The sequence below is a fragment of the Prionailurus viverrinus genome, chromosome B3 (assembly GCF_022837055.1).
Source record: "Prionailurus viverrinus isolate Anna chromosome B3, UM_Priviv_1.0, whole genome shotgun sequence".
In the NCBI taxonomy this organism is placed as follows: Eukaryota; Metazoa; Chordata; class Mammalia; order Carnivora; family Felidae; genus Prionailurus; species Prionailurus viverrinus.
The window spans coordinates 85004159-85076247 of record NC_062566.1 but is presented as its reverse complement, the minus strand read 5'-3'; positions in this window follow the sequence as shown (position 1 = coordinate 85076247).

The following is a 72089-nucleotide window of genomic DNA, read 5'->3' as shown; positions in this document are numbered from 1 at the left end:
GCCTTCATGGTCTGCATGCTTTGATGAAGCTTCTGCCATACTAGACAGAACTGCTGTCATGTGGCAAAGAACTGAGGCTGACCTCCAAATAACAAGCATCTTAGAACAGAGGTCTTCAATCCAACCACCCAAAGAAACTAATCAATTCTGCTATCAAACCACATGAGCATGACTTGCCCTAGTCAACTTTCAGATGAGAACCTAGCCTTAGCCTATACTTTAATTGAAGTGGTAGGAGAGACCCTAAAGCAGAGTGCCCAGTTAAACTTCGGCCATATTTCTGGCCCATATACATTGCGAAATGATGAATGTGTATTCATTTAAGCTATTAAGTTTTGCGTTAGTTCCATAGCAATAGATAACTAATACAGTTGAGAAAAATTGAGAGTGTTGTTGCAGCATAATTGTTTACACCACCTTCCCACTACGGCACCCTAAGAACCTTTTAAAAGGAGATCCCTCTTTACTTACTTTCTTGTATTCAAAGTAACAAGGATTCATCAAAGCCAATCTCCAATCTCCTCTCACCCTCTTCTTTTGAAACAAATATAACTGACCCTTGAACAACATGGGGGTTGGGAGTGCCAACCTCCTACACAGTCAAAAATCTGTATATACCTTTTAACTCCCCTAAAACTTAACTACTCATAGCCTGCTATTGACCAAACACCTTACAATAATACAGACAATCAATTACATATTTTGTATATCACATGTATTAAGCACAGCATTCTTACAATTAAGTAAGTTAGAGAAAAAGAAAATGTTATTAAGAAATTATAATGAAAAATACATTTATAGTACTGTAATGTATTTCTGTACTTTTAAAAAAGCTGCATATAAGGGGACTCACACAGTTCAAATCCATGTTGTTCAAGAGTCAACTGTAATTTAATCAACTATTCCAATTTTATGTTAAATTACTACTTTAAGAGTTAAAGTAGTAACTGCTGAGTAGTAGCCGTTTTACAACAGGTACCTAGGTCCAAGGAAATATAGATGGGTGCTACAAATCAAAATATGTTTTCCCAATACTTTCATTGTAATATTCACTATGGTTTTAGCAGTAATGTACACAATTCCTAAATTAGAGTACATCTAGATTTCTGACAGGGTCCATTAAAATTTTCCATGGGTAAACAGGTCCATCTGACAAGTATGACCAGGATATTGTCCTCAAAGCAATCATTATATGGCAAGTTTCAATAAATCTGGTACATTTGCATTCTGAAAAGTCTTTTGTAACCATTGTTGTTCAGCTAGTACATATTATTAGATAAATATTAATGAATGATTACTTTGGTGATTACTGCATATAATTTGTTTTTGTTTTGATATTCTGATTGTAAATTCTAGGAGTCAAAGTTAGAATTTACCTTCCTTCTTCAGTGGAGGAAAAGGATAAAGAAGAAAAGAAAAAGGAAATAAATGGGAGATTATAAAATTTATGAAGAAAGAGAAGTCAGGTAGAGTACACAGTACAATGAAGAAGAAAGAAAGTTGATAAAGAAAACTGTGAAGCAAGAAAAAGCTTACCATTAATTATAAATATATTCACTGAATCAACAACTCCTGCTTTTCATCATTTTGTTTTCAATCTAGATTGGGAGTTAGAAACAATGGCAGCACCTTGCCATTGTGAAATATTTAATAGTCTTGGCCTACAGAAACTTCCAGAGGTTACATAACATGAAATATTTGGGCTGGTGACTTTAATATATACCTTTACTTATTTCAGAGCAGAAACGCAGTTTACCTCCTGGGGACTTACTATTAGATGAGCACATTCAGGGTGCCTCTGTGGTGCAGTCGGTCAAGCAGCCTACTCTTGATATGGGCTCAGATTATGATCTCACGGTTCCTGAGACTGACCCCACGCTGGGCTCCTGCTGACAACATCAGGCCTGTTTGGGACTCACCCTCTCTCTCTGCCTGTCCCCTGTGCTCTCTCTCTCTCTCTCTCTCTCTCTCTTTCTCAGTCAAAATAAATAAATAAACATTTTTAAAACGATAAACACATTCATGGCAAAAACAATCTAAAATATTGGGGTGCCTGGGTGGCTCAGTCAGTTAAGCATCTAACTTTGGCTTGGTTCATGATCTGTGGTTTCTGAGTTTGAGCCCCCACATCGGGGTGTCTGGTGTCAGCACAGAGCTTGCTTTGGATCCTCTGTCCTCCAATCTTGCTGCCCTTCCTCTGCTCATGCACTGTTTCAAAAATAAATATTTTTAAAACTTATTAAAAATATATAATGTTTTCTAAATTTGATACATATTTAGAGCCTACTAAATAACTTTCAAATAAATTATTCAGTTAAAAGTGATCTATAAACTGAAAAATTTCGGGGAGCCTGGGTGGCTTGGTCAGTTAAGCGTCCGACTTCAGCTCAGGTCATGATCTCACGGTCCGTGAGCTCGAGCCCCACGTCGGGCTCTGTGCTGACAGCTCAGAGCCTGGAACCTGTTTCAGATTCTGTGTCTCCTTCTCTCTCTGACCCTCCCCTGTTCATGATCTGTCTCTCTGTCTCAAAAATAAATAAACGTTAAAAAAAAATTAAAAAAAATAAACTTACAAATTTCTTATAATTCTTATAAATTTCTGAATTTATGAATTCAGAAATTCATAAATTTCTTCTTATAATTGAAGAATGTTCAATTTTGTCAAATCTTCATTAATATAAATAGTACCTATTGATAAAACTGTGATGATTAATTAAATAATGATAGTAGATTTTTTCTTAAAATCATAATATAGTCATAAAGTTTTATATTTATTTTAAATCAAGATCCCATTAACCAACACATGTGGTAGAGAGCCTTCTGGTAATTTAGGATTGAAAAGCACCATATGTGGGGTGCCTGGGTGGCGCAGTCGGTTAAGCGTCCGACTTCAGCCAGGTCACGATCTCGTGGTCCGTGAGTTCGAGCCCCGCTTCAGGCTCTGGGCTGATGGCTCAGAGCCTGGAGCCTGTTTCCGATTCTGTGTCTCCCTCTCTCTCTCTGCCCCTCCCCCGTTCATGCTCTGTTTCTCTCTGTCCCAAAAATAAATAAACGTTGAAAAAAAAAATTAAAAAAAAAAAAAAAGAAAAGCACCATATAAGACCTTGAGCAATTGTATTCTGATGTATGCATTCTCTATATATCAATCTTCTAATATTCTATACCATACTTGAGAGAGATTACAATTATGGCACCTTTAAATAAATATGAAAACCAGGAATTGAGCAACTTATGTGGATCACCTTAATAGCTGAACTTTGACAAAAAAACAAACAAACAGTCCAGACTCCTATGACCTTACAATGACTGTAATACCCATCATTAGGAGCTCAATATTAGCTTTAACAGAAACAAGGAGGACCTATTAAGAAGTATGAAGTTTGTAAGAATCCATGATCATAATAATATTAATAAATTACGTTATTTTCTTCATGCTGAAAATAGCATGGGTTTGGCAATGTCAAATGCGTTTTTTATCAGATTTTAATTTCCAAGGTAAAGAATACTAAGTATTTTAGAAGATTTTGTAAAGATTGACATTAAAATCAATTACATTTGCAATTATAATTAATGAACTACTTGACTTTATTTCCATATCAGGTTTATGCAACTTCAAAAGATGAAAAAAAAAGTCAAGTAATTCAGGGTAATGAAGATTTTGGAGTAAATTATTTTGTTCACTAAAATTTATTTGCTTGTCCAAACTTTTACAGAAATATGCAGGGTTGGTGGGAAAGATATTGATTCAGGCTTTGAATAAATATTACATTAGTTTTTTCTAAAATAATTTTAACTAACAATAGAAAAATTCCCGTATGTTAGTTAAAAAGGAGACACTGGTTGCTTTGAGAAAATTTTCTTCAACTCATGAGAAGTAGGTGTCTGCCTAAAACACTTTACTAATAATAAAACAACAAAACAAAAAAGTAAAGATTGCCTGGAAAAAAACAAAGATTACCATTAACCCTTCAAATAGCAGATAATGACTATTTGCCGTTATTTCTCATCACTCTTTTTTTTTTTTTTTTTGGTATTTATTCGTCTCTCTCTCCCTCTCTCTCTCTCTTTTTAACACACTAAGTTCACACTGTTTTAAATCCTATTTTTTTTCACCACAAAACTCCAAGCTCTTTTCAATGGCAGTGAAAGTTCTATTAAAACATAATTATTAATCTCTGCATACTATTTTAGTATATTAATACTTAACCCTATACATATTCTTAAAATAATTTTAAAACATAGTTTTCCCACCTTAAACATACATGACCTTTTTTTCCCCATTTCCCTGGTGGTTTCTGGTTTGCGGCACTCATGGTATTTGTGGTCATTAGATTGCAGATGACAATTTTCCTCAAAGAATGAAGTTATATGTTTACTTACACAAACTAGTTAAGGAAATATGGTTAGTTAAGGTAAGATGAACTGTATTTTTAAATTAGATTGAGGCTCCCTTTTTGAAAAGCTAAAGCTGGCTTTGCTCTTTAAAATCACGTTTTATCTGTTCAGTAGATAAGCATCGTCACAAGAACTGTAATATGATTCTCTGGAAAGGTTATTTCTGAAATACTAAAGAAGGGCACCTAGCCTGTCATCCCTGCAAATGGGAACCAGGATGAATTATTAACTACCACATATGCCAGGGGAAAAGATGAATCTGTTTTCAAAAGGTAACACACAAAAATCAAAATATTCTTTAGTCAAGGAACTCAAGGGGTATTTGAAAAGTATATTCAGATATCGGAGGTCTCTATACCACAATTCAGCTTTGGCAAACATTCACATCAGGCTGGCAAACATTCACATCAGGCTATACGATTCTTTGAGATTTAGTGAAGTAGTTAGAATCAAGAAGACTGATTTCACAAAATATTACAATATCCCATCATTGTGAACAATCCAGGAAATTCAGCAAAAGAGAATTTGGATCTAAGAGGTTCTGTCTAATATCATTTAATATACTGACCATTCCCGAACAAATAGACCAGGTGATTCAGGATAATGAAATTATATACTTTTTGCTTAAAATTTGTAAGTATGCTTTAATTATGTCTTACTCATTTTCTTACCACTAAAACTGATGGTCAAATTTAGGTATCTTCACTAAACATTAACTTAGTGTTCTTCTTTGTATTATTGTAGGCCAGGCTGCATTAACAGATCCCTAAAATTGTAAAGGTTTGAATGCAAGGGATTTTTTTTTAAGTTTACAGAACAGAAAATTGGTTGGTGGCAATCTACATTTACATTGGTGCATACTTTACACGTTAGTTTTGTGGGTTTCCATCTTTGCCAAACAGAGGAGGAAAAGTGTGGAAAAACAAAGGGAGAAGTTTTCAGAATCCTGGACTGCAAGTGCCAAATACCCCTTTTTGCTCCTTTTTCATGGTTAGAACTTGGTTTCAAGGTCATACCAATTATGAGAAAGATGAGAAAATGTGGTCTAGCTGATGCCCAGAAGAAGGGGAAAGGGATCTTCTTAAATAATCAGCAGGCTTTTTATAATTTTCACAAATAGAGAGCCTATATGAACATATGCAAGTTCACTCACATCCTGTCTCAGCTTTTTAATGAAGGGTTCTTCATGACTAAATTCTCACAAATTGCAGTTGATACTAATATTTTCAAAAGTCTGAAAATTAACTGAGGAAAAGGAAGCATGGTTATTTTACTTCTTGAAAATTTTCCAGTGAAAATATTGACATAGGCAAATAAAGCACCTACATCCATTCAGATTTTCAAAAAATAATGATGTCATCATACAAAAAGTTTAAGAGGATTCAACTGAAAAGTTAAGACTGCATCCTAACTCGCCAGAAATTGTATCATTTTGGGAGTTATCATCTGGATTTCCTACATAATTTTTCTTCATATCAAACATGAGAAAAATATCCATATTCATAGTTCAAACTTGCTGCAGAGATAATTCATTCTTATCTAATGCAAAAAACAAATTCCCATTTTGGTAGTCACACAGCATGCACCTTCATCCATTTTCCAGTACTGTCATTGTTTCCTAAACTGTAATGTGCATTCAAATCATATGAGCTTTAAGGTAAAAATATAAATCCCATGAACTTGCTTTCTGAGATCCTGATTCTTTGGAGCCAGAGTCTCCATTTTTCACAAACAAGCAAGGTAATTCTGGCACAAATGACAGAGACCAAGCTTACAGAAGAGAGTTACAGCTCAGTGTCTTTGAATGTGGGCATCCTTTCCATAGTATTTTGTATTTATCAAATCTAGGGCAATGTTTTTTCCATAGCAAGCACCTGATTAATGACTGTTAAGGAATACATAAATAATTGATTGGTGTAATGTAAAACATAAAATGTTAAAAATTAAAGTTTGAAAAAACATATCTGCTAATTACTAGCTTTTTGATGTGACAATGTTAGACAATGCTCTGGACTTCATTTTCCATGCCTGCCAAGTGAAAATTATACTCTTAGTGTTAAAAAGATCTAAAAATGTATATGTAGTGTTTTGCACAAAATAGACAGTAAATTTATAAGATTTTATAATGATTCGATTATGCAGGTATACTAACTATAAATCATGTAATCCATCAAGTTTCATCTAAATAGTTTAAAACATAGTAGTCAAAATATATGTTTTCTACACTTATCATATGTAAAAGGGAAATTTGATCAGTATAATTTTTTTTAAGTTTATTTATTTATTTTGAGAGAGACAAAGGCAGCATGAGTGGCAGAGGGGCAGAGAGACAGGGAGAGAGAGAAGCCCAAGCAGGCTCTGCACTACCAGCACAGAACCGACGTGGGGCTTGAATTCACAAACTGTGGGATAATGACCTGAGCTAAAAAGATAGTTGGGACACTTAACTGACTGAGCCACCCAGGCACCTCTGATCAGTATAATATTAAGAGACATAAAGAGACATAAGTTAATTCCTCAGTGATGTTGGAGAACCTTTAAAGAATTCAGAAATGCAGTCACTGGGCTAAGAATTGGGATATGGTGGTTTGAGGTAACTGAAAAGTTACACAATCCACTTTACTTATCTGAGACACTATTTTCTTAACTATATAATTAAGAAGTAGAAGTAAAGTGAAAGCTTCCTTCGATTCTAAATTCTATGATGGTATGGGCTAAGAAATCATATTAAGTGAAATAGGATTATATGCCAGGCAATGAAATCCATTTTTCTTTTAAATCATCAATATTAAAAAAATTTAAGATAAAATTATAGTTAAATAATTGTCTAATTGAATTTAATTGCATCTATAATTTAAGAAAAACAAAGTTACTCCTTTTTTAAACTTTATGTGATATTTCTGAAGTCCTCAAAACATTTTGATGAGTACCATATGTTACAAATGAAAAGTATGTTTACCCAAAGTTTCCAGACTATAGAAAGTAGTTCAAAATCTAAAATTATGCTCAATACAATTTGTTGAAATTAAATTTAAATAATGACATATAAATTGTTTTACTGTAACCACTGACCCAAGACTATCTGCTACTTGAATTGTCTAAGAAGCCAATGCCTAGCGTGCCCTTAATCTTTTATTTCCCTTATATAGAATTGCTGGGGACAGTGCAGGGATGGTTTACTCTGGAATTGTGAAATATACTTGCATGTTCTTCTTTTCCTACTTCCTTTTATACTCCGCATGATTCAGTCTGATATTTCAATGCTGTTCTATTTTATTTAATATCTAATAGTTTATAAACCCACATCGTATGCCTTATCTCTCCTACAATTACAGTTATAATTTATTTTATTAGATATAAAGGGCACTCACAATTGCCCCATGACACATTTCATTAAGCTTTCTATTACATTATGCTATACACCACTGTTATATATAAAACAATTATAATATACAAAATTGTGAACATCTATTTTTATTAATTTGGAAATTATATATTTAATTTTAAAGAGTTACAATTTTGTACCACATTGATAATTGTTCTCTAATTTTGGTACAATTTATTTTTATATATTGACTTCTATAAGAGTTCTTATATTAACTTGAAATAAGATCATGTATTATTCTATATGTATTAAATGTGAACATCAAGTAGGTCCTCTCATAAAAATGGTTGGATATAAGCTATAAAATATACCTCAAGCCTTTTGTAAAATAAATCTCATTGAAATGTAAACATAAATTCATGTGAAACATGAAAACAATACAGTTTATTGTTTAATAAAGTAGTGAAGTAAGTAGTATTACCTAAAACCAGGATGACATTTCAAAACATATATTACAGGAAGCAGGGAAGTATGAGCAGGGGGTTTTCTGACTTTTTGTTATTTGAAATGTTTTCAGTATTTTAATCTACAATAATTTAGTCTTCTTTTGTGATACTCACTGTACCACTACTATCAAAAAAAAAATGGTTATCCTTTTATTCCTAAAAAGAGTAGTTTTTTAGCTGCTCAAAGAAGGGCACAGAAGTTCTTTAATATTTGTTTCTTTAGTTAAGTCTTACTTCGTCACTAAAGAATGTAATTTCAGTGTTGACATTTTAGCACGGTGACAGGCACAGAAAAGTCATGCAATAAATATGTGTTGAGTGAATAAAATAAAGATGAATTTATACTCAAGCTTTACTATCACATTTAGTCTAATCTGAAAGGACTAACTTCATATGTGATTTCCTATCACTTCTTGTTATTTTTTCATCATTCCTACATTCAAATTGTGGAGTAGCCAATTATATATTTTTCCTTTATAAAGATTTTTTTATATTTCTATTCCACTTCTTTTCATTCTGTTGCCAGCCCTACTTGAAGCTCATTTCTCCTCCTATTTTCATTTATTGTATGTGTCCTAAATGCCTCCCCTGTCTCTGCTCATGCTACACTTCAATTTGTAAACATTGACAACTCTTTTCCACCTAATATCCCAAACATAGAAATTTTGTCATACAACTGTCAGTCATACAACCAACAAGCATATTTTGGATAACTACATTATAGAACTGGGCCTCCTATTTTATTTTGATATTCAAGATCCACAGATTCCAACATAAATTTAAAATTCTTTTTGGGTGTCCATTAATTTTCTCCCTAATGAGACTGTGCTCATTTAAGCATGTCCATATGGTGAGGCCCTCTTGGCGGCCACTAGACTCTGACACTCATTATGACAATTATACCCACTTGCCTTCTGGTGGTTAAGAATTACCACATGGCCTCTATTGTTTCAGAGTTTTATCATAATTTTTAATGCTTTCCGGCCGAGTTCTATAATAAGCTTTCAATACCATTAGCCCTTGCCTACAGAGGACAGAAGCCCATGATATTTTTAGAAGTAAAAGTGCTCCTCTTCTCAGTGAAAACCTTATGATTTTAAGAATAGTATGACCTCTGAGCTTTCTGGTGAAAACTAATTAATCTTTTACTGCATCTTCCAGCTATTGATAGTATATCCATTCTAGCATGTCTAATTCCTTGAGACTTTTACTTCCTTCTTCCATCATTTCTTCCTACAGCTTTGACATTTTAACTTTAATCAAAATTGGTTGTCATGTTTTGCTTTCTTATAGGAGTCATTCTAGTAGTGAAGTCGCACAATTTCCTGAGGTCTTCCCCAGGAGGTAAAATCCTGTATCTTGGGAGAGTGCTTCAGGTGAATCAACACCTGCCCTCCTAATTTTATATCCTGGTGTCACGGAACAGGAATCCACTCACACATGTTTTCTCCCTACCCCTGCTGGTACATGATATCTAGGTTTTCTAGCTCACTTGGAGTTTACTCCTTTCCTCCTTGACATCAGGCTTTTCATGTCCTATCTTTGTTATACTGTGAATTAATCCTTATTATAGATCTAATGATAAGAAGTGGCCTAAGAATAGCACTCTTGACTTCTAGGAAAATGCCTCTGCATTTTCCCCCCAATAACTTGGGAGTTCCAGTTCCTGTAGGAAGGGAGGCTTCTTCTGCAGGCTGGGAAGTTTCAGAGGAGGCTGAGGAGTCAAAATCTTTGGGGACATCTACCTGGATATCCCCATTGCCTCTATTTTAATCCCAAGTTTTCCCAATCAGAGCCCTGATTTTGGAATGGTAGACCAGCTTTGGTTGGAAGCTTATTGTTCTGTTAAGTGTTAAGTCACTCAGCCATTATTATGTCTTTTCCTCGGTCCTCAGATTTCTTTGCCTCTCTGCTGAAGGAGAGGAAGGTTTCATTTATCTTGCAAAGAACATTTAATCTTGGTTTTCAATTACTTATTAATTTTCCTTAGTAGTGTACTATTTTCTGTTGAGTTAGTGTAGTTTAACAAAAAGCATCAAATCCCATTGTTTTTCCAGTTATCACTTCAGGTAATAAGTTTGAAATGCTTTATGTATCACACTTGCTCTATTTTCCATTCAACCGCTATTGTCCCAATTCATCAGGAATAAATGTTTTAACAACTGGATTTCCCTCATATGCCAGAAAATGTTGATGATGAGGTTCTCAATGCCAGCTGAATTATGTATCACCCAGCCCAAAACCTCATCTTATAACCTACTCCTGAGACCAGTCCCAATATTGACTTCTAAAGCTTTTATTCGCTGAAGGCAGATGCTGAGATGCAGTTTGTGGGCTCAATATCTGTGAAAGAATGGGGAGGGCAGAAGCAAACTCTCAAGGATTTTTTTCTTGAGAACTGCTTACCAGCATTGAACTGAAATGGCTGGGCATTTATACCCTTGCCTTGTTCAGTCATCAGAAATAGGCTGTCCTGAGAATAGTGTGCCCTCTGGACAGGTGGCTCTCTTCACCTGTGGCAGACACTAAAGGAGCTGAGAGTTAAAGGCTGTCTGCTGCCCTCATTCCTACATACCCTGATGATGCAGCTAAAGTCAAGCACAAAGTTAACTCAAAGTCTTGAAAATAACCAATAATTGATATATATAGGGAGAGCAGGATAAGATTGCAAAAGTAAGAGGACAAAAGTTATTATGTAGAATTCCCAAGAGGGCACAGATTCCCAGAACCAAGGGATGAGAGTTTCAAGAATAAGGGATTAGTAAAAAATAAAAGATTCTGAAAGAGATTGGTTTTACCTAAACTTTTGTTGGAAAGTCTCAATACCAGGAGAGCAGGAATAGTTTTAAATTGTGATAAAAAACTGTAAGTGATAGTTCATGAAAAGGCAATAAAGAATAGGATGCAACCAAATAAGGGATTCACTATTTTTGAATTTGAACTCATAATTTGTTGCTACACTAGCTCACTTCCCCTGCTCTCCCCACTCAAAGAGAGCTCCTATTTTTTTTTTTGCTCCTATTTTTAGTAAATGGTGTCACTGTCCATTGAATTGTTCATGATAGATAAATCTGGATCATCTTGAATCTTCCTTTCTTTCATGTTTCACAAGGAATCTGTCCCCTTCTTTTTACTACCAATGTCACTAATTGAATCTCCACTATTTTTCACCTCTTCTTTCTCTGCCTCTTTACTTCAATCTCTATAAATCGTTCTCTTGCCATGTAGTATAACAATTCTCAACCTTTTCAAACCTATAGGTACTTTGTATTCTTAGAATCCACAAAGCTTTTGCAGAATTAAATTACATATACTGTTATCTATCATACTTAAAACTGAACAGATTAAAAAAAACACATGTATCTATTCATTTGAAACTAAATATAATAACTCCTTCCATGTTTACATAAATGTCACTTATGGAAAGTAACAATACTCTTCAAAACCAAAAATGGTGAGAAGAGCAGCAATTGTTTTATAATTTTGCAAATCCCTTAAATAATTGGCTAAATAAAAGACTGCTAGATTATCCTAATGCTTCTGCATTCAAGCAGTCTTAAAATTTTATTTTTTTCTGAAGTACATGAAGAATATCCAATCTCACTCAGAAAGAGAAGGGGTATTTTATTAGTATCTTTACATAACTATGGATATTCTCCAGTGATGGTGCATCAAAACTCTACAAGTAACTTTTAAAAGGTTAATTTCAGTATGGAATCTGAAGTCTTATCAATGAACTTTTCCTACTTTCTTATGTTAAAATCTATTGATCTATCTTGCACTTTGAAAGGATCATTTCCCATGCATAGTTTTGTAGTATAATGCTCTGATCATTTGAAATGTATTAGTTCACTGCATTATAGAGATCTTCCAAAAGTTGAAAAATTTCATTATCCAATATTGGAAGATAAAATTGGATAATATAGCTCCTGATGTAACTAGAAATATTTTAAGTATTAGGGAGCTCTCAAGCTCATGAAAGTGGTTAAAAGTTTGTAAAAATTTTTTATTTTTTGCTTAGAAGCTCAACTTCATTATTGGCAACAAATCTCATTTATTTTCCTTGAAGGGATAGGTACAGTTCACTTATTTTCATGAAAATGTCTGCAAAATATCCAAACCTTAATACGTATTGTTTGTATTACAATCATTCTTTCAAGTAAAAAAGGGTTGCATGGAAAGAAGTGGCTAGAGCAGCTTTGAAGTTGGACACTTATGCAAGTGTTTTTTTGTTGTTGTTTTGTTCTGTTTTTTTGTTTTGTTTTTTTGAGAAAACCATCATTATTCAATATGGTTTCAATTCAAACTAAAGTTTCTTTATGTGGACTTCTCATTTTATAACAGATAATGTTAAAATGGTAATATACTCACAGGTTGAAATGTATTAAAAGTGATATATACATTAAAACTTCATTAAGGACATTCTAAAATCAAACTGGCTTTTTGTTTTTATTTCTTTCTTGTTTATTTTATTTTTCTGCAAGTGCATGGTAGTAAAGGATACAATTATACTTGCACAGTTTGTTGTCACTGCCTTGAGTCATGCTAAGGAACCAGTGGCATTACCCACCATTGCCTTTTCATTATGATTTCAACACAGTAAAAAAGGCACATAATGTCTGAGAATTATTAGGAAACTAGTTTTGACATCTGTGTTCGTTAGAGTTCCAGAAACCACACTTTGAGTGCCACTTCTGTAGTAGAATGATTTTGAAATGTGTAAAATATTCAGGGCTCTTTGCTTGTAGCATTCATATCACTCCTACAAGAAAAATGTCTCCTTCTATACAATGGAATATTAATTCATACTTCATAGAGTAGTTTTTCAAAGGAAAAGAGAAAATATAAAGACCTATTACAGTAGCTGGCTAAACAAAAATAACTGCAAATGCTAAGAATTAACTATCATTTTGCCCCTAACAATGAAATTAATGTGCAAAACATTTAAATGGAGTTAATGACAACTAGAAGACTTAAGTGTTTTTCTTTTAACTACCAGTAACACAGAACACCACTTCTGTTCCAAGTTCGCTTAAGACTTATCCTCATCTTAGGGATCCAATCCATTGGAGTTTTCTATATGATGACTTTTTTGGACAAGAATACAGACAGAAATGGTATTTTAAAAATGTCTGATTTTATCATACTGAGGATAACATTTACCAACTTTGAAATTAAGAATTAAAATACCAGAATTCTCAACTTAATATCATGTGAATGTGAATAGTTTACTCTTAGAACTCAGAATTGTTCTAGGAGTTTTTAAAGAACGTATGCAAAAAACAATACCTTATCTTCAGATTATATAGTTTAATATATATAAATGAATGCATTTATTAATAAATTTATTAAAATGAATTTATTAATAAATGAAGCATTAACTGGTAATTATTTCACAAACTACAATAAAATCAGTAATATATGTTGTATATGGATATGTTGTAAATATGTTGTAAAAGGGTACAAAATTATTATGGTAGGCTCATTTATGAGAATTCATTCTCTAAGAATATGACATCAAGTATCATGTAGGTCCTGTAGAAACTGAGACACAAAGGAGTCATTTGATTTGCCAAAACTAATTAGATAGGGAGTGGTAGGGATGAGAATGCAAATTGACTAACTCCCTTGCTCTTTCTTCTTCTACATTGTATGCCAGAACAATTGATTTGATTTACTGCTTTAAAAAAATGATATTTATTTATTTTTGAGAGATAGAGAGATAGAGTGTGAGCAGTGGAGGGGCAGAGAGAGAGGGAGACACATAATCTGAAGCAGGCTCCAGGCTCTGAGATGTCAGCAGAGAGCCTGACACAGGGCTTTCATATATCATGACCTAAGCTGAAGTCTGACACTTAACTGACTGAGCCACCCAGGCTGATCTATTGTTTTTAAAAAATATTATTGAAATCAAATAAAATTTACTTGAGTGTAAATATAAATACAGTATGTCCCACATTATATTTTCTTTTTTTTTATTTTTTTTAACGTTTATTTATTTTTGGGACAGAGAGAGACAGAGCATGAACAGGGGAGGGGCAGAGAGAGAGGGAGACACAGAATCGGAAGCAGGGTCCAGGCTCTGAGCCATCAGCCCAGAGCCCGACGCGGGGCTCGAACTCACGGACCGCGAGATCGTGACCTGAGCTGAAGTCGGATGCTTAACGGACTGAGCCACCCAGGTGCCTCCCACATTATATTTTCAATATTTGTCTTTTTAAGGGACTTCAGATTAACATTATTTTTTAACATATTGTGTTTCCATCTAGGCAGATTCTTTGACATTTCCAACTTTATTTATTTTTTTTTTAATTTTTTTTTCAACGTTTTTTCTTTATTTTTGGGACAGAGAGAGACAGAGCATGAACGGGGGAGGGGCAGAGAGAGAGGGAGACACAGAATTGGAAACAGACTCCAGGCTCTGAGCCATCAGCCCAGAGCCTGAGGCGGGGCTCGAACTCCCGGACCACGAGATCGTGACCTGGCTGAAGTCGGACGCTTAACCGACTGTGCCACCCAGGCGCCCCTGACATTTCCAACTTTAATAATTCTATGATTAAAATGTCTAGAAAAAGATTAAATTTAATAGTTATTTTGCTATTTTAAATATTCTTCCATATTCTTAATTTGTTTTTAAATAATCAAGCTTCTGTAAGAGTGGTCAGCAGATACCATTAAGAAACCAGAAGTATTTCTTTGTGGACATATAATACTTATGAGCCAATGATTTAAGAAAATTCAATGCTACTAGTAATTTTTTTTTCCAAAGAGTAATTAGCAGAAAATCAGATAAAATAATAACTATACTGCATAAAAGCCATTTTGTTCTTCTAAGATTTTCTTTAAATTCAATTTAATTAACATATAGTGTTGAATGGGTTTCAGAAGTAGAATTTAGTGCTTATTACAAGTGCCCTCGTTAATGCCCATCACCCATTAACCCATTCCCCATCCATCTCCCCTCCAGAAACTCTGTTTGTTCTCTATAGTTAAGAGTCTCTTATGGTTTGCCTCCTTCTCTGTTTTTACCTTATGTTATTTTTCCTTTTCTTCCCCTATGTTCATCTGTTGTGTTTCTTAAATTCCACATATGAGTGAAAGCATATGATATTTGTCTTTCTCTGCTTGAGTTAGTTCATTTAGCATAATACACTCTAGTTCCATTCACGTTGCTTTGGCAAAATTTCATTCTTTTTGATGGCTGAATAATATTCCATTATAATATGCATCCCCCTTTCTCCATTCATCAGTCAATGGACATTTAGGCTTTTTCCATAATTTGGCTATTTTTTATAATGTTGCTATAAACATTGGGGTGCATGTGCCCCTTCAAATCAGTATTTTTGTATCCTTTGGATAAATACCTAGTAGTACAATTGGTGGGTCAACGGCTCATTCTATTTTTAACTTTTAGAGAAACTTCCATTCTGGTTTCCAGAATGGCAGCACAAATTTGCATTCCCACCAAGAGTGTAAGAGGGTTCCCCTTTATCTCCACCCTTGCAACATCTGTTGTTTCCTGTGTTGTTAATTTTAGTCATTCTGACAGGTGTGAGGTGGCATCTCATAGTGGTTTTGATTTGTATTTCCATGATGATGAGTAATGTTGAGAATCTTTTCATGTGTTTATTGGCCATCTGGATATCTTCTTTGGAAAAATGTCTATTCTATCTTCTGAGCATTTCTTAGCTGGATTATTTAGTTTTTGGATGTTGAGCTTGAGAAGTCCTTTATGATTAAGATTTTATATACTAACCCATTATCAGATATGTCATCTGTGCCTTAAAAACTTAAGAGGATAAATCTTAATATTCTTAATATGCACACACACATGCACACACAAGAAAAGCAAAGGGACTCTTGGAGATGATGAGTATGTTTATTATCCAGAGATATGTTGGTAACAATAGAATAATATATTATGAAATAATCAATTATAAATATAAGTTTAACGAAACACTCAATTATAAATATGTCTTTATAGAGTTTGGATACCAGCCCTTAATTTGATATGTCATTAGCAAACATCTTCTCCCATTCCATAGGCTGGCTTTTAGTCTTGTTGATTGCTTCCTTTACTGTATGGAAGTTTTTATCTTGATGAAGTCCCAATAGTTCACTTTTGCTTTTGTTTCCCTTGTCTCTGGAGACACCTCTAGTAAGAAGTTACTCTGGCCGACATCAAAGAAGTTGGTGCCTGTGTTCTCCCACAGGATTTTGATGGTTTCCTGTGTCACATTTAAGTTTTTCATCCATTTTGCATTTATTTTTGTGCATGGTGTAAGAAAGTGGTCCAGTTGCATTCTGATGCATGTCTCTGTCCAGTTTTCCCAACACCATTTGCTGAAGAGACTGTCTTTTTTCCACTAGATATTCTTTCCTGCTTTGTCAAAGATTAGTTGACCATATAGTTGTGGGTCCACTTCTGGATTCTCTATTCTGTTCCACTGATCTATTTGCCTGTTTTTGTGCCAGTATCATACAGTCTTGATGACTACAGCTTTGTAATACAGCTTGAAGTCTAGAATTGTGATGCTTCCTACTTTGGTTTTCTTTTTCAAAATTGCTTTGGCTATTCATGGTCTTTTCTGGTTCCATACAAATTTTAGAATTGTTTATTCTAGCTCTGTGAAAAATGCTGGTGGTATTTTGGTAGGCATTGCACTGAGTGTGTAGATTGCATAAAAGCCTTTTTCAAAGCCATAATATACAATATCTGATAACTAGCATAGTCTTATGATGAAATCAAGAAAACTACTATAATCAGTATGAGTATTGCTCTTTGCTAATAACTTCTTAGAACATTTCTTCTCCCTTCCTCAATCCACCAGACCTATTTGGTCTAGGGAAAACAAAATTCATTATAAAATGAAAGTTCCTATATTATAAAACAAAATAGTAAAATTACTTTGACTCTCTCAGCAATTTATCTAGATTATTATTACATGTAATTGAGAATGACAATTCATTTACTCCAACATATGTAGTGCTTAAAAATTATAATAGTAAGCTTGCATTATTAAAGAAAAAATAAAATCTCCATATAAAGTTAGGTGATTAGGAAAATAAATCAAAGAACTGTGAAAATGCTCACTAAAGAGTTTGGGAAATCCCAAAATTGTAATCATGATCCCATTAATATAATGTAAATGAGACAAAAATAGATGTGACTTTAATTTGCCAAGCAGAAACCTAATTCATCAACTCCTATCTTATTTAGAGAAAAATCATGTAAAAAAAACAGATCAATATTTTGGAAAAGTAAATGTAGTTGTCAATGCCATCCAGGAACACTCCATGGACTGAGGTTTTTCCATACATGTGGCAGATATGTCTAAAATGTGAATCAAATAATGATACTGATTCTGGCTTTTGGCATATAAATGCTTCTTTCAATTATTACATTGTCTCACCATAAAGCTTAACTTTTTGTAGAATATGTCCTGATTTACTAATTCAAAAATTGGTTCTCTCAACAGTATTTTTCCTTTTAATGGAAGAACATACTGATATATTGGTATGAATAAAGTTTTGAAGACTGCAAAGATCCATTGTTTCATCTGAAAATTCAGTTTCTGAGACTAAAGATCTAGTGAATAATCATGTGACTGAGTTAAGGTTTATCATGGGGACTGCTGTATTACAGGACTTCTTAAAAGGAGTTAGCTGGATTTATATGATCACTTACCTTTCATAGCTTCTCTCAGGTGCAGTTTTTATTGTAATTAAACAAAGACAAATAATAAACTGTTAGAAAGAATTTAAGTCCAATACATAGGATTTTGCATATAAAAATGAATCAAAGACTGATAATGAAACTGGCAGAAATGAATGTATTTTGAATGTCTAAGTTGTGACAGTGTGGTTATATCCTTTATTTCATCAATACTTCAATACTACCTTACAACATTGGTGGTATTTGTTAACTCCATTTTACAGAACACAAAACTGAGATAAAAGGACGGTAGGAATTTTGTCACATCACCCAAAAAGTGAGTGGTAGATGTGTAGACGATCCCTTTGTGTACCTGGTTCCAAAACCTATGCCATTTCTATGGCACCAGGGTCTTTTCAAAGAATTAATTGCTAAGATTAATATATTAGTATTAATCTATTTCTGAAACTGGAAATATCACAGGTAAGAGTCCCACTAATTATCTTATACCCACTGTAATACAGATTCAAGATTACTCACTTGATTTAAAAGGTGGACCATTTATTAAAATTATTTAATCATGTAAGTAGCCCTTCCAGACATTTCTTCTGACTACTAAAATTAGATGTTCCTAAAATCCTTGCTACTCTAGAAATGTTAATTCACCATAGTGTCAAACAGATGACAGGAAATTGCCTAAATGAATAATAAAGGGAGTATCGGGAGAGGTAAGTAATTAATGTTAATTTGATAATAAATTTCATGTAATATGGGTTGAATAGATGGAAACTAATGAGGCAGGGGAAGAAATGAGTCACCTAAACAGCAGCTTCAAGATCTAAGTTGGCCAAAGTTCAATAAGATATTTTTTAAAATTCCGATTAGATAATCATCCAAGAAGTCAGAAGTCACTTGCATCTCATTATTAGATGAGAAAGATTGATGACACTGTTTTAGTGCTTTCCATTTCTCTTTTTCCCCACCAGCAGTAAACACCAGATATGTGTGGAATGCATGTAAACTGAAAGTCAGATAAAGACATTCATAGAACATCTGTATACTTTGCCCATACAAAACAAGGGAAAAAAACAGAAATTTAAGTAGTTCAAAATACTGATACTAACAAATTTAAATTATGATATTGGTATGATTGGTTGAATAATGGTCCCCTATGTATCCATATCACAATCTCCAGAATCTGTGAATGTCACCTTACATGGCAAGACCTGTGAATGTAACTAAATTAAGGACCTTGAGATCAATAGATTTTCCTAGATAATTGTCTTGGATAATTTCAAGATTATCTTGGGATAATCTTGGATAATTACCCTGGATATTATCTGAATTGGCTCCAAATGTAATCACAGAGTCCTTACAATAAGAAGGCCAAAAGACTTAAGGGCAAAGGAATAAGAAGCAAATGTGACAACAGAAGAAATTAGAATGTGAGGAAGGGGACATGAGCCAAGAAATGTAGGCAGTCTACAAAAGCTTTAAAAGGCAAGTGCCTGGACTCTTCCTTAGAGCCTCCAGATGAACCCAACCCTATAAACACCTTGACTTTAGCCCGGAGAAACTGATTTCTGACTTCTGGCCTCCATAACTCTAAGTTCATAAATTTGTTTTATTTTAAGTCACCAAAATAGTTACAAAAAGAGTAGAAAACTAATGCTTACATAATATTAGATTCAGATATAAAAATTAAAACCTGTTTTTCTATGAAGGAGTTTGGAAGTAAAGCAAAGAAACAAAGACAGGCAATATCACACTGACAACTTGAGTGTTTACTTATCAGGTGAATAGGTTTTTCTGGGACAGAAGCAGCATTCTACCAGAGTGCTCCATGGCTCTGTGATGTGATGGGGAGGAAGTAGAGGAGACGAACCTAAGTAATAAGGGAGGAGGATGAAAGATCTTGATATTAAAAAGTAAGGTAAGAGGCACTAGATACCACTGTAATTCTTGAAAAGATAAAGCTCATGATGAAAAGAGTTATCCCATCCTTCTGAGAATGGGTAGAGAACAGCAATGAAAGTAAACAGAAAGTGTTTCATGGAAGGAAACAGCATTTAGGTGTCAGAAAAATTTGAGTCATGGTAGTGTCTTCCTCATGGAAAAGAATTCCTTCAAATCTCATTCTAATAAACAAATCATTTCCCACTGAATACCATTCCTCATTAAAAGTGAATTCAGGGTTGCCTGGGTGGCTCAGTCGGTGGAGTGCCTGACTCTTAGTTTCAGCTCAGGTCACGATCTCACAGATTGTGACTGAGCCCCATGATGGGGTTTGAGCTGACAGCATGGAGCCTGCTTGGGATTCTCTCCCTCTCTCTCTGCCCCTTCTCTGCTTGCCCTCACCATCACTTGCTTTCTCTCTCTCTCTCTCTTAAAATAAATAAATAAACTTTAACATAATTATTAAGGGGCTCCTGGGTGGTTCAGTTGGTTAAGCATCTGACTCTTGATTTTGGCTCAGGTCATGATCTCATGACCTTGGGTTGTGGGTTTGAGCCCTGCGTGGGGATCTGTGCTGACAGCACAAAGCCTGCTTGGGATTCTCTCTTTCCCTCTCTCTGCTCCTACCCTGCTTTTGCTTCCTCTCTCTCAAAATAAATAAATAAATTTAACAAAAAATTTAAAAAATACATTTTTTAAAAAATTTAAAAAGTGAATTTAGCTTGCCTCATGATGTTTATGCTTGTACCTAACTTCTCTAAAACAATTTTCATCCAACCTTCCACCTTAATTCATCAATGGTTGCACATACATACACTTTCACTCTAATTGTAGCTCTGTTAGGTCTTCACCAAAGGTTTAGAATCATGGTTCATTGGGCTCTCATGTCAAGGAGACTCAGAAAGATTTCTGCTACCCCTGGCCAATTTACCCACATACATGCATATGGCTTTGGGTTCCTAGCCAGGGGTTGGGCCAGAGGACCCTGGTCCCTTTGTCAATGCTCTTCCTGATTAATTTAACCCTGATGATTTGAAATCAGGTTTCTCACTTCCATTAATCTATCTATATATCTATGTATCTATGTATCTATGTATCTATCTATCTATCTATCTATCTATTATGTATATTTTTGTGAGAGAGAGGGAGGGAGGGAATGGACAGAGAGAGAGGTACACAGAATGTGAAGCAGGCTCCAGGCTCTGAGCTGGTAGTGCAGAACCTAATGTGGGATTTGAACTCACAAGTCGTATGATCATCACCTGAGCTGAAGTTGGGTGCTTAATCAACTGAGCCACCCGGGCACCCCTGCCTTTAGGCTTTTAAAATTCCTCCAAACTGGGTCAAATAGAGTGATTTGTTTAGGCCTTTAAATGATGAAGGTCTCCAATTGGTCCACCTCACCTCTGATAGTGCTGGATTTCAACCGCTTCCATGTCTCCTTAACCAATCCACTTCTTAATGATCAAATAAATACTTCTATTCTGTCTTCTCCCATTTTATTATGAATCACTCTAATTTTTTTAACATGTCTAAAGCTTATAAAAGGAAGCTGAGACAACAAATCTGATATGGCCATTTGGACAGTTGCTTGATTTTACAGCAGTAAGTTTACATGGAATGCCCATGCAAATGGTGCTCACATGAACAGAGCATTTACCATGACCTGGATGAACATGTCTATCATTATAAATCCAATCCAACATGGCTTATATTACTGTATATCAGATGCTTCATCTGGGGAGTTTAACATTGCTTTTAATGTTGAAGGGGAAGGACAATTCCCCTTCTCACAGAAAAAGAACTTTATGGCCATAGTTATCTAGTCCACTAAGCTAGGTATACTCCCAGTAACCTGCTGCTTCTGGATCACTTGCAGTAATCCCTCTTACTCATGGTTTTGCTTTCTGTGGTTTTAGTTACCTGTCCTCACCCACAGTCTAGAAGCAAATGATCCTCCTTCTGATGTATAGTCAGAAGGTCAGCAGTAGTCAAATGCTGTAGCATAAAGCCTACATCATTTATCTCACTTCACCTCATCACATAGGCATTTTATCATCTCACATAATCACAAGAAGAAGGGTGAGTACAGTACAATACGATATTTTGAGAGAGAGAGAGAGAGAGAGAGAGAGAGAGAGAGAGAGACCATATTCACATAACTCCCATCACAGTATACTGCCACAATTGTTCTATTTTTTTTATTAGTTATTGCTAATCTCTTCCTGATCTAATTTATAAATTAAACTTGATGATAGGTATGTATGCATAGGAAAAGACAGTATATATTGGGTTTGGCAATATCTGCAGTTTCAGGCATCCACTGGGGGTCCTGGAACATAGTCCTGCAGATAAGATGGGGGAGGAACTACTGTATACAAATCATATTGAACTTGATTATTCAGTAGTAAGCTCTGGTTACTACATAAACCCAAACATCCATCTCTATTTGCAGCACTCAAAACAAGTAGTTTGCTTTTTCTAACAAGACGTTGTCAGAGTTTTTTACCTTTAATCTGATTTATTATTATTATTAGTAGCAGCAGCAGCAGCAGCAGCAGCAGCAGCAGCAGTATTTTAGAAATGAAGATCTTCTTCTTCACTTTCTGAGCCCAGGACTTTTTCAAAGTTCATCAATTTTAATAACTAAATTTCTCTTCAGCTTTTTATACCCTGGCAAAACCTAATCTGGATTAGGTGACTTTTAGTGAATTTTTTACACTACTAGGTGATTACAAAGTGAATAAGAAACCATGATTTTTGAAGTTGTTTACAAGACTAGTTTATTGAAGAGGTTAAGTGCTATTTTATTTTTTTTAATGCTATAGATTTTTTTTGGCCTAAATTGTATTCTAGGAAAACTAGAAAGTTACTTTTGATCATATATCAAATCAAACTGACTATTCAGATTCTAGTGGTATTAAGATTCTACATAAAACCAATTATGTGACTAAAGTTATAACCATCCCTCCTATTAATACTATCAGTGTCATAAACAACAACAACAACAGTAGTGTTTAAAAATAGCCTTGGGATAAAAATATGTATGAACTACATATTTCTCCTCTAGACTCAAAAATGTTGCATGTACATATTCATATAAAAGCATATCAGACTCTTCAGGACAGAAGATAGTTTGGGTTTTTAATTCAAGTTTTTAGGTATTTGTTGCAAACCATTTAAGAACAAGAGCATCATATAAATTCATGAATTTGTCAGTTATTTTGGGGGCATGCGTTAACATAAATGAAACATAGAGAAAGTTTTCACAAGGATAATACTAAATTCTGATTCATAATGATAATCTCAACATATTTTGAAGCTGTACGTATTATTTGTAGTACATAATAGCACAAAAACAAATGTCCTTGAAAATACTGCTGAGAGAGTATTATGACACATAGTTTACACTACAGGAAAGTGAAAAATCATTTATACAAAAGTGATGTTTTAGACAATATTTTTCCTTCTTGAAGTCCATCTTATGAAAGGGGCTTCTGTGGCCATCAAGAGTTAAATTATTGGCAGTCTGAATCAGGAAAAGCACAGATAAGGGAATAAAGTACACATCAACTTTAAAGTACTTGCATTCAACGGTCTCACCCAGATAGTAGAACAATTGTACATGTCCCAGTGAATCAATAAAGTAGGAGAAGTGTGTATATTCAGACTCTAAATTTCATCTTGTATCATCAGTTTGCTGTATTTTATGAGGTCAAAGTGTTTCTTCAGATTCATTAGTTATACTAGGAATGTTAATTGTGTGCATTTTGTTCTATATACTCAACATGACTATTAATTGTGTATACATGATCTTGAGATAAATGTACTTTTGCCACTCTACAAATTTTAATATGTGTTCAATTACAAATTTTAATCTCATTAAAACTACGAGTGATGAAGTTAAAATACAAATGTCCATTGCCATACAATATTAAAAAGTTGATTTATATCCTTGGGCACTTGTCCTCATCTCTGTTGTCATCTTCCTTATTTTATTTCTTTGTAGCCCCCAATAGACTATTTTTTTTAATTTTTAATTTTTTTTTAATTTATTGTCAAGTTAGCTAACATACAGCGTATACAGTGTGGTCTTGGTTTTGGGGGTGTACATTCCCATGATTCATTGCTTACATACAACACCCAGTGTTCATCCCAACAAGTGCCCTTCTAAATGCCCATCACCCCCAATAGGTTATTCACTAATCTTGTTTTTAGGTCGTGGCATAATGTTTGACATACAGTTGGCATTGTGTATATGCATACATACATATGTATATAATGTATAATATTACATAATACATTAAATATTATTATATAATAAATATATAATTGTTAAATATTTATATATATCATTAACATGTTATATACTATGTAATATTATATATAATAACTATTGAATGCCAGAGAATAAGTAGTGATTATGACACCTTCACGTTTTTTATTTTAAGGTTTATAATAGAAAGTAAAGTGAATCAAGAAGACACTGTGATTCTTTATAGGACTATGTCATATCATTTTAGAATACCTAATTATTCTAATTAAAATGACAATAAAATAGTAGTTGCTAATACTAGGAATCCTTTCTTTGTCCATAATATTGACCTATTACAGAAATCATTGCCAATGCCCAATTACAGTATCTAATTTATTCCTTTATAAATTTTGCCAAAACATTCATATACTCTTCCCCAAATACATGCATATTTTAGATAATATCTTATGACTCATGGCAACATTTTTATTTTTTGGTACATAGTATATCTAATTTAGTCAGTGATCTAAACAGTACTAGCTTTACATGCTATATAAGACACAGTGCCACTCATGTCTTTTCTTACACTATATCAGTAATTTATTTAGGCAGAAAATTTCTTACTTGACACCACAAGATTTGTAAATATAATAGAGCTATAAAAATTAGAAGATGAAAATTATAGACTGAAGCTTTGAATAAAACATCACCATCTAGTTTATATAATACCATTTATTTTTTAAAGTACATTTATGGATACTGAATATCAAACTGTAAATCAAATAGGGAAAAATATATAGCTCTTCTATAGTTACTGTATTTTCATAAGAGGAAAGTAAGAAATGAAAATATTTTAAGAAAGATGGCCAGAATCCAATAGTTAAGACAGAGATACAACTAAAATCTGTCTTTCTCCAAGGGTATTCAAGCACACTTTCTACTGCACCATGGAAACTCATTATCATCTCCAACCATGTACTTTATACATCTAATCTAAACAAAGAAAATATTTTAATTGAAAATAATACACACACGGAGATAACATTCAGTATCATGAAAGGTTATAAAATGAAAGCTAGTAGCCTTGTGATCCACTTCCATTTTTAGCACAAGACTTTGGCAGTAATGACTTTTCAATGTTTGTTTTATTCATACTTAAGAAAAATACCTCAAACTAAATAGTATTCTTAAATCTCTACTTCCCTATTCTTTAACTCACACTGATCTATCTACTGCTATATTTTCCTTTCTCTAATTTGTCTTAGTTTTAACTAGTATTTTTAGTTATTTTGGTAACTTAAAAAATATTTTTAATGTTTTTATTTATTTTTGAGACAGAGCAGGAGCAGGGGAGGGGCAGAGAGAGAGGGAGACACAGAATCTGAAACAGGCTCCAGGCTTTGAGCTGTCAGCACAAAGCCCGACGCGGGGCTCAAACCCATGGACTGTGAGATCATGACCTGAGCCAAAGTTGGACGTTTAACCGACTGAGCCACCCAGGCGCCCCTATTTTGGTAACTTTTAAAAGTATACAAATACACAACATTTATTTATTTATTTATTTATTTATTTATTTATTTATTTAGTAGGGTTTAATTCCTTAAAATACTAGAGGACAAAATTATTCTTTCATATTATTTCTCGACTATATCCACATATAAATTGTATTAGCCATATCATGAATTTTATATTTCTAAAATTCATAATGATAAATTTCCTATTACATGAGTTTTGAAAATTTAAAATTAATAGACATGATCTACCTTTTATTATTTTTATAATATTTCAGGAAATAAATGTAATTTTATTTCACAGAACCATAAAACTCAAAAGATTGTTACAAGTGTCAGTATCACATTGTAAACATAAGTCTAGTATATGACATTTTATTTCCTCTGAAATTTCTATTTGAAATGCTTTCGGCTCTTGCTGCTTTGTTTTTGTTGCTGTTGAAAAAAAAGATAAGGGCACCTGGCTGGCTCAGTTGGTAAAGTATGCAACTCTTGAGGTTGTAAGTCCAAGTGCCACATTGGGTGTGGATATACTTAAAAATAAAATCTTAAAGGTTTCCTGCCTCACATTTAGGTCTTTCATTCATTTTGAATTTATTTTTTTGTATGGTGTAAGAAAGTCTCCCAGGTTCATTCTTCTGCATGTTGTTGTCTAGTTTTCCCAGTACCATTTGTTGAAGAGAACGTCTTTTTTCCATTTGATATCCCTTCCCACATTGTTGAAGATTAGTTGACCATATAGTTGTGGGTCCACTCCTCGGTTTTCTATTCCATTCCATTGATCTATATGTCTGTTTTTTGTACCAGTACTATACTGTCTTGATGATTACAGCTTTGTCATATAGCTTAAAATCCAAAATTGTGATGCCTCCAGCTTTGCTTTTCTTTTTCTTTTTTTTTTTTTTTTCCAACGTTTTTTATTTTTGAGATGCTTTTCTTTTTCGACATTGCTTCGGCTATCAGGAGTCTTTTCTGGTTTCATATGGAGTTTAGGATTCTTTGTCCTAGCTCTTTGAAAAATGCTAGTGATATTTTTATATGGATTGCATTAAATGTGTAGGTTGCTTTGGGTGGTAGAGACATTTTAACAGTATTTGTTCTTCAGGGGCTCCTTGGTGCCTCAGTTGGTTAAGCGTCTGACTTGGGCTCAGGTTATGACAGTTGCATCTGCCTTACTGGCAGAATCTTTGGGACCAGCACCTGTGGAAAAGTAGTGGGTTGAATTTGTCCCATTCTATATAGTGTGAATAAAACACTTCACCCATAATTGAAAGATACTACTGAGATTCTACTCCTCCTCTTCCGAAGCGTCATAAACTGTATATGTCAGAGATGTCATTTATTCCATGACAAAAACTGTTCAAGAGTCCCAGATAGACACATGTCTAGATTATATTTTCTATATTATAGGTTATATCCTTTCCACCTTTTCTTTTCCTCTTCCCATAAACTAGAAATAAAAGAATTCAAGTATACAAGATAGAAAGAGCTTGAGTTCATGAATATCCACATAGAAGGTTGCCTAACAAACAGACATGTTACACTGTAGATGGGTGAAAAATTCACTTGTATTGTGTTAAGCCAATGAGGTCTGGGACTAGCATTATCCTTATTTATATATCTTACATGCTTAGAAATCCCTGTCACATGAGTCAGAAAAGGAAAATTATAAGCCACATCCCAAAAGTCATTAACTTTAACAAAAGAGGAAAATCTGAGAGGCACCTATTAAAATAGACCTAATGGAGGTGACAGATAAGAGCCTTTGGAAAGAATGAAGATGCTTAATGAAATTGCATCAGTAATAAAAGATCTTCTGGAACTGAAAAGGAATAATTTCCAGTTCTGATATTTAAATGAAAAACACAGAACTTAAAGTGATAATGATTATTGATGGAATTGTATTAGTGCTCTCAACAATCACATAAATGAAAAAGCTCAAACAGAATAAAGACAGACAACATGAGAAAAAGATAAGCTAAATTGTTTGATAATGCAAATGATAAGAATCCAGGTGAAAGACGAACATAGTACTAATAATCATACAGAGGACTGCATTCCAGTGAATTTCAGTAGTTACAGATTGCAAGGTAATTATTTTATATACCTTTCAGGTATATAAAAAAAGCGCAAATTGGTGGATAAAAGTAAAGTACCTGGTATGCTAATGTGGAAGTTCAAATCAAACTTCCACTTTCTACTACTTATGCGATTTCTTTTGAAACAAGGTTTTTCATCTGTGAAATACGAAATGGCATGCTACTTAGCCTGTCATTACTGTCCAGGTTGTACGAATGAGGTAATATCTTGGTGTTTCCAGGACTGGACATGTATGCAAAGATTCTAGGAGACTGTAAATGTGGGGTCCAAATAACCATTGTCTTAACTATATTGGAGAGCATTTCCACACTAGTAGTGATGATATCATTCAGAAATGATCAAATCATATCAATATGAGAGAACCCAGCATATCTTTCATTAGTGATAAGAGTGTTTATGTTGGTAAAGAAATACTTTTTTTTAAATTTTTTTGATGTTTATTTATTTTTGACAGAGAGAGAGACATAGCATGAGCAGGGGAGGGAGGGGCAGAGAGAGAGGGAGACACAGAATCCGAAGCAGGCTCCAGACTCTGAGCCGTCAGCACAGAGCCCGACATGGAGCTCGAACTCACAGACTGTGAGATCATGACCTGAGCCAAAGTCGGACGCTTAACCAACTGAGCCACCAGGCACCCCTGGTAAAGAAATATTTTAAAACTTGAAAGTATTGATAAAATTTAATTTTACATTTCTTCAAGTTTAACCAGGATTTTTGAAATATATTTTCTAAATTCGTTGTAGTACACTTTAACACTGAACTAAATTTACCAAAGTCCAGTGTAAAAAATTACTAAAATGAGTAAATTTCCATTAAATTCATGGTATTGGAGGAATTAAAGTGCAAAGAAAGGGAAAGTGTGTCCTAGAAACAAAATGTGATTTAGTACCTTCATTACACAAAATAAACTGAATGAATGAATTTCCTATACTTCACATTTACAGTAAAATGCACACTAATTCACTTCTGTGATAATGGCCATAGATAAATTACTGAGATGTGAATGGAATTTTATTCTATAACGTTATCACACAGCATACCTGTAGATTATTTGTATATATGTTTGAAAGAAAAACAAAAAACTAGCATTATAGCCAAACTTCCCATAGGATACAAAATAGTATTTTGTTGTCATTCTTTCTATTGAAGTTAGAGACCGAATAAAGGATGTACTTAATATAAAACAAGTTACAAACATGCTCCAATATCTGTTTTAAAATACAAAATTACATTGTCTAATGTAAGAAATCAATCAAGGAAATACATTTCCCTCTCTTCTGACTGTAAGTCACGTATATTTAGTCACTTTAAGAAATCAAAAAATGTTTTTGCCAATTTGAAAATAAGACATTATTTGACAATACAATAAGAAAAAAACTTGCTTTTTAAAAAGTCTTCTGGAAATAGTTCCAGTCTTGAAAATTCTTGATTAAATCACATGTGAAGGTAAAGTTGGGCAAAAACAAATGATTCTATTATGTCATTTGCCATATGTGTATTAAGGAGGTCAAGGTGCTAAGAGATTGAATGAGGCTTCACCTAAACAAAAGAATTCGAAAAGTAGTTTTCTTCTGCTTTCCAAAAGTCATTTGAGAAGAATTAGAAGTCACTGCAAATTGTCTCCTAAATATTTTTAATAGGTTGATGATCAAAAGGTGTACATTAATTCTTTATCGAGTCTGAAATAAATGGATGTTATCACATCAGAAGACAACCTAGATCATTTGTACAATGTCAAATAATTCTTGTCAAGCAGTGTTAAAATCAGTGATGCTTTATTACTTCAAAATTTAACATTTTTCAGATCTATATGTTAATTTACCAGCAGTATTGTTTCTTTTTTCCCCCAAAGAAACTTTTTTCACAGAGGTTTTATAATACTTAATAAAATAAACACATAATGCTAGGTGAAAGGCAAAAGAATCCTTTTAACATATACTACATATGTTATAAAAATAATGAGTAAAAACATATTTTTAAACATAAGATAGCTTCAATCAACTTAATGGTATATTTTATGTTCTATTTCTTCACCTACAGTTCTTCTGGGTAAGAAAACAATTCTATTGTCACTTTTGATTTGATTTTAATAGAAGTCAGTCCCTATAAGCCCATAAGCATGTCTTTTTTGGGTGGGGGGAACACAGAATATAAAGTTACAAGAATTGAAATGGATCAGAATACCCTGCGGTATTTTGGAAACAGGAAGCTTTTATATTGTAATAAAGGATTTAAATATTTTATTTATTTTATTTGTGGATACAAACAAATTCTCTAAATTCTTTTGATATACACTTTAATTTTTCACTTCAGAAACACTGGGCCTGTGCTAGTCCCAATCTTCAATCTAGCAACATATTTAGCATGAAACAAAAAGACGTCCTTCAAAAACACTGTAGTCAGCCATTCCTAAGTGTATAAATAAGTTTGTGCACTATCTTGCTGAGTTATTCCTGAAATGTCCATTTCTTATATCTGCAGTAATATGTATGTTTTTCTGTTACTCCTATTAGTCCATATTTGACAAATTGGAAACATCTTGATGACTGCTGAGAATCCATACAATCCAGATGGAAGTTGTCATTTTTGACATCTTTGCTGACTTAATCTGTTTGTCCTTAAACATTTATAATGTTGAGACAGCTTCAGATTTATGTACAGGATTATGATATAAGTGCCAGACAAGTCAGCACCTGTTGGAAATTCTTAATTTTTTTTCTCAAAAAGATGTTCTGAAATTCAACTGTCCATCTGTGGTGAATTAAAAATGTTCCTTTGCCAAGTCTGATCAAGTCTGATGATACTTGGGTGGGCCTAATTATAAAACCCTAAAGAAGCACTTGGTCCCTTAGAGAAAAAGTTCAGGTAAGTTAACTGGTTAATGGTCATATCCTTCTCCTTTGTGAGTGTATAGAAGATTATATATTCAGAGAGAAATCACAGATATTTTTGCATAGATATACGTATGTACATGTGTGACCATGTGTGTGAACACAACCATATTCATATTTAATAAAATATTATATTTTACTTTTAATGGTAAAAGAACTAAACAGAAGGAATTGCTGAAACCAATGTTTTGTTTTGTTTTTTCTCCACAAGTGGTGTTGGTTTAATAAATATTCTCTAAGGAAAGTTAAGGAGAAAAATATTGGAATACCGTTGGGAATTTAAAGTCAATTCATTTTCCTTACTTTAAGCTATATTTTTATTTAAACTACAGAAATTAATGTCCTATCATGAAAGAAGCTGAAGCTGAAATAAACCCTCTAAGTTTCTAAATTCTCCTCACTGTATCCTCTAATTTTGTATCTTCTATTATCTATACATGCTCATGGCTTATCTAATTTTCATTCCTACTCATTGATATTTTCTTGAGTTGTTTATCTCACATTTCGAGTTAAGTTGAAATGTTTACTCTTCTACTCAAATATGCAAACGTTACGTGCCTTTCTTTATTATTTATAAGAAAGCTCAAATTCCCCAGGAGGGCTCATGCCCACTCTTGACAGAATACGTTTTTTTTTTTTAATCTTGCCAAATAAAAGTAGAATAGCATTTTCTAAGGTAAAACAGTGTCTTTAAATTTAATATATTCTATTTTTGGATATATTGAGCGAATTTCAAATTCAAAGTTGTCATCAACCTTATTCTATTCCATTCAGAAGGAATTTCTCTGCTTTTTCCAGTCCACAATAATGAGTAGATGTACTAGGAAGTATACATAGTCTCAGAGTGACAGCTGAATCGTTCCCTGTTTTTCTGTCTGTCCTCTAGAAAATATCTCTGAGATCTCTGGCTAAATCTTGTTGAAATGCCCCCATCCTGTACCTTCTGAGGAATCCTCCTTGTCCTGCTCTCAAGGACAAAGAAGAGTTCTCCCCTTTCTCACAGAGTTTGGATCCTGACACTCGGCTGTATTCTCTGCAAATTACTAGATGATTTGCTTCTTTATGGTTGCATTCTAAACCAATTAGACACTTAGAGAAAATTTTTAAAAATGTAATAAAAATAGCATCAACATTTATCATTTGGTGCTCTGTGGGCACTGATTCAACCTCAGTTATCCCTACACTTGGAACTAACAAAACATACTTGGTTTGTTCTCACCAGAAGTTAATTTCCTTTAAAGATATAGCACGTACTAGGGAAGTAGAGCATTATAAAAAGTTATAGGATTCTGTTGGTAAATTTAAAAAAAAGACAAATATACCTATAAACAGCAACACATATTTTTATATAGGCTTATACACGCTTGTATGAGCAAAGAGGAAATTGAGGACACACTCTCTTGTTACAATGGAATATCTGACAGTTCAATTATACCTTACATTTTTTTATTAGGTAGTTTCTTACACCAAACACACATTGCTTTTATATTAAGAAAGCATTAAATGGGAAATATTTTAATATTTGCCTATGTATATAATTTTTGTATTGACTAAGCTGTACTGGTAGCATTCAGTCAGAAAAAAAAAAACTTTATATATTCTTACTGATGTCTTTTCTTTCCTGACTCTGAGTAAGCACCTACTTTATAACTTTCATAGAAATTTTTAGGAACAACATTCCAGCTCACTTTGATAACAAAACATTAATGTCTTATCCAAATAAAATTTATTTCTCTCTTTCATTTAACACCCATTTTGGATGTATAAACCTTTAATTTGAAATAAGAACAGGAGTCAGGTTTCCGTTTAAAATTTTATGTGTGATTTTTCAGGATGGATCTCAGGTGGTAACAAAGGGGAGCCGCCCTCCCCACCAGTCTTAAGGCACAGTTAGGGCATTGCACTTTCTGGAAGGAGTTGTAGTCAAGGATAATGCACACCCCTCTGGCCAATCATTCTCTTTGCATATTTATATTTCTGGCCAAGATATGTGCATTTCTAGGTCCTTTTATCAGAGGCCTTGCACAGAGATCTTCTGTCCCCTCTACTGAGACTCCCTTGGTGGGAGGAGGAGGGAGAAACCTTAGAGACACTTTTCCCCACTCTCACTTAGAACCCAGTTCTTTTGTACCCTTGCCCTTTAACTTAGGTTCCATAAAACTGCTACAGCCTTTTGTTCAGGGCTGCTGCAACAGTAGGACAACCACCCCCATACCTGTACTGACCCACTTGACCCTCCGCTTCAGCGCTATTCCATGCAGGAAAATAGAACAGGATGAGTTGGGGCTTTAGACTCTTGCTTATACTAGACTTAACTCATTTTTGGTTTGTTGCTTTAATCAGCTACTCTGACACTTGGCAGCTCAGCTGTCTCTCCTTTTCCAACCTCAGATGAGTTCCTGACAGGTGGATCTGTAGAATTCTTTTCTTTCACTCATAACAAGGTATGAATTTGGGATTGTACAGTCAGGATCAATGAAAAGAGAAATTAGAGAAAAGTGGCTAAAGCGTTATCGTTGTTGTGGTATAATCTAACCTTAGTCCATTCTGCATGTGGCAGAAATATAAAAGTTATTTTTTTTTAATTTCCTTTCCTGAAGTCCCAAGAACAATCCCCTGCAACATATGCCTGAGCATGCACATACATACACACACACATACACACACACATACACACACACACACACACACACACACACACACACAAAATCACATTACAGTGAGCGTCTTGGATCAAGTCCCTTTGATCATGACTGAACTCTGGCTCCATTCCATAGATCCATTTGGCCCAATGGAAAATGCATCTTACCGCACCAATACCTATTAAACTGCTTCCTTTCATTACAGATCATTCCAATCTGCCTCTTAATTTTAGGATGTTTGTTTAAATCACTAAGCACTCAGGTGTAGTCCCTGTGTTTTCACCATCTCCCGAGTTCTAGTGACCACATAATAGAGTTTCTGAAAAAATCTTGAAAATCCTTTGATGTAACTTGAAGGATAAAAAAGGAAAAGCACAACATCCAAGTCCAGTGTTATACAAAGAATCCCCCATTGCTAAGTTTCTGATAAATTCCTTAGTGTCCCTTTATATTTCCTTGAGGTCTGCAATGGACTATGAATCATCAGATGATTTCTTGTCTAGCTTTACATAAATCTCCTCTTTGTTTTTGAGTTTTGATGCATCAGCAGAAACAGAAACAGAAACATGAAATATATAAATTAAATATTGAACATATCTTAACTTCATACTTATAAAAAAACTGCGACATCAGACATTATAGTTCTCATTACATATCCCATCAATTTGGGAAAACTAGGTCTATATAAGCTGAAGAGTTATTTTATTTGCTTTCAAAGTAAAAAGGAAATTAATTTTAAAAACCTTAAAATCCTACCATTGTGATGACTGAACTCATGAAAAAATTATCATGCCATGATTCACTGAAGATCTTAGAAATACATTAAATAATTCAAGACCATTTTAAAAGCTAACAGAGAACTCATTCTAAGAGATCTATTTTCCAGGCTCATATTAAAATGAATATTTTAACATTTTCATATCTATTTAAGAATGCATTTTTAAAGAAAATATCAAGAGGTTTTTCCCAGAGGGCTTAACCTTAATAATTCTTCAAATTAAGCAAGAAAAACTTAAAAATATGACTTGTTTTTATAGATCTGCTCTTGTGTTTATCAAATGCCTGATCTAGTTATAATCCAACTACTTAATATACAGCAGAACAGCAGCCTGATCTATGCTTTAAATATCTGGTATTGATAGAGGGACTGCTCCTTATGTACTGGTTTACATTTAAATTCTATCAACTTATGTAAATACATATTGTTTATATACAACTATATTTTGAAGAATATAAAACAAGGTATGTGTACCTCTACACACACATATATACAATATTTCTAGTATTAACTTTATATCACTAAACTTACAATAAAATATGTAAATCATTAGACTGTGGAATCAGAAAGCAACAATGTGATATCTTCTAACATCCCCTGAAAGTAAGTTTAATAAAATTATTTGAGGGGCGCCTGAGGGGCTCAGCCGGTTAAGTGTCCAACTCTTGATTTCAGCTCAGATCATGATCTCACAGTTTGTAAGATTGAGCCCACATCACACTCTGTGCTGTCAGTCCAAAGCTTGCTTGGGATTCTCTCTCTCTCTCTCTCTCTTTATCCCTCACCCACTGGTGCTTTCTCTCTTTCTCTCAAAATAAACACTAAGGTGAAAAGGAGAAAAACATATTTGACATATATGACTTCATTAATATAGAAATAAATATTATAACTAAATAAGAGCAACCCAGAAGATGAAAGCAAATGCATATCTATCAGAAAATTATTTAGCATAATCAATAAGGTTTATATCACATTCTTTATTTCCTCCAAGACAAAAGAATGATCAAATGATGGATGTAACTCTATCCAGCATTGTAGCCTTAAATAAGATTCTTAGATGAAATGATAATTTAATGATAATTTTTTGTAGTGATTAGAAACTAGGCTTTGATGGGAATATATAGACAACAGCATGAGAGACTCTGGAAATGAGTAAATATGTGACATTAAGTAATTTTCGTTTCCTTTAAGCTTTAGAATCCTCATATTTAAATGGGAATTATAACAGAAAATTATATATGCACATGTGTGTGTGTATATATATATATATATGTATATATATATACATATATATATATATATATATGCCTGTGCATACATACATACACACACATATTTTTCATATTTTACCTCCTTCATGAGGCTAAATGAGGGAGGCATAAACCTTAAATGTCTAAGGTCTTTAGTCACAATATAACTGCCAACCATTCATGGAATCGGGATTGTCAAGGTCTGAAGCTAACACTATAAGGACTCATGTTTCATATCTGCTACTCTTCAATACAGTGGTACTGGCCACATGTGACTCTTGAATACTTGAAATAGGACAAGTCCAACCCGAGATGTACTATAATTGTAAAATATTCACCAGGTTTTGAAGAATTATTTTTTTTAAATCTCAAAAATAATTTTATTTTAATTAAGCATGGAGATGAAAATATTTTGGATACAGTTGGTTAAATAAAATATATTATTAACATTAATTTCACTATTTTTTAACTTTTTTAAACTGTATTTATTTTTGAGAGAGAGAGAGCGAGAGAGACAGCAAGCATTAGCAGGGGAGGGGAGAGAGAAAATCCCAAGCAGGCTCTGTGCCTGTAACTCACCGCCAAATGCAGGGCTTGAACTCACAAACTATGAGATCATAACCTGAGCTGAAACTAGGAGTCAGACACTCAATCAACTGAGCCACCCAGATGCCCCATATTTTTTAACTTTTTAAAACTGTGGTTATAAAACTTAAAATGAAAAATCTGGCTTGCTTTATATTTTTATTTGTAGATGCTAAGTAATTTTTCACTTTGACCTCATTGTTTGTTGTCCCTTAATTTAATACTGTTTTGAAATATGTTTTATATAGTTGCCAAATTTTATCAACCAATTAGCAATGCATTTAGACAATGAGTAATGTTTTGAATCTAATTTTTAGTGTTCACCTATTAATTTTCAATTCTATATAAATGTTAATTATAGTGTCAGTTTTTATTGTAATAATAATTGATGATATAAAGAGTTAGTTAAAATATGTTCTCATGAGTACTGTATCCCAATTTTTGTTATGTTTTACTTAAATTGATACACGTCATGGCAAATCATAAATGTAAATTATAAATCATATTCAAGTCACGTTTCCAAGGCAGCTGTAAAACTTTGATCTTAAGCAAAGTTTGAAATAGATGTCAATCACTTTCATAATAACTTTCTAAATTAGATCTGAATATTGGCTCAGCAACATTCAAATCTAGCTTTGTAATGAAGAGGAAATAATCATAAATAGTAAAAACATGAAATAAAGAAAAAACAAAATAAAGAATATCAAAAGTATATTTGGGACTTCCAGGCAAAATGGTGGCATAGGAGGACCCTAAGCTCACCTCACCACGGATACAAGCAGATAATATGCACATCAGTGTAAATGATCCAGAAAATGACTTGAAGATTGGCAGAACAGACTCTCCACAGCTAAATGTAAAGAGGCCACACATCTAACAGGGTAGGAAGGGCAGAGATGCAGTAAGGAACTAAACTTACTTGTATGCTATCCATGGAAGGGAGAGGCACTGTGGACACTGAAAAGTGAGAGAAACACACTCTCACACCCAGGCACAGGAACTCACACAGGTAAGATGAATCCCCATATTTGGTTTGGAAACCAGAGGCGCTGATATTCACCTTTTTTACAATTGAGGGGCTTAACACCTGGAACTTTAAAAATCAGCAGCCTCAGCTCTGAGAGAGCCTGGTCATTAAAGTCCCTGTCATTAAAGAGAGCACAACAAACAGCCCCACGGAGGTACAGCATAGAAGCAGCAGTTTGAAAAATACCCAGAATATAAGGAAGGGAGATTTGTTTACTAATCTGAGACTGGACTGGAGGGGAAGGGATCCTTGGGAGACTTCTCCAAGAACAAAAGAACTGGCAGTTTCCATTTTCCTCCATATCCTCAACCCCTCCAGCAGCCTAGACACACAGACACCTGTGGGAATGAGTCCAGTGCCAATACTCAACTACCTCACTCACTAACACACCCTGGCCTTAGAGTTTTCCTGTGGACATGGCCCGTACAGCCAGGCCTCTTCTCCAGTACCTCTTCCCACAGCAGACCTGCACAAACCTTGCTAACACTGTGTGCCCTGCCTCCACATTCTCCTCAAAACTGCCCCCTCCAGTATACCCTTGGCTGGAGCCCATCAAAAGCAGTGCCATAAACCTGGCAGGGTGAAACCCACCCCAACAGGGAGCAGCACTGCCAAGTGACTCCTTCACTAGGGAGAAGGAAAGATAACAATACATACCAGTTTGACTCTGACCCCAGCAGTGGGCTGGGGGCAAACATCTAGTTGGATTGTAGACCCCACCCACCAACAAAAGCTTCTCTGGAGACAACACAGGGAAAGTGCCCTGTAGTTTGGTGCTACTCTATCTCTGACAAAGGCCTAACATGACTCAATTCAAGCTCAAGGTAGCCCATGACTACAGTCAATGTAGATGACTGGACTGAAGGCAAACAGGCAGAGACAGTCAATGTAGATGACTGGACTGAAGGCAAACAGGACTCAGGCACACAGTAGGGCACACACAACATACACAGGAGACCAGTCAGAAGGGCCAGATTCTGGTGAACAGGGGACACTGCACAACAGGGCCCTACAGGACCTCTTCTTCATAAGGCCACCACTTTCAAGAGCAGGAAACATACCTGACATTCTTAACACATAGAAACAGACACAGAAATTTAGACAAAATGAGTAGACACAAAAATATGTCCCAAATGAAAGAACAGAACAAAACCACAGCAAGAAACCTAAGCAAAACAAATATAAGTAATATGCCTGATAGACAATTTAAAGTAATAATCATAGAAACACTCACTGGGCTTGAGAAAAGAGTGGAGAACCTCAGTAGGATGCTTAACAAAGAGACAGAAAACATAAAAAATAACCAATAAGAGATGATGAACTCAATAACTGGAATTAAAAACACACTAAATAGAATAAATAGTAGACTAGAGGAAGCAGAAGACCAAATCAGTGACCTGGAGGACAGAGCAATGGAAAACAATCAAGCTGAACAAGAGAAAAAAAAAAGTATATATATATAAACGCACACACACACACACACACACACACACACAAACACACACACACATACATATACATCCAAAACCCATCTATATGCTGCCTACAAGGGGCTCTTTTCAGACCTAAGGACACCTGCAGATTGAAAGGGAAGGGATAGAAAAGCATTTATCATGCAAATGGCAGTGAAAAGAAAGCAAAGGCAGTAATACTTACATTGGGCAAAACAGACTTGAAAAGAAAGAGTGTAACAAGAGACAAAGAAAGTCACTATATAATTATAAAGGGAACATCAAAACAAAAGATATAATACTGTAAATAATTATGCACCCAACATGAGAACACACAAATGCATATAGCAGCTAATAGCAAACATAAGGAAGTAATCAATAGTAGGAAACTTTAACTTACATCCAAATAGAAAATCAACAAGGAAACAATGGCTTTAAGTGACACATTGGACCCAATGGATCTAACATATATATTCAGATATTCCATACTAAAACAGTAAAATATACATTTTTTTCAAGTGCACACAGAATATTCTCCAGAATAGATCATATATTAGGCCACAAACAAGTCTCAACAAATTCAAAAAGACTGGAGTCATACCATAAATCTGTTCCAACCACAGTGCTTTGAAACTAGAAATCCACCACAAGAAAGAAAATCTGGAAAGGGCACAAATACATGGAGGTTAAATAACATGCTACTAAACAATGAATGGGTCAACAAATTAATTGAATAGGAAACTAAAAAAAAAATTACATGGAGACAAATGAAAATGGAAACACAATGATCCAAAATCTCTGGGATGCACCAAAACTGTTCTAAGAGTAATGTGTGTAACAATACTGTCCTTATTCAAGAAGCAAGAAAAATCTGAAACAAACAGCCAAACATGACATCTAAAGAAACTAGAAAAAGAACAAACAAACCCAAAACTAATAAAAGAAATAATAAAGATTAGAGCAAAAATAATATAAATAGAAACAAACAAATAGAACAGACCAATAAAACCAGGAGCTGGTTCTTTGAAAAGATCAACAAAACTGGGGGTTTCTGGGAAGATGGCGGCATAGGAGGATGCTGGGCTCACTGTGTCCCACGGATCTCTTAGATTCCACCAACACCTGCCTAAATAACCCAGAAAATCACCAGAAGACTAGCAGAATGGATTCTCCAGAGCCAAGCATAGACAAGAGGCCCACGGAAGAGGGTAGGAAGGGCGGAGAGGCAGTGTGTGCTACACGGACTGGCGGGAGGGAGCCAGGGTGGAGGGCAGCCGCCAGGAAAGCAGAGCCCCCGAGTCTGGCTTGCAAAAACGGAGGGGCCAGAGTGTTCTGACAGCAAGTGGGACTTAACATCTGGAAGGTTATAAGTTAACAGATCTGTTCGGAGAACGGGAAGGCTGGAGGACAATGGGAGGGAGAGTTGTTGAGCCCTGGACAACAGAGCACAGCTTGGTGGGGAACAAAGGCTCTCGCCAGCGCCATCTCCCTCGCCCATCCCCCAGTCAAAATCCCAAAGGGAACTGGTTCCTGTCAGGGAACTTGCTTGCACTGCCAAAAACACCCAACACTGTGCTTCTGCTGATCCATCCCTCCAGCAGGTCTGACTCCCTCCCCTTGCCGCAGAGCCCCTCCCGAAGCTGATCATCAAAGGAAAAGCAAGCTGAGCCTACCCCTCCTGCCTTGTGCACATTGCTTCTCCACCCCAGCTAATACACCAGATCCCCAGCACCACAAGCCTGGCAGTGTGCAAGTAGCCCAGGCGGGCCATGCCACCCCACAGTGAATCCCACCCCTAGGAGAGGGGAAGAGAAAATACACACCAGTCTGACTGTGGCCCCAGCAGTGGGCTGGGGGCAGACATCAAGTCTGACTGCGGCCCCGCCCAACAACACAAGTTATTCAAGACAGCACAGGGGAAGTGCCCCGCAGTCCTGCACCACTCCAGGGACTATCCAAAATGAGGAAACGGAAGAATTCCCCTCAAAAAAACCTCCAGGAAATTACCACAGCTAACGAAATGATCAAAAACGATTTAAACAATATAACAGAAAGTGAATTTAGAATAATGGTCATAAAATTAATCGCTTGGCTTGAAAGCAGTATAAAGGACAGCAGAGAATCTCTTGCTACAGAGATCAAGGGACTAAGGAACAGCCAGGAGGAGCTAAAAAATGCTATCAACAAGCTGCAAAATAAAATGGAGACGACCACAGCTTGGATTGAAGAGGCAGAGGAGAGAATAGGTGAACTAGAAGATAAAGTTATGGAAAAAGAAGAAAGCTGAGAAAAAGAGAGATAAAAAAATCCAGGAGTATGAGGGGAAAATTAGAGAACTAAGTGATGCACTGAAGAGAAATAATATATGCATAATTGGTATTCCAGAGGAGGAAGAGAGAGGGAAAGGTGCTGAAGGTGTACTTGAAGAAATCATAGCTGAGAACTTCCTGGATCTGGGGAAGGAAAAAGGCATTGAAATCCAAGAGGCACAGAGAACTCCCTTCAGACGTAACTTGAATCGATCTTCTGCACGACGTATCATAGTGAAACTGGCAAAATACAGGGATACAGAGAAAATTCTGAAAGCAGCTACGGATAAACATGCTCTAACATATAAAGGGAGACCAATAAGACTAGTGACCGATCTCTCTACTGAAACTTGGCAGGCCAGAAAGGAATGGCAGGAAATCTTCAATGTGATGAACAGAAAAAATATGCAGCCGAGAACCCTCTATCCAGCAAATCTGTCATTTAGAATAGAAGGAGAGATAAAGTTCTTCCCAAACAAACAAAAACTTAAGGAATTTGTCACCACTAAACCAGCCCTACAAGAGATCCTAAGGGGGACCCTGTGAGACAAAGTATCAGAGACATCGCTACAAGCATGAGTCCTACAGACATCACAATGACTCTAAACCCATATCTTTCTATAATAACACTGAATATTAATGGACTAAATGCACTAACCAAAAGACATAGGGTATCAGAATGGATAAAAACACAAGACCCATCTATTTGCTGTCTACAAGAGACTCACTTTAGATCTGAGGACACCTTCAGATTGAGAGTGAGGGGGTGGAGAAATATATATCATGCCACTGGAGTCAAAAGAAAGCTGGAGTAGCCATACTTATATCAGACAAACTAGACTTTCAATTAAAGGCTTTAACAAGAGATGAAGAAGGGCATTATATAATAATCACAGGGTCTACCCATCAAGAAGAACTAACAATTATAAATGTCTATGTGCCAAATACGGGAGCCCCAAATATATAAAACAATTACTCACAAACATACGCAACCTTATTGATAAGAATGTGGTAATTGCAGGGGACTTTAATACCCCACTTATAACAATGGATAGATCATCTAGACACACGGTCAATAAAGAAACAAGGGCCCTGAATGATACATTGGATCAGATGGACTTGACAGATATATTTACAACTCTGCATCCCAAAGCAACAGAATATACTTTCTTCTCGAGTGCACATGGAACATTCTCCAAGATAGATCACATACTGGGTCACAAAACAGTCCTTCATAAGTATACAAGAATTGAGATCATACCATGCATACTTTCGGACCACAATGCTATGAAGCTTGAAATCAACCACAGGAAAAAGTCTGGAAAACCTCCAAAAGCATGGAGGTTCAAGAACACCCTACTAAAGAATGAATGGGTCAACCAGGCAATTAGAGAAGAAATTAAAAAATATATGGAAACAAATGAAAATGAAAATACAACAATCCAAACACTTTGGGATGCAGTGAAAGCAGTCTTGAGAGGAAAATACATTGCAATCCAGGCCTATCTCAAGAAACAAGAAAAATCCCAAAAGCAAAATCTAACAGCACACCTAAAGGAAATAGAAGCAGAACAGCAAAGATACCCCAAACCCAGCAGAAGAAAAGAAATAATAAAGATCAGAGCAGAAATAAACAATATAGAATCTAAAAAAACTGTAGAGAGCAGATCAATGAAACCAAGAGTTGGATTTTTGAAAAAATAAACAAAATTGATAAACCTCTAGCCAGGCTTCCCAAAAAGAAAAGGGAATGACACAAATAGATAAAATCATGAATGAAAATGGAATTGTTACAAACAATACCTCAGAAATACAAGCAATTATCAGGGAATACTATGAAAAATTATATGCCAACAAACTGGACAACCTGGAAGAAATGCACAAATTCCTAAACACCCACACACTTCCAAAACTCAAACTGTAGGAAATAGAAAGCTTGAACAGACCCATAACCAGCGAAAAAATTGAATCAGTTAATCAAAAATCTCCCAACAAATAAGAGTCCAGGACCAGATGGCTTCCCTGGGGAATTCTATCAGACATTTAAAGCAGAGATAATACTTATCCTTCTCAAGCTATTCCAAAAAATAGAAAGGGAAGGAAAACTTCCAGACTCATTCTATGAAGCCAGTATTACTTTGATTCCTAAACCAGACAGAGACCCAGTAAAAACAAAACAAAACAAAACAAAAAAAAAGAGAGCACTACAGGCCAATATCCTTGATGAATATGGATGCAAAAATTCTCAATATGATACTAGCAAATCAAATTCAACAGCATATAAAAAGAATTATTCACCATGATCAAGTGGGATTCATTCCTGGGGTGCAGGGCTGGTTCAACATTTGCAAATCAATCAACGTGATACATCACATTAATAAAAGAAAAGATAAGAACCATATGATCCTGTCAATCGATGCAGAAAAAGCATTTGACAAATTCAGCATCCTTTCTTAATAAAAACCCTTGACAGAGTCGGGATAGAAAGAACATACTTAAACATCATAAAAGCCATTTATAAAAAGCCCACACCTAATATCATCCTCAATGGGGAAAAACTGAGAGCTTTCCCCCTGAGGTCAGGAACACGACAGGGATGTCCACTCTCACCGCTGTTGTTTAACATAGTGTTAGAAGTGCAAGCATCAGCAATCAGACAACAAAAGGAAATCAAAGGCATCCAAATTGGCAAAGATGAAGTCAAGCTTTCACTTTTTGCAGATGACATATTATACATGGAAAACCCAATACACTCCACCAAAAGTCTGCTAGAGCTGATACATGAATTCAGCAAAATTGCAGGATACAAAATCAATGTACAGAAATCAGTTGCATTCTTATACACTAACAATGAAGCAACAGAAAGACAAATAAAGAAACTGATCCCATTCACAATTGCACCAAGAAGCATAAAATACCTAGGAGCAAATCTAACCAAAGATGTAACAGATCTGTATGCTGAAAACTATAGAAAGCTTATGAAGGAAATTGAAGAAGATTTAAAGAAATGGAAAGACATTCCCTGCTCATGGATTGGAAGAATAAATATTGTCAAAATGTCAATACTACCCAAAGCTATCTACACATTCAATGCAATCCCAATCAAAATTGCACCAGCATTCTTCTCGAAACTAGAACAAGCCATCCTAAAATTCATATGGAACCACAAAAGGCCCCGAATAGCCAAAGGAATTTTGAAGAAGCAGACCAAAGCAGGAGGCATCACAATCCCAGACTTTAGCCTCTACTACAAAGCTGTAATCATCAAGACAGCATGGTACTGACACAAAAACAGACACATAGACCAATGGAATAGAATAGAAACCCCAGAACTAGGCCCACAAAAGTATGGCCAACTAATCTTTGACAAAGCAGGAAAGAACATCCAATGGAAAAAAGACAGTCTCTGTAACAAATGGTACTGGGAGAACTGGACAGCAACATGCAGAAGATTGAAACTAGACCACTTTCTTACACCATTCACAAAAATAAACTCAAAATGGAGAAAGGACCTGAATGTGAGACAGGAAACCATCAAAACACTAGAGGAGAAAGCAGGAAAAGACCTCTCTGACCTCAGCCGTAGCAATTTCTTACTTGACACATCCCCAAAGGCAAGGGAATTAAAAGCAAAAATGAACTATTGGGACCTCATGAAGGTAAAAGCAGAGATTTTTAGATTTATATAGATTTGACAATAAATTTTTAGATTTATATAGATTTGACAATAAATTTCATATATTAAAAAAAAGTTCAACAAAACTGATAAACCTTTACCTAGACTCATGAAAACAAAACAAAACAAAACAAAACAAAACAAAACAAAACAAAACAAAAGGAGCGTTAAACAAAATCAGAAATAAAGTAGGAGAAATAACAAAAGACACCACGGAAATACAAGGGAACATAAGAATATTATGAAAAACTATATACCAACAAATTTGACAACGTAGGAGAAATGAATAAATTCCTAAAAACATATAATCTAATAAAACTAAACCATTAAGAAATAAAAAATTTGAAAGATCCATTACCAGCAATGAAATTGAATCAGTTATCAAAAAATTCCCAATAAACAAATGTCCATGATAAGATGGTTGCACGGTGAATTCTATCAAACAGTTAAAGAATTAATACTCATTCTTCTCAAAGTATTCCATTAAAGAGATAGGAGAGGCAAGAATGCTTCCTGATTCATTCTGAGGCTGGCATTACCCTGATACCAAAACTGTATAAACATACTACAAAGGAGAGAGAGAAAGAGAGAGAACTATAGACCAAAATTTCTCATATATATATATATATATATATATATATATACATATGCAAAAATTCTTAACAAAATACCAGCAAAGTGAATCCAACAATATGTTTAAAATATCATTCACCACAATCAAGTGAGATTTATTCCCAGTACGCAAGGGTGGTTCAATATTCTGAAATCAATGTGATACATCACATCAGTATGAGAAGGGATAAAAATCATATGCTCATTTCATAGGAGCAGAAAAAGAATTTGACAAATTATAATATCCATTTATGATGAAAACTCTCAACAAAGTACATGCCTATATATATATGTATGTGTGTGTGTGTGTGTGTGTGTGTGTGTGTGTCAAACTGGTAAAGAAGTAAAACTTGCACTATTTGCAGATGAAATGATACTGTACATGGAAAAACCTAAAGATTACAAAAAACTCCACTAGAACTGATAAATGAATTCACTAAGTTCGCAGTATAAAAACTAATATACAAAAATCCATTGCATTTCTATACACTAATAATGAAGTAGCAGAAAGACAAATTATGAAAACAATCCCATTTTCAATTGCACCAAATAATAAAATACCTAGGAAAAAATTTAACTAAGGAAGTTAAAGACATGTACTCAAAAACTAGAAAACAATGAAAGAAATTTAAGATAACAAAAACAATTGGAAAAATATTCCATGCTCAAGGATTGGAAGAACAAATATTGTTAAAATGTACATATTATCCACAGCATCCATTCTTGATAAAAATCCCCAACAAAGTAGGGATAGAGGGAACATACCTTAACATCATAAAGGCCATGTAGGAAAGACCAACAGCTGATATGATCTTCAAGTTTTTCCTCTATGATCAGGAACAAGACAGGGATGTCTGCTCCCACTATTGCTATTTATCATAGTATTGGAAGTCCTAGCCTTAGCAATAAGACAACAATAAGAAATAAAAGGAATCCAAATCAGCAAGGAAGAACTCAAACTTTCACCATTACAGACAACATTATACTTTATGTAGAAAACCCAACACGAATTCAGCAAAGCTGTAGGATATACAATCAATGTACAGAAATCTGTTGTATTTCTATACAATAATGAAGCAGCAGAACCAGAAATCAAGAAATTGATCCCATTTACAATTGCATCAAAAACCATAATATACCTAGGAATAAACCTAACCAAGGACACAAAATATCTGTACTCTGAAAGGTACAGAACATTAATGAAAGAAACTGAAGAAGACACAAAGAAATGGAAAAAAAAAAAACAAAACAAAACATTCCATGCTCACGGACTGGAAGAACAAATATTGTTAAAATGTCTCTACCACCCAAAGCAATCTACACATTTAATTGCAATCCCTATCAAAATACCACCAGCATTTTTCACAGAGCTAGCACAAACAATCCTAAACTTTGTATGGAACCAGAAAAGACTCTGAATAGCCAAAGCAATATTGAAAAAGAAAAACAAAGCTGGAGGCATCACAATTCCAGACATTAAGCTGTCATCATCAAGATAGTATAGTACTGGCACAAAAAAAGAGGCATAGATCAATGGAACAGAATAGAGAACCCCAAAATGGACCCACAAACTATATGGTCAACTAATCTTTGACAATGCAGGAAAGAATATCCAATGGAAAAAAGACAGTATCTTCAACAAATGGTGATGGGAAGAATGGACAGCAACATGCAGGAGAATGAAACTGGGTCACTTTCCTACACTATACACAAAAATACATTCAAAATGGATGAAAGACCTAAATGTGATATAGGAAACTATCAAAATACTAGAGGAGAACACAGACAGGAACTTCTTTGACCTAAGTTGGAGCAACTTCTTACTGGACACATCACTGGAGGCAAGGGAAAAACTGTTTGGGACTTCATGAAGATAAAAGGCTTCTGCACAGCAAAGGAAACAATCAACAAATTAAAAGGCAGCCTACAGAAGGGTAGAAGATATTTGCAAATGACATATCGGATAAAGGGTTAGTATCCAAAGTAATAAAGAACTTATTAAACTCTACACCCCAAAAATAAATGATCCACTGAAGAAATGGGCAGAAGACATGAACAGACATTTTTCCAAAGAAGACGTCCAGGTGGCCAATAGACAAATGAAAAGATGCCAAACACGACTCTCATCAGGGAAATACAAATCCAAATTATGATGAGATACCACCTCACACCTGTCAGAATGGCTAAAATTACCAACACAGGAAACAGTAGGTGTTGGCAAGGATGTGGAGAAAGGGGAACCTTCACACACTGTTAATGGGAATGCAAATTCGTTCAGCCACTCTGGTAAAAAGTATGGATGCTATTCAAAAAGTTAGAAATGGAACTAGCCTATGATCCAGAAATTGTACTATTAGGTATTTACCCAAAGGATACAAAAATACTGATCAAAGGGGCACATGCATCCCACTGTTTATGGCAGCATTATCAACAATAGCCAAATTATGGAAAGAGTCCTAATGTCCATTGACTGATGAGTGAACAAAGAAGTTGTGGTGTGTATACATAATGGAATATTATTCAGCCATAAAAAGATTGAAATCTTACCAATTGCAGAAATGTGGATGGAGCTAGAGTGTATTATGCTAAGCAAAATACGTCGGTCAGAGAAACCAAATATCATATGATTTCACTCATATGTGTAATTTAAGAAACAAAACAGATAGGGGCGCCTGGGTGGCGCAGTCGGTTAAGCGTCCGACTTCAGCCAGGTCACGATCTTGCGGTCCGTGAGTTCGAGCCCCGCGTCGGGCTCTGGGCTGATGGCTCAGAGCCTGGAGCCTGTTTCCGAATCTGTGTCTCCCTCTCTCTCTGCCCCTCCCCCGTTCATGCTCTGTCTCTCTCTGTCCCAAAAATAAATAAACGTTGAAGAAACAAAACAGATAAACATAGGGAAAGGAGGAATGAAAGAGAAGGAAGCAAATCATAAGAGACTCTTAACTATAGAGAATAAACTGAGGCTTGATAGAGGGAGGTGGGAGGGAGGTGGACTAGATGGGTGATGGGTATTAAGGAGGGGACTTGTGATGAGCATTGAGTGTAATAGGTAAATGATGAATCACTAAATTCTACATCTGAAGTCAATATTAGCCTATATGTTAACTAAATAGAATTTAAATAAAAATTTGAAAAAATGTTCATACTATTCAACGCAATCCATATATTTAATGCAACCCCTATTAAAATGTCAAAAGCATTTTCATAGAACTAGAACAAATCATCCTAAAATTTGTATGTAACCACAAAAGACCCTAAGTAGTCAAAGCAATCTACAAAAAGAACAAAAGTAGAGGTATCACAATCCCAAATGCAAGATATACTACAACACTGTACTAATCAAAACACTACAGTACTGGCACAAAACAGTCAGATAAATCAATGGAATAGAGTAGAGAGCCCAGAAATAAACCCATGATTAAATGGTCAATTAATATTCAACAAAGGAGCAAGAATATCCAATGAGAAAAAGACAGTCTCTTCAACAAATGGTGTTGGGAAACCTAAATGGCTACAAGCAAAAGAATGAAACTGGACCACTTTCTTGCACCATACACAAAAAATAAACTCAAATGGATTAAAGAGCTAAATGTGAGACCTGAAACCACAAAAATTCTAGAAGTGAGCAAAGGCACTAATTTCTCTAACACTGGCCATAGCAACATTTTTCTAGATATGTCTCCTGAAGCAAGGGTGAGAAAAAAAAGATAAACTATTGGGACTACATCAAAGTAAAAGGCTTCTGCACAGCAAAGGAAATAATCAACAACACAAAAAGACAACCCACGAAATGGGAGAAGATATTTGCAAAGGATGTCTCTGATAAAAGGTTAGTATTCAAAATATATAAAGAACTTACACAATTCAACATCCAAAAAACAAATAATCCAATTAAAAATGAGCAGAAGACATGAACAGATATATCTCCAAAGAAGACATACAGATAGCCAACAGTCACATGAAAAGTTTCTCAACATCACTCATCACCAAGGAAATGGAAATCAAGCCACAATGAGATATCACTTCACACCTGTCAGAATGGCCAAAAACAAAAACACAAGAAGCAAGTGTTGGTGAAGATGTGGAGAAAAAAGCACCCTTGTGCCCTGTTGGTGGGCATGCAAATTAGTCCAGCTTCTGTGGAAAGCAGTATGAAGATTCCTCAAAAAATTAAAAATAGAATTAACATTAATTATGAGAAATTCCACTCCCAGGAATTTACCCAGGGAATATGAAAACACAAATTCAAAAGGATATATCCACCTCTATGTTTATTGAAACATTATTTCCAATAGCAAATTATGGAAGGAGCCCATGTGTCCATCAATAGATGAATGGATAAAAAAATATGGTATGTATATACAATACTAAATGAAACATTTCATACCCATAAAAAAGAACGAAATTTTTCCATTTGCAACAATATGGATATTTCTAGAAAGTATAATTTCTATGTGAAATAAGTCAGACAAAGACAAATACTATATAATTTCACTCTTAGGTAGAATTTCAGAAAGAAAACAAATGAATAAAGAAAAAAAGACAAAAACAAACTCTCAACTGTAAAGAAAAAACTGATGGTTATCAAAGGGGAAATACGTGGGGGCATGGTGAAATAGGTGATGGGCTAAAGAGATACGTATCATGATGTATAGAATTGTTGCATCACTATATTGTATACTTGAAATTAAAATAACATTGTATGTTAGCCATACTGGAATTAAATAAAAAGTAAAAATAAACAAACACCAGTAGAATGTAAACATGAAATTCTTGTAACTATTTGCTTTTGAAACCCCTCTGTTAGTACACAGCAATCAACTGGTCAAGCATGAGCTCTTCGCGGGGCCTGACACTGCTCTTGGCAATGGGGTAAACAAAGTCCTTGCCCTTGAGGATCTTGCCAGGCCAAGGAGTAGATAAGTTAATGACAAGTATTGACAAGGGCAGTGACAAAGATAAAATTAGCATTTCATAATAGAGAATGAATGGTACTGATTTAGCTAGGGTGGTCAGGGAAGGCTTCTCTGAAGAAAGTGATGTCTAAGTTAAAACCTGAATAAAAATTCTTGTCAAAAAAAGTATCTTTGAAGTTATAGCACATTCTATAACTACAGAAGACTGTAAGGCTTCTAAGGTAGACCAGAAAGTATAAAAAAATCAGCTCTGATAATTCAAAAAATCTGTGAAAATTCAACTAAACATCACTAGTAATGTTATTATTTATTTTATAAATAGCCAGGAATATTTGCTTGATTTTTTTCTTATGAAATACTCCCTAGTTTTTATTTTGAGTTAGAGTAATAGTTCAACAAGAACACATTATTGACATCAATATTTCCTCAGCATTACAAGCAAACTTGAGAAATGATTGTGTAAAGTGAAATATCAGAGATTCCAAAAATATAGTTCAAATTGATTTTAATGGTAGTAATTTTGATACTATCTTCCACCAAATGAGTATTTGTAAAGGTTAAATTAGATTTTTCATGCAGTATGCCAAATAAAACATATAATTATCTCAAAGTAGAATACATGTTTTATCAAAAGCCTTCTGTTAGTCAGTCACCATTTCAACCCAACAGAAACTCATGCTATAAATGTTCTGGGGAATAGACAAAGAAAGGATTTAGTTAACATGATTTTAAAAGGCTGTTTTAAACCTAACAGTAAGCTTAATAGTAAAACCCGACAAAAATATACACAAAACGAGGTAAGAAAAAATAATCATGATATATTCTTTCTCATAAGGATAAAATCTTTGATGTAAAAAATCCTAATTAAAAATTCATACCTAGGACAAATAATCATAAGAGTGAATACACTATCACCACAAACAGTAAACACAGATAAAAAATAGACACCTAATATTTAGTTTTTAAAAAAATATAGGCATAATAGAGTGATGCTTTATGATTCCATTCATTTAAGACTAACACGACATGCAAAACTAATTCATGGTGTAGGAAGTCAAGATAATGGTAACTTTGGTGTGATAGTGACTGCAGCAGGACCCCTGTATTGCTTATTTTTTGTTTAGCTGTTAGTTGCATGGGTGTGTATAGTTAAGGTGGGATATTAACATTTTTGGTAAAATTGGTGGTTGAATGGGAATGCACAAAGACAAAATATCCCATTTAAAAGCCTACAGGCATAAAGTCTCATAATATGATAACATACTTTGCAGTAGTGCAAGACATCTGCACTATCAAGTACAAATGATGACAGAATATTAAGGAGTGGCAGTAAAGATAGTTGTTTAAACAAGGAAAAGAGTTGTTATCTTTTCCTTCCTATAGTCACATGGTACACTCCCTCAGTTCATTCAGATCTTAGCTCGAATGTCTCCTTACCATAGAGAACTTTTGCCATTATCTTAGCTTAAAATATATACATATATTTTGTAATTGTAGAATGCATCTATCACCTTACTGAGGTGAATTATACTAATTTCTTTTTTCATTGGATCAATGTCCCTCTCCATTATAGAATACAAACTCAATGATGGCAGGCAAAGTATCTTTTTGTTCATCACTGTATCCTTAGGACCTATGACAGTACCTTGAGTGTTGTAGTGCTCATTAAATATTTATTGAATGAATGAGTGAATGAAATTGAAGTGCTAAATAGAGCCAGATTAATATAGAGGTCTATGGATTTATAAGGAATATAAAATTTATTCATTAGGAGATGGACTTTGAGGCTTCTAGAGTCTATTCTGAATTCCCTATCTCAGCAACTTCAAAAGATAAAATGTGAACATAAAGTTCAGCCCTTTATTTTACTGCATTGCTCTTAGATTTTGGTCATACAGAACTCACTGATAACCCATTGCATTTGTTATGTGTACAAAGAACAGCACAAGGTGTTAACTCTTTGGTGCTAGTAGGTTTGGAATAAGTAAATCCAGCTTTTAGAATTAATTTATAAATAAAATTCCAACTTAGCTTTGTATTTAAAATATCTGCAATAATTTTCATTCATGATTCCAAGAAAATTACTTGTGCTTAACCAAATAGCAGGGGTCTCTTTATACACAGTATCATATGTCAGTTTGACATATAGCTATGTTGATATGCCTTATGACTTTTCTCAGTCAAGTATGTGAACAGAAATTATTCACAATTTCAACAATTTCATGAGCACTGAGTTTTGTTAATTAGCGTGGAGGATAAAATAGAATTTCTACTACTGAGAAATATATATAAAATTGGGAAAAATACTTGTTTACACATATCAAAACTGCAGGTTAGATTTCTTTTTATTTTTTAATGTTTATTTATTTTTCAGGGAGAGAGAGCTTGAGTGGGGAAGGGTCAGAGAGAGAAGAGAACGGAAAATCTGAAGCGGGCTTTGAGCTGACAGCAGTGAGCCCAATGTAGGGCTCAAATTCATGAACCATGAGATCGTGACCTGAGCCAAAGTTAGATGCTCAACCTACTGAGCTACCTAGATGCCCCATAGGGTAGATTTATTTAAGTATGATCAATATGAGTTTGGAGAAATAAGAAGCTATATTCAGCTAAGGAATAAAAAATGCATAAAGAAGATGAAAGATGAGGTAGTCCTGAAGAATAATATTGTGACAGAAAAAAAAATGACTGAAATGGAGTTCTATTTGATAATCATAAAGTAATTCAATTTGAAATAACTTCCTTGTAAGTAAGAAGTAGAGGCTAGGGTGACTGGGTGGCTCAGTGGATTAAGTGTCTGGCTTCGACTTGGGTCATGACCTCACAGTCCTTGGGTTTGAGCCCCACATCGGGCTCTATGCTGACAGCTCAGAGCCTGGAACCTGTTTTGGATTCTGTGTCTCACTCTCTCTGCCCCTCCCACCACCTTGTGCTCTCTCTCTCTTTCTCTTTCTCTTTCTCTCTCTCAAAAATAAACATTAAAAAAAACAAAAACAAAAAAACAGTAGAGGCTAGACAAGGCAGTGAGACTAGGTTCCAGACCAGGATGGTATATAATAATGTTGAAGTTTTTAGATTTATTCTATTAACATGAAAAAAGTAATGCTTTTGACAGATTGATTTCATAAAATTATGAATTTTAGAAGGAAGAGACTTAATATAGAGGGACTGTTTAGACCATTATCAGCTATAACATAATTAAACAAAGTTATAACATAAACATTACCCCTAAGGAAATAGGGTCCTATTCTTCCCTTGACTTTCATGACCTTTTTAAGCTTATAGGCCATTTATTTTGTAGAATGGTGATCAATTTAAATGTGTTTGATGTTTTCTTCTCATTTGATTCAGGTTGTGTACACTTGGCAGGAATATCACGGCAGTTATGCTGTGTTCTCAACTGCATCCCAACAGATGGTGAACAGTTTCAATTTGTCCCTGTACTAATGAAGTTCACTTTGATAACTTCATTAAGGTGGAGGCTGACATACTTTTCCATTATGAAGTTATTCTTACTTCTTTTTTGTAATCAATTATTTTGTGGAAAGACAAAATGTAATTGTAGAACATTTTGTCCCACATCAAGCTTACAAGTATTCATTATTTATATCAGAATAGATTTATGTCTTTATATTTTATGCAATGAATTATAACTTCTTAAGATTCCTATTTATTTTTTAGCTTAAGTTGTTCAAGATTTGACCAAAGGTAACTCGTTTCTGTGTCCTTTTGATATAGTACCATTCTTTGAGCACTTTTTTTTTTTTTTGAACACTTTCTCACTTTCTGGAAGAACAAGATGCTCCAGACTCATTTTGTACTCTCATTGTCCAGACCTCAAATCAGACATTTTTCCAAGATGTCCTGGTTTATTTGGTGAAAAAATGTCACAGAAACTAAGAGTTATGAGTTAGGCATGCTGGTATGCTTATTACTTTTGAAGTACTGCTGTTCCTAGACCATCTTGGCAGAGAGAACTAGGCAATTTTTGTATAAAAGTAAATATAAATATGTACATCTAGGTCTATATTTATCCATCTATTTATCAATTTATCAATCAATATATCTACCTATCAGTTGAAAACCACAAATTCACATTGTTCTGAGCCCGGTGCCATAAAGTACGTTGTATTCTCCCCATTTCTAACTACAGTCTCTGGCAGAAGGCACCTTGTTAAAATTACCTTAATATGTGTTCTCATTTAATCAATTCTCCATATGTACCAAATGTTCCACCTCCACTGTGGCCCTTCTCCCATGCACAAATACCCATCTCTCCCTGCTCAGACTCCCACATCCTTCATTGGGTTGCACTACCAGGTAGAAGACTTCTTCTCCCCATCCAGGTTCTGATATTCTGGAATAGGCTAACCTTCTCAGAAGCCTAATTGGCTCTGCAGTCTCTCTGTGGATCAAAAGCCTGTGTGAATTTGTGGTTTTCAGCTCAAGCTCACTCTGAGCTGAGCCTTTACTGTTCTTGGATGCCATCTCCACCTATCTCATGATCTAACATCCTACCAATGAATTTTAATTTTGGTAGAAATGAAAATTTCTATCATACTCCCCAGTTCTTGAGACCCCAAAATGATGTAGCCTACTTTAGGGAGATGTGTCTTAATCCCCTACCTATATGCAATACAGCTCCATGCTATCTTCTTATATCATTGTTAATAACCTTCCTATAGTATTTTGTCTTCTTTTGCAGTCATCAATGTTACTTTCATCATTCTTACTCAACTTGCTCTATGGCAATGAACATGCCATACATTTTGTATTTTGTATTTGAATCTTTGTAGTATCTACTCTAATGACTTATAAAAAATAAGTACTCACTCCCAGTGAAAACAATTGACTATAGCTTTAAAGAGTTAATTTAATCATATGCTGTATGGCATTATTTAAGAGTATTCAAATGAATGTAATCCGTGTATAATATATAATGTGAGAATCTAAATGAAGCAATGGTTCCTTACCATAGAGAAAAATGTAAACATATTTGTTTTATTCATAGAAAATACATTTCTTTCACAGACACAGAATATAAAATGGTATTCTGAAGGTAAATATTATCAGTTAGTTCTAAGAAATAAATGGAAAATAAACCAAATGAATGTATATACAAACTTAATTTAAATGCTATGAAAATTTCAAAAAGAAGATACTTTATGTTTTCAATAATAAGTTAAATATATATATACATAATATATACACATATATATTATATGTAACATATACATATATATATATATATGTATATATATATTTTACTTGAATGTCTGCATGAAATCTTTGGCAGCAGATTTCAAATGCCATGGTACTGTGGAGTTGAGTTTTAAATTTTGACAGAATATTTTAATTCAGTATTCATGTATCATCAGCAAAATATTTGAACTCATTATCTGAATAAAACTGCATAACCTAATTACAATGATTAGATACACTAAATTGTAGCTGAAAACACTAATCTTCTTTAACTAATATATATGAAAGTTAGATAATATTTGAACTAAAAACATGCTTTTTCTCACAGACTTGTACAATAAGTAAATACGTTGTTTCAGCAAGAATTCCTGTTTTGTGTTGTGGAAAGAAAAGGTTTTATAGAGTAAAAAGAAAGCCATGTATCAACTATGACCACATTTGCATATTCAGTAAAAAATAGGAAAAAAAGGAAGTTTTAAATGATTCTATTAAACTCATATAAATGGCTTTTTGCCCAAGTTTTTGAAACAGATTAATATGAGTCTCTGTTAGGTGAGATTAGTGCAGTATTTACTCAAAGAATAATTTTCTTCTCTACTGAGGCAAAATTCTTTTTAGCACTTTATCCAATATTCCATGAATAATGAAGTTTTTTTTCATTCTAGCTGCTGGAGACAGGGATTATTCCCAGCACTGTATTTCTTCCAACAATAAGCTTGGGCAATTTTGTGTTACAGCATTTGTTTCCTGTCTCTCAAGGACCACTGTCCTTTCAATGCATTCTTTCATCTATTTCACCAAGATTTTGTGAAATCCTGTGATTTCCTGTTATGCAGGAATAAAAATGAGCCCCAGATTAAGTCTATTCTGTTTCTACCTAATAATCTGTGAAGGGATCAAACTCTTTCCAAGAATATTCAATATATTCCAGCACAAAGCTCAACAATATTTGTATACATACAAAAAAAAATTACCCATCACCAAATTTCTTCCAGCCATGATGGAGTAATAGGGCATTGGAGCTCTATATTCTCTGACACTCTGTTCTGCAAACTCTATGTGCCTTGAACTGCCAAGGATTATGACTCCATATCTTCAACTCAGGAACACTGATGTGTTTTGACTGGGTTCCCCTTTTGCTTGCTACAGCCAGAAAATTCTCTCCCAGCTGTAATTTGTGGCAATAACAGAACTCAGTCAGTTGTTCCTTTTCTTTAGAGGTCCCTGACTGGGATGTTTGCTATCTAACATCTGAAAACAGATATTTCTATATTTTTGGAGTTTAAGTTGTTTATTTTGAGAGGGTAAGTAAGATTAATGTTACTCCATTTTGTTCTAAAGCAGAAATTGCCTCCAGAGAGATCATTGAAATTGAGAGATCATGAAATCTTGAAATTTCATAAAGTATCATACTAGCCCACTGTATTAATATTATGCTGATTTGATTGGTGAACAGAAAGTAGCAAGTACTTTAGATGTTTTAATAAGAGATGAATGGGATTTAAACCTGAAAAAAAACAAGAGCACTTTTTACTTCAATAAAGTTTTTTTTTTAATTAATGTTTTTTTTTAAATTATTTTTGAGAGAAACAGAGACAGAGTACAGGTAGGGGAGAAGCAGAGAGGGAGACACAGAATCTGAAGCAGACTCCAACACTGAGCTGTCTGTCAGCACAGAACCCGAAGTGGGGCTGGAACCCAAGGGCCGTGAGATCATGACCTGAGCTGAAGTAAGATGCTTAATTGACTGAGCCACCCAGCTGCCCCTACCTCAGAAAAGTTTCTAACAGTTCTGCGATTTTGAGCAAATTCAGATATCCTCACCAAGAAAAGCTTTTGAGCCTGACATCACTTGCCCTGAAAAAAGAACAATAATTTTAGGGTTTTTTTTGTGGTTTGGGAGGCTAAAATTACCATAGTTGTGTGAGCTGTATTCACCTATTTACAAATTTACCTGTTTGGCTGCCAGTTTCCAGGGGGACAGAGCAAGAGAAAGCTCTGTAGCGAATCCAGGCTGCATCACAACTGCTCTCACACTTAAACCTTACAAACTGGCAGAATACTGATACTTCAAGCACTGGTGTGATATGAAGCCTCTGGAAATATCAATAGGAAAATCATAGCACAAAACTTTAGCGTATCTTCTTTATTCTGCAGGTATCTAATCTTTTGAGAAATAACTGGCTTGCTAATGGACTCAAGTAGAGACAATGCATAACCATAAAAAAGTCTACTAATCATGAGGCCTAGGCTTCTGATTATGAATTGAGCATTGTCTGATTGAACCTGCCATAGAGTGGAGCATGCAAAGCAGCAGTGTATCATCAGATAAAAATGATTTACAGGAGAATGAGTTCAGACAGACTCAGAAGTGAACGTAAGTTGCATGAGCAGATGGCTCAGACTCTTTTGACATTTATTCCTATTGCCTTGCCTCTTCTCTTTCAATCCATGTTTATGCAATCCTGGGGAGTTCCTTATGACTAGATGACTAAAGAGGAAGACATTTGAGTGTGGATTATGGATTACTATACATTATATGCCAGCATAATCTGAATAGGTGGGACAGTTTAAGCATTAAAGCCCCACTCAGGGATAAATCTGAAAAAAAAAAAAAAAGATGATGATGAAAAATGCTTCCACTTTGGTACCTTTGGATGTCTACTTACAGTTTGAAGTAAGAAATGGCCATCAATATGGTTCTCCACCAATTCATAAGAAATTGGTAATAGTTTGTCTTGATGTCCAAGACCTTAGAAGTAGCAGGATTGGGAAATTGGTGACGAAGTCTGTGTAAGACATATATGTATGGACATTTCATAATGAGTACAGCTAAATGCCCAACAAAGTGCATCTACTACAGATCTCTCAATAATTAGATGACATTCTGATTACTACTCTTATTGCTTATAAGTGAAATTATATCCTCTCTAACTTTAATGCTTAAGTATGGCTACTCTGACTCTGTTTTTTCCAGGATTGCATCGTTATAGACACTAAGGAACTCACTTTCCATGCATGGCAGCATTCCTATTCTCAACCCTGGCCACTATTAAGGATTATCGAGCTTCTCATATATGCTGGTGTTTTTATCATTGGCACATTTCTTACTTTTTATTAAAGTCATCCTGGAGGCTCTCTTGGGCATTATCTTCAGGAGGCATTATGTTCTGGGTTCTCAGGTCATATATAATCAGTTCATTCAAATAGAATGGATCTTCTCTGAATTTCCAGAAAGTTATCACATAATTTTTCAAGGAAATTCTAGTATCTATATTATTTTTACTGTAGGCCTGTGTTTTTCAAACTATGGTGCAAGAACCAGCATCAGCAGAATCTGGATCTTGCTAGAAATGCATAATTTTGTCCCCAACCCACGCCTACTAGATCAGAAGCTCTGTGAAGAGGCCCCAGTAATTTGTGTTTTAATATGATTTCCAAATAATTCTTATTCATACTAAAGTTTAAGAATGTCTCCTACAGACCATCATCAAATTCAGATTTTAAAAAGCCATATCAAAATATTAGACCAACTTCAAGCACCAAATGTACTTGAAAAAACATCAAATGTCAAGTTAAAGATAAGTGCTCCTTTGTTCAGTGGATTCTGCCCTCTTCGGGTTTATATTACTCCATCATCCTAGTGTAGATGATCCATATATCTATCTATATCTATATCTATATCTATATCTATATCTATATCTATATCTTTAACTTTATCTATATATATGTATATATGTATACATGATCTCCCAAATCATTAGCATTTTTTTTCTGTGACATGGTTCTTTTCTGCTAAAATTAATGCCAGTTATCAACTTGGTTGTATTGACAGGTGATGGGAGTTTTTTCTTAAAAATATTAATGCCTCAACTTTTGGGGTACCTGCTATGAACTTATTCACCTTTTCACCTCTTTCATCTTTTTGGTGGATTCTTTTCTGATTTTCATCACAGTCTGCCTTATGACTACACAAGGTAAAAGTTACTTTCAAAAGTTATTGATATTCTCCGGGTTTCAGATCATTCTGTCAGTTAGCAATCAATTGCTTTGAGTCTAACCTTTTCTTTTTATGGTATTTATTACTATTAATCAGATTTTCAGTCCAAATATGTATAATTTACTTGGCTCCCATTAGATTAATAACTGTATAATTCTATCTCCTGATTCCTGTCCTCCACTTGAGCTTCATCCCAAATAACAACAGAGGAAAGGTTAAGTATGATGCTACTGCCTGACAGGGGTTATTACTATCCCACCTACCACCAGAATATCAACTTCTTGTCATTTTGCACAATACAACTCAAAAATCCTACCCTGGGGTGTCTAGGTGGCACAGTCAGTCAAGCGTCTGACTTGATTTTGGCTTAGGTCATGATCTCACAGTTTGTGAGTTTGAGCTCCATGTTGGGCTCTGTGCTGACAGCATGAAGTTTGCTTGGAATTTTCTATCTCCTTGTCTTTCTACACCACCCTCTTCAAAATAAATAAAATGAACTCAAAAAAATCCTATCCTGAAAGTATATTTCTAGAACATTTTCAGTGTCAGTAGCCTTACCTATTTTTACTAGGGGGAAAATAATCTGGAGTAAGAATTAATTGCTGAAGATTTATTTGTAAAGTGCAATCCCAGGACAGGCAGAATGATGGAAAAAGCATGGGAGGCAGAGAAGACTAAGGAATGATTATGATGCATTTCCTGGCTGAGTGCCACTTCATGACAAGGCCTATATAGATATAAAATATTGTTTGGTCATATGTGACATCTACAGACCAACAGTATTGGGAAAGTGAGGTTGGGAACAGTTAATGAGAAATAATTGGTGCATTAATATACTGGCTCTATCTTACCTCCTAATTTCCATTGGTTGAAAGTCATCCTCCTGGCCATATCCAATGTCCTACAGAGTGATGGTCTACCCCAGTTCAGAAGTAGACGGAGGAACAAGAGACTCTATTTGGGCAGCTGATTTGAGTAAGGAAGAATTGTGTGGACCAGCTCAGTGTCAGACCCAGTCACCCAGACTGCCTCTATCTTGTGATGTCACCATCTCAATCTGTGTGTACTATGTTAACACAGTAAGGACACTGAGACCTGCTTGACCATATGGGTGCTTTTTACTGGCTCAGTAACACGAATAATTTCAGATTGAATTTATTAGTTATAAATAGTCATATCACTCCACACAAATTAGGGTGTGTGGAGGTATAGAGGAGATAACAGATTTTTGTTGAATGTTAAATATCTTTGTCCCTATGTCAAGTTATGTTGGTTTTCTTGTTCTATCCAATTCTATGAGTTCTTCTGTTGTTACATATCTCAATTTATTAAAAGACTTGTAATGTTGTCTCTTAAAAATTATATGTAGCCATTAAATAAAGTGTTCTTTAAATTAAATGAAGATGTTTATGGGAGCATACAAAGGGAAAATAACTGTAAATAGCCCTGCCACATAAACAACCCATTCTTAAGTTTGATTTTGGTTAATTATTTCTGTTCTTTATTCTAGGTGTAATTTTGTTTGCATTATTGTAACATTTCTAGCATGCTATATTGTCAGATTTTAGTGTAAGTGTTATGTTGGCCTCATAAAACAGATTACATAGAGGTACTTTCTTTTCTATTTTCTGAAAAAAATTTTCTTAGTGAGTTATACTTTTAGGAAATGTTCAATTCACCTAAGCAGTTGAATTTGTTGGCAACTTTTTTTTCCATTATCTTATCATTTTAATGGCAATAGGATCCGTGATGTAAGATCCCTATTTTTATTCCTAATATTGGTGAATTGGTTCTCTCTGAATTTTATTGATCAATCCAGTTAGAAGTTTGTCTATTTTGTTGATCAACTGAAGGAATTATTAATTGTTAATTGTCTTAAGTGGATTTTTACTATCATATTTATTTATTTATTTATTTATTTATTTATTTATTTTTATTTATACTTACTTATTTACTTACTTACTTTCAGTTTATTGTGCTCTTTTCCCCTAGTTTCTTATGTTTGGGTGTTGATGTGGCAAGTAGATTAATTCCTCCCCAAAGATGTCCACATCTTATCCCCCAAAATTAAATGACAAGAGAGACTTTGAAATGTTATTAAGTTAAGGATCCTGAGATAGACATATTGTCCTGGATTACCTTCAGGGGTGGAATGTAATCATAAGGGTCCTTATGAGTGGAAGGCAAGAGGATCAGAATCGGAGAAAGAGATCATCGTAGCAGAGATTAAAAAAAACAAAAACAAAAAACAAACATTGCTAGGAGTCCATGAGCTAAGTAATGCAGGCAGCCTACAGAAACTAGAAAAGGCAAGGAATCTATTCACCGGTAGTCTCTAGAAGGTATGTGGCCCTGCTGGCACTTTTTTTTTTTTAATGAGCTATAACTGATATGCATCTCTGTGTAAGTTTAAGGTGTGCTGCATAATGACTTGACATACATATATTGCAAAATGATTACTATAATAAATTCAGTGAGCATTCATCTCTTCATGTAGTTGTTTTCCTTGTAATGAGAACTTTTAGGATCTACTCTCTTATAGCAGCTTTCAGATACACCATACAGCAATGTTAATTATAGTTATCATGTTGTACATTATATCCCCAGAATTTATTGCTCTTATAAGTGGAAATTTGTACTTTTTGATCATCTTCATCCAATTCCTCCACCTCTGATAACCACAAATTTTATCTTTTTTAAAAATTTTTTTTAAAATGTTTATTTTTGAGAGAGAGACAGAGACAGAGTATGAGTGGAAGAGGGGCAGAGAGAGGGAGAGGGAGACACAAAATCTGAAACAGGCTCCAGGCTCTGAGCAGTCAGCACAGAACCCGATGCAGGGCTCGAATTCACAAACAGTGAGATCATGACCTGAGCCGAAGTCAGACGCTTAACTGATTGAACCACCCAGGCGCCCCTGATCTTTTTTTGTATAAGCTTGTTTTGTATTTTATTTTTTTTATTTTTTCTTAGATTCCACATACAAGTGAGATCATACAGTATGTCTTTGTCCTTCTCTGACTTATTTCACTTAGCATAATGTCTTCAAGGTTCATCCATGTCACAAATGGCAGGATTTCCTGTTTATGGCTAAATAATATTCATATATTTATATGTGTATATATATTTCTATGTATCCCACATTATCTATTCACCTGTTGATAGACTCAGGTTATTTCCATGTCTTGATTATTGTAAATGCAGATATGTCTTCAATATAGTGATTGTGTTTCCTTTGGCTATATACCTATATGCACAATTTGTGGGATAATATGCTAGTTCTATTTTTAATTTTTTGAGAAACCTCCATACTGTTTTTCATAGTGGCTGCACCAATTTTAAATTTCCACCAACGGTACAAAAGGGTTCTCTTTCCCTCACTTTCTTGCCAGCATTTATCTCTTGTCGTTTTGATGGTAGTCATTCTAACATATGTGTGGTAATATATTTCATGATTTTGATTTGCATTTCCCTAAATGATTTAGTGATATTGAACACCTTTTCATGTACCTTTTGGCCATTTGAATATCTTATATTGGAAAAAGTTTATTCAGGTCCTTTGCCTAATTTTTAACTGAATTACTTTTTTTTTAATTAAATTCTATGAGCTCTTTATATATTTTTTATATTAATCCTTTATCAGACATATAATTTGCAAATATATTCTATTCTGTAAGTTGATTTTTATTTTGTTGATAATTTGTTTTTGTGCAGAAGTTTATAGTTTTATGTAGTTCCAATTTTTTTTTTTAATTTTGCTGCTTGTACTTTTGATGTGCTATCCAAATAATCATTCTCAGAACCATGCCAACAAGTTTTTTTCCCTGTGTTTTCTTCTAAGAGTTCTTTGTTTCTGGTCTTACATTTAAGTCTTTAATACATTTACAGTTAATTTTTGTGAGTGGTGTAAAATAGGGGTCTGGTTTCATCCTTTTACATGTGAATATCCATTTTTTCCCATCAGTGTTTAGTGAAGAGACTTCCTTTACTCCACCAAGCATTCTTGGCCCTTGTCAAATGTTAATTGACCATATACACACGGATTTATTTCTGGTCTCTTGATTCTGTTCCATTGGCTATGGTTCTGTTTTTATGTCAGTATCATACTGTTTTGATTAATATAGCTTTATACTATAGCTTGAAATCAGGAATTGTGATATCTTCAGCTTTGTTCTTTCTCAGGATTACTTTAGCTACTGGGTGTCTTTTGTATTTCCATATGAAATTTATGATAGCTTTTCCTATGTCTGCAATTGAACCTATAGGTGGCTTTAAATAATATGGACATTTTAACAATATTAATTCGTCTAGCTCATGAACATATCTTTCCACTTGTTTGTGTCTTCTTCAAATTATTTCACAAATTTTGGTATTTGTATTTTCAATGCCATTCAATTCAAAATATTTCCTAATTTCCCTTGTGATTTCACTTATTGTTCATGAGAAATCTGGTATTTTATCTCCAGATTTAGACTTTTCCTAGGCATATTAGTGTTATTATTTTTAGTTATTTATTGTCCAATACATTAGCTGCCAGTCATAAATAGCTGTTACACACTTGAAATGTGGCTAGTTTGAATTAAAGTATATGGAAACTATAAGATCATAACACTTCAAAGATTTAGCTGGCAAAACTATACATAGCCAAAATATATCTCATTAAAATGCTACATTAACTAAATGTAAAAAAACATAACATTTTCTACGTATCAGGTTAAATAAAATGTATTATTACATTAAAGTGAATTTTGACTGTCTCTTTTTGCTTTCTATAATGTGGCTACTAAGAATTTTAAATATATGTGTGACTAAATATGTGGCTTGCATAATCTTTCTTTGGGATAGCATTGTTCTGGTCTATTCCCATTGTAATGTTAACTACCTCATTTCCAAATTTGTTTTTTTTTCTCAAATTCATCTATTCTAACTACTCTTCTTGTTATATATTTGACTTCCTCATTATCAATAACTGCATCATGTCAGAAAATTAACTTCAAACATCCTAAACTCTGACCACCAAACCTATAATAGCTCATTCTTTCTAGTATTACAAAACTTTAACTTTACTATTTTCTAATACACTGATCCTACATTTTTACTTCCTAGCCTATTAATAATAGAATGTAAGACAATTATTATAATTAGTCACTTGCAGAATCCCTACAGTATACTATCTTTATATACTTCATCTATACTCTCCAGTATGACATGAACTCAATTTAAACCCAAATATCAGCCAACATTTTGACTCAGCTTAGCAATTATGAGTACTGGTGAGGAGGCAACACAAAACTGTCTTGATTAGTAGTAACTTAAATTCATGGTTAAGGGGGAAAGAAAGGAACAATACCATAATTCATTATGATGTCTGCTTTTCTATTTTTTCAAATGAAAATTTCTTATTTCCTTTCTCTCTTCAACCTGACTATTGTAAGTCCCTCCATTGACTGATGGCTTTGTTTCATATATTGTAGAGAAGGCATTATAATTTATTTTTACTTTTTTTATTTTTTACTTTTGATAGAGAGTGAGACAGAGCATGAGCAGGGGAGGGGAAGAGAGAGAGGGAGACAAGGAATTTGAAGCAGGCTCCAGGCTCTGAGCTGTCAGCACAGAGCCCAGTGCAGGGCTCAAACTCATTAACTGTGAGATAATGACCTGAGTTGAAGTCGGACATTTAACTGACTGAGCCACCCAGACAACCTGAGAAGGCATTATAAATATGACTATAATACCCCCCCCTTTTTTTTTACCACCCAAACTACCAATCTATTCCCAATAATCTTTGCTTTCACTTTGTTATTATACCTAACGTTCCTCCACTCCTATGAAAGATAATCTCTCAACCTAGATCTAGAGGTCTAGATCCCTTTCCTTTAGGCATTTTCTAGAACATTTCCAACAAAATAAGCTTTTGTTTCATACATTACCACCTTTTTATTCTGTGCTACATCATTCTCTTTAGCACACCAAATTACGGAGAGCAGCGATCAATAGAAATCACTGCCTCCACACAAAGGCATTTCACAAGATTCCTCAATTTCTCTTCATGGGAAAATTCTGAGTTTTTAAAATTACATCTTCAACCTGCCCATCCCACATTTTCTCCCTAGTTTTCTTGGATTAGGCCAATCTGTAACAACTACAAGTAAGATATTCTTTACGAAGATCACTATTTGTTGCCAAATCCAATGGTAATCTCTCTCTTCTTACCTCACAAAAATTGTTTGCAGTTTCCTCTTTTATTCTTTTAAGGTTTGTTATAAAAAGTCATACAAATAATTAAAAGTGTATAAGATATATATGCAAATTTAAACATTTTAAAAGTTTATTTAGTATTTATTTAAGTAATCTCTACACCCAACATGGGACTCAAACTCACAACCCCAAGATCAAGAGTCACATGTTCTTCCAACTGAACCAGACAGGCACCCTATATTTTAAAATTTTTAATGAAATACAATATGTATTAAGCAAATTCACAGATAATAAGTGTAGAGATCATTAATTTTTACAAGTTAAAAGCACTCATATAATTCATATATTACCAGTATCTCAGAACAGGTCTTCCTTCTTTCTTTTAACCATTACAGCCCCCACTATCTTGACTTCTAAAGTCATGGATTAGTGTTGTTTGTTGGAACTTCATTACCGTATTACTGTATTACTCTTTGTCTTTGGCTTTTTTAAAACTGAACATTAGTTTTGTGAGATTAGCCATATTGTGTCTTATAATTTATTCTCTCACCTAGTGCTATAAATTTTTTCATTGTCTGTATCTACAACTATTTGTTTATCATTTTTTTCCATATACAGTTGTATAATTTCCAGTTTGGGACTAAAACAAAAGTACTAATCTTAGCATTCTTTTACCTGCCTTTTGGTAAACAAGTGTATATATATATCTGGTAGACATGCCTTAAAATGGGATTACTGGGTCATAGGCTATGCGCATGTAATACCGACCAAACAAATTTCCCACCAGATATATATGAGAGCCCTAGTTGCTCTACTTCCTGAATAGCACTTGGCATTGTCTATCACTTCGATTTAAGCATTGCTAGCATGTATGCCGAGGTATCTCACTGTAATTTAATTTTCATTTCCCAGGTGATTAATGACGTTGAATACTTTTTCATGAACTAATTTGGCCTTGGGTTTATTGGCTACTGTAAAATTGTCAATTGAGTTTTTACCCACCTTCCAATTAGATTGTATTTTTCTAAGTGGCACTCTCTATAATCTGATGCAAGTCATTTATAGGATATACGTATTTGAAGTATCTCCATGTTGTGGTTTTTTTACTATCTTTATGTCATATTTTAATTAATATAAATTTAAAAAATTTAATACAGTCCAACTTAATTTTATTCCTTTATATTTGGTACTTTTGTGACATACTTGAGATCCTCGCCTTCTCACAAGTTATGGAGGCGTTTTATATATTTTAATTTAAAATATTGTTATGTATATTTTAACTGTATTATTCATATTTAGCTCTCTGATTCCTTAGAAATTTTTATTGTTGTATAGAATAAGATAAGGGTCAAGATTCATTTTATTTTCCTACGTATGTCTAATTGATGAAATACCATTAATTGAAAAGAACATCCTTTCTTCCACTGCAATTCAGTGAAAGCATTATGTGTGGGTTTTTTTCCCCCAAATTTATTCTATTCTGTTGGTCCATTTTCCTATCCTTTTACCAATATTATATTGTATTAATGGAATAGCTTTGAAATAGAGCTATTTGGTGGTGTAAATCATGAATATTTCCTATTTCTTTTTTAAGGGTTGTTTGACTATTCCTGACTCTGCATTTCTACATACATTTTAGAAAAAGTATATTAATTTTCCTCCCCAAATTGTAATTCCCTGAAATGACATTATTTTTAACTAAAAAGTCAACCAAACTGCTGTTGCTGTCATTGATTTTTATTAAATTTAAAGCCATTTTTAGGAAACTAACATCTTTAAATTATTGATTCTTCCAATCAAAGAATGTATCTATTTTTTTCATCTTTCATTTCTCTCAACATTTTGTTGTTTTCAGTGTAGAGGACCTGCTGATTTTTTGTTATATCTGTTTCTAAATAGTTGGTGCTTTTGATGCTATCAATAATTCTATCTTTAAAAAAATTATAATTTTTCTTCATATATATATATATATAAATACATACACACACACACACACACACACACACACACACACACACACAATTGATTTTCTACACTGACCTGTATCCACTAATATCCTTATAATACTATTAGAATATTTTTAGAATATTTTTGATTGTCTGTGTACACAGTTATTTTCTATGCAAATGAGTAGAGTCTTTATTTTTCTTCTCAATTTTCATGCCATTGATTTATTTTATATAACTTTTTAGATTGGATAAGACTTTGCTAACATGTCAACCTCTCTTCAAGTTGGGCCTTGCCCAAGTTGTTTGCTTTGTCTAGAAATTATTGTAAATATAGGAAAAAAGGGTATGGACACTTGAATAATTCATTTATAAATTCAGCAAATATTTACTGATTTTCTACTTGGGGTTATGTATGATGTGAGGTACCATGGATTCAACAGTATGAAAGACAGACATTGTTATTGCTTACCAATAATCAGTGGAACAAATATGCGAATATAATTTATAATTATTTATGTTCCATTGGGTGATCCCAGAAAAAACTTGGAAGAGAAATTTTTAAGCTAAGATATATATGACCAGGCTGAGACAAATGTACACAGAAGAATATATTAACTTGGTGTTTTTTTTTATTGTTATACTTAAAAGTTTACAGTCGTACTTCCTTTAAAAAGAACATAATTCCATTTAATCCAACATAGTTTTCTTTTCTTTAAATAAGAGATTTCTAAATTACCATCTTGTAGATTTTTTTTTTAGTATTTTTAACTGAACTAATATATACTACATAGGCATATTTGTATTTGATTTCAGAAAATATTTTGATTTGATTTGAATGCTAGGAACACATTAAAACCCAACAGTTGAGTACACATCAGTATTCAAGCAATCTTACAGTACTTTAGTAGATTTTAGGGGGAATATTTAAAATTCCGAGGTATAATCTATTTTTCACGTAATTTTGGTATGTTTTCCAAGTTCCTTACATAAAATAAATGCCTCTATTTTATATGTAAATATACATATGTGTGTATATGCATACTATTTCTACTCTGTCACTATTATAAAGTCCCATTTTTTGGAAACTAGGTCTATGTCTTATTCTTCTTTACCAACAGCTCATCTTTGATATTGCTAGTATCATACTTCCTCCAAGTCTTAAAACTGAGGAAATGAAACACATCCAGGAGAGGAATGACTGTTGCTGGAGAGTGAATGAATTTTCGACTGCATTCAAATTTTACTATGTGTTTTGTTTCAGCCCTTTTAAAGAAATTAAATGAAGCAAAACAAAACAAACCAAAACTGCACACAAACAGTAGCTTAAATTCTTCAAACTAATTTATTATTAAGGATTGGTAAAACTAGAACAAAAACTTCATAAGAAAATCTCATCTCTAGGGGCAGCCACCCTTTCAACAGCCACTCTTTCAAAGAAACAACACTCTTTCATGGATTACTTTCACTACAGCTTTCAACATTGCTTGTTTTTTTTTTCTCCTTGCTGATAGGCATCCACTATTTTCTCATTGTTTCTCTACCTTTATATCTCCGTCCTGCATATTGTTTCAGCTTGCTGTCACACAGGTTTTACTTCACATGTCATCTTTTCAGCCTATGACCTATAGTTCCAGTCTCTCTCTCTCTGTCTTAATTCAAAATCAAGAAAAGTCATAATCTATTTGGTTAAACTGTTTTGTAAATCTAGCCAAGTGCAAATTCTCTACACAATTAAAAGAACCAACATGCTCTGTGTAAGATATCTATCTGTGATAGAATCAGATACAGCATGCGAATGGGTAGGGCAATGTATGAAACACTGCTCCATATTGGTAAGGATTTTGATTTGGAAAGCTTCCATGTATGGTAAACTGTGTTTTGTAGGCATTCTGAGAACACTGTTTACATGTTATTTCTACTTCTTGAAATACTTGCCTAAATTATTTTTCTGGTGTTCCTCTTTGCTTGTTCTATTTCACTATTTCCAATAATTCTTTAACTCATCCTAGTAGAGTTTCTGATGCTTCCCTCATTTACTTCTGAACATTTACAATGACAACCTAAGTGCCAAATCTCACAACACTTTTAATCCTACATAACAATCTGTAGTATTTTCCACTAATGAAACAGTGTTAAACTTGATGTCTTACAAGATTACTGTACTGATATTTTCTTCTGGTTCTTAACCCCTGTTCACATCTATTCTTTCACAGGAAACTTGTCCTCGGCCACTCCACTGATGTTGGTGTTTTTCAGGGGTCTATATTTGGTCTCTTTTTTTAGTCCCTATCACCATGTGTGATCTTATCAATGTTCATTGATTCAACCTACGTATGTATTACTATGGTTCTGAAATGCATGCTTCAACTATAAGCTTCTATCATGAGTTATACAACTTTATTTCTAATGAAATTATAATAGACTACCTATAAATTGAATAAGTATTAATAGAAGAAAAAGAAAGTTAAGTCCCACCTACAAAAATCATTATAAATTGGGACACAATGATAAATAAACATGGCTCCTGGCTTGAAAGACTTCACACAGAAAGACTATCAAGTCATTATTTGACATAATAAAGACATTATTGTGAAATACTAAGTAAAAAACAAAAATATATTTAGCAAAATGGAACTCTCTACATTATACATTGATGGAGTTTGTCTTTTATTGCTTTTTGCTCTATTAAAGCTGTCAACTTGGTCACCTATAAAAGGTCATGTCAACAAAGATTTATAGAAGTTTTCCTCAAACCACAGATTATATTGTGCGTTGAGGGTAGTGGTGGTGGAAGGATTGAGTAATTAAGCCACATGGAAATCCAGGAATAATGAGACATTTGTACTGACTTTGCAACAGGAAAACTGTTCAGTAAATGAGAATACCTCAATACAATACTTTGGAATTCCAAAGTTTTGCCCTGTTGGAGTAATCAAATATTTGTGACAAGGAGAAAAGTTGTAAGTTCCTATTGCACTTCATGGGCTCAAAAGGAAGCGAGCCAAAATCCTGGTGGGATCCAGGTCCTGGAACCAGGAAAAAATTTTATTAGTTCTAGTAGAAGTGGACATCTCAACACTGTACCTATGATAATATGCTTCGAAAGACAGTTACCTAAAAGATTGTATGGAATTTAAGAGCTATGCACTGAAAAACCCAGGTTAGAGCACAGTATGTGGAATGTAATACTGAGAGAGAAGCATCTTCAGTGATTTTTTCTCTTCTTTAAATCATATTGATCTGTGCTGATAGCTGGATCTGCAGGATTTAGTTCTAGTATATATCTGATTTGCTGTCCAAATGTTAGCAGACCACATAAAATAGCATATTGCGTGTCAGTAAGCAGAAAGAGTAGCAGCTACTGAATAAGAATGACAGATGCTGGGGCTTTTCCCTCTTTGCTCTAAAAGTTTGAGGCTTTGTTTAGATTGCACATTTCCCTAAGTAGAAGAAATGCAATCTTACAATAGATTTTTTTCTTCTAAGTAGATTTTATACTTGCAAACTGAAACATTTGTACTGGAGGCATATGTAAAATTAAATAATTATACATGCCTATGAATAATGAACTCTGTTATAGAAAGCACCAGTAATTAAGCCTGGTTAAAGTTCTGAATAATTTATAGAATGTTTGCCAAATAACCATGGTGGTAAACAGTAAAGAATGTGCTACTAGAGAAAACAAATGTATTAAGGTATGAAACACCATGATATATTCAGGGATGCAGGCAGTTAATAGTGATTCAATATGTGCTTCAAAAGAATAATAGATATACTTGTTTTAGTATTCACAACATCAGGTAGACATTTAGTAAATCTGTAATGAATGAATGAATGAATAAGTGCACAAAGTAATGTAAAAGGACAAGAGGTTGAATCAAGTAAAAAGGTAAGAGAAATTTAACTTCTAAAGTTTGTAGGCCATACTAAAACACTTTGGTTTTACTCTGTTGTAATACATTGAGTTGTGATCATGGAAGTGCTTATATTTTTCTCAAGTTGCCTGGGAAGGCAGTATATAGCTCACCAGGGAGGAAAAATGCAAGAGCAACAAATACTCTAAATGCAAATTTTCTTCACAAATTGAGATCTGCATTTGTTTCTTAAAAAGAAATTGATTAGAGATGGGTTTATTTAAAATTGTAGAAATATCACAACAAATGAAAATCATAAATCTTAAGTATCATCTTGTTGCATATTTAAATTCTTCAAATGAAAGTGAAATTTAAAATAATGCAATCACAACTGAAAGTGTTTTAAATAACCTCATTTACCTCAACATTAATTTCCTTGTCTTATCACCTCAATTACATTTCCATTGCAAATAGCTTTACTTGGATAATTCATAATCAATTTCATATTTATATTGTGATAACAAAAATTAGTGTTTTGATGACTAAATCACTTAATGCAATAATTTCACTACATAAATTTACATAATTGTTCTGACCAAAACAGATTTGTATACACAGTTGGAAGAAAAGAATGTCTTTGATAATAAATCCTTTTTATTGTAATGCTGTGCATTTGCATGACTTCCAAATTAATTGACACTGGGGAATAAAATGCTTTATACACACACACACACATGCACATATACACACACAATATGATCCTATCTATGAATAATCAATTTGTATGAATTCAAATTCATTAAACTATATATTATGTATATAATATCAGTGAAAGTCTAATCTTTAGTTTTTGACATTGAGAGAAAAGAAGTTTCAAGGTCAAGTTCTAAGTACACTCACAAACCAATTTTAAAAGTTATATGTTACTTAGCATAATGCCCGCAAGGTCCATCCATGTTATTGAAAATGTCAGGATTTGGGGCGCCTGGGTGGCGCAGTCAGTTAAGCGTCCGACTTCAGCCAGGTCACGATCTCGCGGCCGTGAGTTCGAG